This window comes from Erpetoichthys calabaricus, chromosome 6 (genome assembly GCF_900747795.2).
Source record: "Erpetoichthys calabaricus chromosome 6, fErpCal1.3, whole genome shotgun sequence".
NCBI lineage: Eukaryota > Metazoa > Chordata > Cladistia > Polypteriformes > Polypteridae > Erpetoichthys > Erpetoichthys calabaricus.
Window position 1 is genome coordinate 136,057,953 of NC_041399.2, and position 72,089 is coordinate 136,130,041.

The 72,089-nt window shown below is 39.2% G+C and overlaps 1 protein-coding gene across 2 annotated transcripts; it reads left to right on the plus strand.

Moving 5' to 3' along the window:
* Positions 1-28,221: 28,221 nt before the first annotated feature.
* Positions 28,222-53,832, plus strand: LOC114653556 (probable G-protein coupled receptor 141). 2 transcript variants are annotated; one of them, XR_007935325.1, is made up of 2 exons: positions 28,222-28,706; positions 42,079-42,289. XR_007935325.1 is itself a non-coding variant. In XM_028803941.2 (2 exons), exon 2 carries the CDS (start codon positions 52,459-52,461, stop codon positions 53,350-53,352), a length of 894 nt encoding a protein of 297 aa, XP_028659774.2. In that variant the 5' UTR covers positions 28,275-28,706; positions 52,442-52,458; the 3' UTR covers positions 53,353-53,832. The 2 variants fall into 2 exon arrangements, 1 of the variants encoding a protein (XP_028659774.2); XM_028803941.2 differs by lacking the exon at positions 42,079-42,289 and adding an exon at positions 52,442-53,832 and having other exon boundaries at positions 28,275-28,706.
* Positions 53,833-72,089: the final 18,257 nt, after the last annotated feature.

The window sequence follows — 72,089 nt, forward strand, 5'->3', positions numbered from 1 at the left end:
ATGTTTGTAGATGGGTGCAGAATTGGCTCAGACACAGGAAGCAGAGGGTTATGGTGTGAGGAACCCTATCAGAATTGATGGATGTTAAGAGTGGTGCTCCACAGGGGTCAGTTTGAGAGACGCTGCTATTTTTAATTTATATAAATGATTTAAATAGGATTATAAGTAATAAGCTGCTTAGGTTTGCAGATGATATCAAGATAGGTGGATTGGCAGATAATTTGGAATCTGTTAAATCATTAAAGAAGGACCTGGACAGCATACAGGCCTGGGCAGATTTGTGGCAGATGAAATTTGTCAGTAAATGTAAAGTATTATGCATAGAAAGTAAAAATGTTAGGTCTGAATACACAATGGGAGGTCTGACAATTGAAAGTACACCTTACAAGAAGGACTGAGGAGTCATAATGGACTTTACGCTATCAACTTCCAGACAGTGTTCAGAAGCCATTAAGAGGGGAAACAGAATGTTAGGTTAAATAGCATATTGTGTGGAGTATATGTCCATGGAGGTTATGCTTTAAAATGCACTGGTGAAGCCTCATCTGGAATACCATGTGTAGTTGCAGATGTCTCCAGGCTACAGTTGCAGACGTCTCCAGGCTACAAAAAGGACATAGCAGTGCTAGAAAAGTCCAGAGAAGAACAACTTGGCTGATTCCAGGGCTACAGTGGATGAATTATAAGGAAAGATTAAAAGAGCTGAGCCTTTTCAGTTTAAGCAAAAGAAGATTAAGAGGTGACATAACTGAAATGTTTAAAATTATAAAGGGAATTAGTACAGTGGATCAAAACTGTTATTTTAAAATGAGTTTATCAAGAACATGTGAGGACAGTTGGAAACTTGTTAAGGGTAAATTTCACACAAACATTAGGATGTTTTTCTTTACACAGAGAACCATAGACACGTGGAATAACCTACCAAGTAGTATGTTAGATAGTAAGACTTTAGGGACTTTCAAAACTAGACTTGATGTTTTTTCAGTAGATTTAAGTGGATAGGACTGGCAAGCTTTGTTGGGCTGAGTGGCCTGTTCTCGTCTAGATTGTTCTAATGTTCTAATGTCGAAATAGCTGTTGGTTCAAATAAAAAAAGAGGTTTTTAAATGTTTTAATCAAGAAATTGTGAAGCATGAGTCGCTGTCTTACACCCCAAAAATGAGGCTGAGTCTCAGTCCTTTAGCATAACCAGCTTTATTTCACTTAAAACGGGAACAGCAGGGTTATTTATTCTAGCAGGATCTGCCACTCTCCTATATGCAGACACAGCAAACGGGCAGGGTCGGGACCAGGTTAGTGACCAAATTATACTGTGCCCTACATTTATAACGTTTCTTGCATCACCCATTGGCAATGGGCACTTAGCATGACTGCAATCAGCTCATAGTTGTGTCCATGGCGCTGCGAATCTGTGGTTGCCTTGGTGACAGACAACCAGTCTTCCACAGATACAGCAATCACCCTAACCCTAACTCTAATGCGGGGGGTGGGGGGGGGGGGGGGGGGGGGGGTGGGTTCCCAAAAGAGTTCAGAAACCTCACATCCCCCCCTTAGCTTTGTCCACACTAGTGTGGGCAAAGTGACTGTCTAAGTTGGGCTCGTCCAGGTGGGAGAGAACGTCAGCATTAGTGTGTGCAGCTCCGGGACTGTGGCAAACATCAAAAGCCTGAAAACTAATATATCACAGAGTGAGCTGAGCATTCGTATCCTTCTGTTTGTATAGCCACGGAAGTGGGGCATGATCAGTCACCATGGTAAACTGCTGTCCCTAGAGATAGTAGCGCTTGCATCCTTTTGCAGAATATATTTCTTTGAAAAGTCTGTATTGTGCAGAACTGGGACCGAGGATAAAGCAGTTTTTAGGTCTGAGGAAGCTCTGTTACAGGCATCGGTCCAGACAACATTACGATTCTTTCTGCCCTTTGTCAAGTCAGTGAGGGGGACGGCCCAATGAACAAAATTGGGAATGAACCACCTGTAGTATCCCACGCGCCAAAAGAAAGCATGAACTGTGTTTTGGGACAGAGATACGCAAGCACCTCCCCCACCGTGTCCATCTGAGGCTTGAGCAAACCCTTCCCCATGGAATATCCCAGATAATGGGTTTCCGACATACCCAGCTTGCACTTCTTAGGGTTAGCTGTCAATTCCGCCAACCGCAAACTGTCAAGCACCGCCCGAAGGCAGACAAGATGAGAGTCCCAGTTGTTACTGAAAATGACCACATCATAAAAATAGGCACCCACGTACGCAGAATGGGGACGCAGGATCTTCTCCATCATCTGCTAAAATGTCAACGGTGCGCCATGGAGACCAAAAAGGAAGTGCCGTAAATTCAAACAGCCCGCCCGGAGTGGTGAATGCAGTCTTCTCACAACTGGACTCCTCCCAGGGCATCTGCCAATATCCATTCGTGAGGTCCAGGGTGGAAATATATGAGGTCTGCCCTAGCTTCTCCAATAGCTCATCCACACGCAGCATCAGGTATGCATCAAACTTGGAAATCTCATTCAAACGCCTAAAATCAATACAGAACTGAACCGAACCAAATTTTCTGGCTTTGAGACAAGTACAATTGGGCTCTACCACTCGCTTTTGCTCAGACGAATCATGCCTAACTGAAGCATGTGCTGCACTTAGTGTATCACCTTCCTTGTTGCCTCTAGCTGGTGATTCAGGGGCACCTGTACAGTAACACTGGGTGGAGTTATGGTCTTGTGTTCCGCAATGTCTGTCTGGTCAGGCGTGGCCAAAAAGACGTTGGAGTTACTCTTGATCCGAGGTAGCAATTCTGCTTTCTGAATGTCAGTTAAATCATCCCCAATAGCGACCTCTGTCTGGGGTACCACTGAGGACATGACCAGGACTGCATGGGGGTCCTGCCACTCCTTTAAAAGGTTAACATGCAAAATCTGTAACGGTTTCCATCTCCTGGATATCCTGACTTTATAATTCACTGGGGACATAACACTCTTTTATTATTGCTGGCTCTTTCCATTTAGCCTGAAATTTATGTGGATTGGATGGGATCACACCACAAACAATCCCCCTATTTAAACTTGCGGAGTTTACCCGTCTTGTCATAATGACGCTTTTGTGCCTCCTGCTTGCGCTGCTGATGTTCCTCCATAATAGAGGACAATTTGGCAACCTGTTCTTGAAGTGAAACGACTCGGTCAACAAATTTCCTCCCATGGGGTGTCACACGAGTACAAAGTCCATTCTTCCAGAAAAATGTCTAACGCCCTGTGTGGTCGGTGGTCAAATAATAGTTCAAAAGGACTCAACCCAGTGGATACTTGTTGGGACTCCCAGATAGCGAACAAGAGGAAAGGCACTACTGTATCCCAGGAGGTCGGGTCATCATGAGCCACCCACCAAATCATTTGATTTATGGTTTTATTAAATCGTTCAGTCAGGCCATTCATCTGTGGATGATAAACCATGGAGTGTAACTGCTTAATTGCAAAACTTTTGCATAGTTGCTTCATGATGCGAAACATAAAGGGCATGCCTTATCAGTCAAAATCTCATGAGGAATAACAATATGGCTGGATATTTCTGACAGTGTTTTTGCAATAGTCTGGGCATCTGTTCACCACAGCATGGCTACTTCTGGGTATCTTGTGGCATAATCGACTAACATGAGCATATACTGAAAACCACTTTTACTCCTGGGAAGTGGGCCAACAATGTCTAATCCCACCCTCTCAAAGGGGACGTCTAAAATAGGCATTAGTACATGGGGTGCCCTGGCGGGTCTGTGAGCAGAAACTTTTTGACAGTTGGGACAGGCCTTACAGAATTGCTCCACATCCAGGCCCATATTCACCCAATAAAATGCATTCCCTCATCTTTTCCATGCCAAGGTGACCCCCCAAAACATGACTGTGAGCAATTTTTAAAACCTTCTCCCTATGCCCACTTGGCAGCACAAGCTGCGTGATGCACCCATCATTCATGCAATCAGTAAGCACCCGATGAAGTAAACCATCCTTAATTAAAAAAATATGGTGTTTCAAAGTTTGGGTCCTCTCTCTCCAGATAGTAAGAGTCATTTATGACGTGGGCATGTTTGAATACGAAATCCAAGGTGCTATGGGCTTGTTGCAGGCAAGCAAAATGGCAGCCGCTGCTTCCTTTGTGTCCAATATAGCATCGCGCTCACCTCCCACTGCTATTTCATTTTTGTCTGGGTCCGCATTGGGTGTCCGGTCTAGTTTGCGCAGATCTGAGATGGCGCTCCCAAGCCAGATGTCCTGGTTGATCACAGCGAAAACATCTGCATTCAGTCCGCACTATGGTGTTCCCACAATGGCATCTTCCACTCATGGCACTGAACAATCTAGAAGTCTGTGCTCAGGGTCAAGCCTGGGTAGCCCCATTGTTTCCAGGTGGCTATGCTGCAGATGAAACTGGCACCCCTTGACCATCATTGAGTCTTTCGGGAGGGAGGTTTTGCATGACCTGTAGGGCCTCACCAGTTAAAAACAAGGCCACGATAGCTGCCCAGGCTCCCCTGACCCAGAGCATCAATGTTGCCATACGCTCAAAGCAGAACAGGAACTGGGTGTAAAAGAACTACCTAAAATGCGTTTTACTGGATATTCAAAAGCTTAAGGACTAGTGAAGTGAATCCACAAGCATTACATCAAATTGCATCACCCATCTCGACTTCCAAAAGCACAACTCTATGATTTGTCTCGAAGACTGCGTTTTAAAATTACCTCAATATGGTGGTGTAGTAGGATAAAGATATAATGTTAAAATAAAACTACATGTCTTTAAATAAAATGAAAGTACAAAGCAAAAGTGACAGCAGAAAGTACATGATTGAAAACCATAAGAAACAAATATGAGGAGAGGTATTAAAGAAAAATGTATTAAGCTCAAAAAAAATCTAAAGTACACGGATCATAACAAAATGATTGCTGGGTTCATGTATTAAAATGAAAAAATAAACAAAACAATATACTGTGTGGTAAAGTGAAATGGATCACATACAGAAGTGATGTAAAATGATGTACTGCATGTACTATAAGTGTTGCAATGATAACCTGGTGGGATTTTGGTAGTCTTTATAAGAAATTATAAACTAGCATCCCAATGCAAATATATTTGCAATCAGATAGAAATATTGTTTCATGGAAAATCCATGTTAAAGCCATTATTATAATGCTTTAACCAACTGAGAATATAGCCACACAAATTTGCCAATGTTCATTATAACAATTTAATTATAATGCATTAAATCATTTTGAATGATCACATTCTGTAAAATCTTCCTCCAAGGTAAAAGAGCAACATTAGAATGTTTAACAACCTAATGGGCTTGTTCTTATCAAAGCTGTTGTAATGGACAGGCTATGTTGCTAAGTGTAACAAATGTGCCAGCCCTCATCTATTCTAAATCTAAAAAATGTTTTCCTGTTATATTACGTTCAGCAGTAATCCTCCATGCAACATTTGTTTTTGTCAGGTCTCTGAAGTCTGTAATAATAATAATTAATAATAATAATAATGATACATTTTATTTATATAGCGCCTCTTCCATGTTCATAAGCTGTTTGTTGACGACCACGGGGTGTATTTCTACTTAAATGGGCTGTTTGAACTACACCATGTTAAAAAAAAAAAAAAAAAACATTGTTTGTCTCCTGCTGTAAAATAATGGAAAAGCTGAAAAATTTTAAATTGACTTTGATGGAGGTAGAACTTTCTGCCACATTAAGAAACTTTGCATTTCTGGTCTGTCACCACCCAAATAGTTTCATACAATATATGTCTGTTCATAATGATTCAAATGACTGCACACATTAACAGTGTGATGATAAACTAGCATAATCATTGGACAGAAAACAACAAGAATAAATTAATTCTTTCCAGATGGTGAATGAACAGTCCTAGAACAGGAATGGGTACATACTGTACATGTATGCCTTGGGGAAACCTAAGGCCAAATCAGAAACGTACTGCAAGTAAAAATGTTTTGTCTGTATTGTGGGTTAGGCTTGTACACTTCACAAAGTCCGTTGACAAGACAGGTGCTGTGCCTCTAAAGCTTCACTTTACTGCTACTGTTAAGCTGAAGACTGGTTGGTTCTATTTGTGGTGCATCAGCCTTTGGTGATGGTAATGGACAGGAAACTTTCAGGTTGTCAGAGCTGGCATCAGTATAGAGTTTGTGTGTCATTCATGTGTTGAAAGAAGGACTTTTTTATGTGACTAGAATCTTTTGTTTGTTTTTTTGGCTGTTGGGTTGTATAACCTTCCCACCCATTATAGCCATCCTGACAGAGCCACGGGTAATGTTTTGATGGACCAGTCATAATATACTTTTCCTTACAGTCTAGATTTTGTCAAGGCTGTATGGACCTGTGTATTTAGCTTCAGGTGAGTGAATTACTTTGTATGTGGGAATTTTTGACCTGAGAGCAGATGATTAGATTAGATTAGATAAACTTTATCAATCCCATGAAGAATTTCAGATGCATACAGCAGCAGAAACATGAAGATCAAGGATACACACTCACAGGACAAATACTACAGCCAATCAATCAATCAATCAATCAATAATTAAAAATAAATTTAATGAGTATATCAGGTGGAAGCATTGAAGAACCCCAGAGGTGCTTCTTAGCCCACAGTGGTGGAATGAGCCGGTGGCTAAAAGTGCTCCAAGAGAGCTCCTCCTGAAGGGAATGGAGGGAATTTTTCATGATGGCATCCAATTTTGCCATCATCCTCTTTTCCATTACAGCTTCCAGTGTGTCTGGTGTTCATCCTGTGATGGAGCAGGCTTACCTGATAAGTTTCTTCAGGCATTGTGCTTCTTTTGAGCTCAGGTTGCTTCCCCAGGAGACTGGATAGTATGGACTGACAGAATATTTCCAGCAGCTTGCCAGGCACATCAAAAGACCTGAGTTTGCTTAGCAAGAAGTCAGTTCTGGCCTTTCTTGTACAACACCACTGTGTTGTCAGATCAGCCCTGTTTGTTGTGCGTATAAACCCCATGTACTTGTAGCTCTGCACCACTTCCATGTCCTCCCCGTGACTGGTGACTGGTTCAGAGGGTTCTTGGCACACCAGAAGTCCACCACCAGCTTTTTTGTCTTGCTGATGTTGATGTCTCCATTATTAATGCAGCCTATTTATGGACGATTCATCAGAGAATTTCTGTAGGTGGCTAGCGCTGGTATTGTGCTGGAAGTCTGTTGTGTAGAAGGTAAACAGAAAGGGAGGCAGTACAGTTCCCTGAGGTGCTCCAGTATTCCGTACCACCATTTCTGACACAAAGTCCCTCAGCCTCCTTCTGTCTATTGGTCAGGTGGGGAATAATCCAGGAGATTGTGGGGGCATCAAGATTCAAAGCCTTGAGATTTTTTCCCAGTTGATTAGGCAGAATGATGTTAAAAGCGCTATAAAAGTCAAAGAACATTATCCTGACTATGGTGCCAGCTTTGTCCAAGTAGGAGTAGACTCTGTGGAGCAGGTAGATGAGAGCATCATCCATATCTACAGTATATGTGTTTGATAGGTAAACTGCAAAGGGTCCAGATGTTCTTAAACCAGGGGTCATAGCTGTTTTAGGACCAGTCTCTCAAATATCTTCATGATGTGTTAAGTAAGACCAACCGGTCTAAAGTCCTTGAGAACACTGGACTGCCCTTCCATTGGCACTGGGACCACACAGAATGTTTTTCACAGTTAGGAAACCTTCTATAAATTCAGAGAAAGGGAGAACAGGTGCTGAAGGACCCCACAGAGCTGGCTGGCACATGTTTTTAGCACCATGGGACTGATTCCATTCAAGCCTGAAGTCTTATATATGCAGAGTTTTCCTTCACTTGATCAGCAAAGAAACACAGTCTAGGGAGGGAAGTGGGGCTGAAGAATAGACGTGTGATGTCATTGTAGGGGAAGGTTATGCAGAGTGCCAATGAAAATTGGGATTTTGGAAACACCTCAGCTTGCACACAGAGACCAGCAGTGTTGGGAGAGGGCTATGCTGCCAAGAATGAGTCAAATCTGTTGATGTACTGCTTCATTTAATTAGCTTTATCTCTTGTTCCCTTCCTCTGCTTGTAGTCAGCGATATTCCTCATCTCATTCCACACATACTTCATGTTGTTTTGTTGTAAGCTGTGCTGAAGTTTGTCTTTGCAGTGGGCTTTCCCCTCATGGAGCTGCTAATTCAGTTCTAAATGCACCTGCTTGATTTCATCTTTATTTCCAGACCTGAACCCTCTCATCTTCATATTCAGTAGGGCTTTCAAGTCTGTTGGGAAAATAGCACAATGTCTTTCTAGGGACTGGGTTATCCACACAAAACTTGATATATATAGTCTGTGATACTGACCCTCAATGTCCTGACTGTGTGACCCATATGTGAAGCATGTGTGAAGCATATCCCAGACAGTTTTTTCAAAGGCATTCTTCAGAGCCCCATCAGTCTTTGCTGTCCATTTCTGTACGGTCCAGGTGGTGGCTGGCATCCTCTGGAAAATAAATTAATATGCAAGTATAAGCTGTACCAAACTATTGTCCGATCAGCCTAAAGGTGGCAAACCAACAGTCTATGGTGCTGTTTTCTCTTGCTGTACAGTCCACAAACTGGCAAAATTTGGTGAGGGTGGAAGAGAGTGGAACATGTTTAAAGCCCCCAGAAATCATGATAAACACACTAGGATGGTCAGTAGTGAGTTTGCTTATTACAGAATATACTGTGTCTGCGATTACTGCGATTATTTCAAAGTTATTTTCTGTTTTTACCTGCATTTTTATTACTCTTTAATTTAATATTGTTTTTTTTTTTTGTTTTTTTTGTGTCAGTATGCTGCTGCTGGAGTATGTGAATTTCCCCTTGGGATTAATAAAGTATCTATCTATCTATCTATCTATCTATCTATCTATCTATCTATCTATCTATCTATCTATCTATCTATCTATCTATCTATCTATCTATCTATCTATCTATCTATCTATCTATCTATCTATCTATCTATCTATCTATCTATCTATCTATCTATCTATCTATCTATCTATCTATCTACTGCATCTGCCGAGGGGGAAATGTAAACTACCTGCACAATGGTATGTGAAAACTCTTTCGGCATATAATAAGGTTGGAAGCCCACAACAAGCAGCTCAACATTCCAGTTTGCATACTGGAATCAAGTTTGCATTTTTCATTCACAATAATGTCAAATCTGCTTCCCTTCTTCTTGCCACACTTGCTTCTGTTTCTGTCCACCCACACCATTTTAAATCCATTCAATGCAACTATGGAGTCCAATGTTTCAACTCTAAGCCACTTCTCAGCGAAGCAAAAGAGACTGTTGAGTTTCTATTCACTTAGGCTCCTGATCAGCATTTAGATAAATAGATGGATACTTTATTAATCCCAAGGGAAAATTCACATACTCCATCCGTAGCATACTGATAAAAAGCAATATTAAATTAAAGAGTGATAAAAATGCAGGTATAATAGACAATAACTTTGTATAATGTTAACGTTTACCCCCCGAGTGGAACTGAAAAGTCGAATAGTGTGGGGGAGGAATGATCTCCTCAGTCTGTCAGTGGAGCAAGACAGTGACAGTAGTCTGTCGCTGAAGCTGCTCCTCTGTCTGGAGATGATACTGTTTAGTGGATGCAGTGGATTCTCCATGATTGACAGGAGCCTGCTCAGCGCCCGTCGCTCTGCCATGGATGTCAAACTGTCCAGCTTCATGCCTACAATAGAGCCTGCCTTCCTCACCAGTTTGTCCAAGCATGAGGCGTCCCTCTTCTTTATGCTGCCTCCCCACCACACCACCATGTAGAAGAGGGCGCTCGCCACAACCGTCCGATAGAACATCTGCAGCATCTTATTGCAGATGTTGAAGGACAGCAGCCTTCTAAGGAAGTATAGTTGGCTCTGTCCTCTCTTGCACAGAGCATCAGTTTTGGCAGTCCAGTCCAATTTATCATCCAGCTGTACTCCCAGGTATTTATAGGTCTGTACCCTCTGCACACAGTCACCTCTGATGGTCACGGGGTCCGTGAGGGGCCTGGTTTAGAGCTCAATGTTATTCGTCAGCGATCTTACATTGCTCATGATAATTGCCGGCAGGTACCATATGTACCTTTTTCTCTTGTTGTGGAGTCAGGCTCCTCCTTTCTTTCTCCATTGTCTACACAGTAGCTCTGCTGGCAGCAACTAGCTCTGCCAGTCTGGCAGACAAATGGCGCTGGACCAGCAGTTGCTGTTGTGTGTAACTGAGACAAGGTCCATCCTTAACATTTTCAGTTATTCATGTTATCCATAAAAAAGTAGCAAGTAATAGTAAACAACCACAAAGGCAAGAGTGACAAAACCAGAGCTGGTGTTGCAGGCAGAAGAAATAATATGGCAGAGCTACATGTACAGTATACCTGTGAACTAGTGCATCCACTTCTCTGGCTTCTGTTTGGCGTAGGACAAAGCGGACATAGCCCATTTTGCTAACCTTTTTAGTGGCATATAAGGCCTGTTATGACAGCAAATTTAACATTGATGCAGAAATGCAGCGGCACTTTCTTTCAACCTACATTCCAGAAGAAATACCGTATGTACTCACATTTAAGTTCTCCCGCGGATAAGTCGGGGCTTGATTTTACCGTATAATTTCTGGTATTCCTGGTATGATATGCTAACACCCACCTGAGAGATTAACCACGGAACACACTTCCTTTTTTTCTATGTATTGTGCCTATGGTAATACCCAAATTTTTCTGAAGCGACGTTTGCACTTTTTTTGTATCTCACACCCTCATACACCCTTATTGTAAGAACACCCCTTATCTACGATGGAGCGTTCAATCAGAAGAAAATATGAAGCTGGTTTCAAATTAGAAGTCATTGAAATGGCAAAAGAAATTTGTAACTGTGCTGCTGCAGCAAAATTTGATGTGTCTGAGAAACTGGTGTGAAATTGGAGGAGGCAAGGAGATTTATTAAGAAAAATGCCTAAGACAAATTGTGCTCTGCGAATTGGTTTTGCCTCATGGCCGGCATTGGAAAATCATAACACCAAAGGTTTTAAGTGTCGTATTTTTGAACAGTCGTATAAGTCGGGGTTTGATTTTATGATTGATTTTTCGCATTTCAAGACCTGACTTATACGTGAGTATATATGGTAGCTAAACTACAGCTCACTAACACTTTGGAATACACTCTGTGTGCCTTATGTGATAAGATGATCAATACCAGACCAAGTAACATCATGGAGATACCCTTAGAGGTTTTAACAAAGAGCTATAATTCAAAAATTGGCAACATTGATTGGCAAAATAATGCATCTATGACTGGGCACTGGTTCTGTAACTGGAAGTGACCATAATCCAAATCAATTTTTTGAGGTCATGCCTTCCTTCAAAAAATAGCTCACATCGCTCACATTCCCAAAGATGAGTATTATGTAAAAGAGTGACTGTGAATTAGCTCTGTTTTTTTTTGTGTAAGTGGGCCCTGCAACAGACTGGCACTTGTTTCTCTGGTTGCATTCTGCCTGGTGCTGGGTGCTGCTGGGATAGGTACCAGTCTTGAACTGGATTAGGTGGGTTTAAGAATGTTTTATCATGTTACACCCAAAATGATCTTTAACTGAAATGTCCATCTAAGCCCCAGAATTGCATTTCTGGACTACCAGCTTTATCCTTGAGAAACACGATTAAATGATCTCGTCCAGTTTTTGGTATCTGCTGAATAAACAAGCCTTTCGAGAATGTTGCTTTTTTACTAGAAAGCTCACTTCATCTTTTACCTTTTATCCAACTAGGTCATCCTTAATGACAGCAACCCACACCAGAAGCCTCCTCCACCTTGATGGTGCCTGACACAAACTGGTACCCTGTGTCTGCTAGTGATCCAACACCAGGCCCACCCGTTTGCTCCATCAAAAGTCACTTTCATTTCTTCTGTCCATAAAACATTTGAAAAATCAGTTTTCAGGCATTTCTTGATGCTTCCACTTCTGAATCTTACTCAGTGGTGGTCGTGGTTCAACCTGCTTTACATTAGACATGACAACCTTGTACTTCTGGACAATCCAGGTGGGCTGGACACTGGAGGTGAACGGGTTCCTGGTAGCTTCATATTTATTTCTTATCAGGTCATCTGCAATTAATTTGCACCTTTTACCACCTTTATACATTTTTGCAACCCTGCTGACTATTCACAACAAAATGTTTGATTGTACTGTGGTCGCACCTCAGAAGTTTAACATTTTCCAGAATGTTTCATCTGTCTGAAAAATATCTTACAAATTTTGACTTTTTAGTGTTAGTCAGATCCTTTTTTTGGCCCATTTAAATGAAGCTACCTAATAAGTATGTACACTCTTTAATTATAATATACAGTAAATCACTTTATGCCACACCCTCCCTTATTAAACAATTACAAATTACGTGAAAGTGAGTATATCCAATAAGCATTCAGGTCTATATGATTTAGAACTGGAAAATGTGCATAGAAATAACGATAAATTCAGAATACTGACTTTCTTAATAATCGTGCTCACAGTGTATGTTGTACTTTTCTTGTGTAACTGAACTATCAATGTTTATTAGTACGTAAGCTTGAACTTTCTTTGTCCTCTTTGAAAATTCAGGCAAACAGTAGACATACTATTCATTTCATACCCAGCTAACAACTCTGCAGTCAAAGTCACAGTGGCATCCTTGTGTTATCCAGTAACTTTATATAAAGACATCATCTATTAAAATAACTATGCTCTTTCTGAGTGGCTGAAAACACTTTTATTCACAGGTTCCATACTGTATAACAATTATTTCTTTGTAATTCTGATCCCAAAGACAATTTCGCCACGGTCACTGCACATCAGGCAATGTTGCTGTTACTCCTGTCACTTATTACTACAACTTCTGTTCTATTATTACTAATTTTTTGATGATCTAAATGCATATTTACTGAGGTTTTATTCAATAAATGGTCAGTTTAAAAAAAAAAAAATTGAAACATTTTTACAAAAAATAAATCAAATTAAAACATTGCTTCCAGCACTCGCACATTAATGTTCTTTGTAAACCTATGCATTTTAGGACAGCACTGCAAGAGAAAGTGAGTTGATGCTAATTTAGATATGGCATGAACTCTGGACAAATTGCACAGTATACTCACACACGGGGCTATTTAGTTAGACTTACCTGAATGTCTTTGGGAGGTCAGAAGAAGCCGCGTCACCTACAGACAAAAACACTTCTCAGATACTACAGCTATAAGGAAGCAGTGTTATCTACTTTAAAACCCAGTGTTCATATGGTATGATGGTTCAGAAATATTTAATTATGTAATGCCATTTTTTATGTTGTAAGAATTTTTTATGAACACTTTGAAATCACTTCTGTATTTTTGTTTTGGTGCCTCCTGACTCTCCAGTATGATAAATACCCCACATACAATCAACTTGTTAACTCATCTTAATGTCTGGTTATGCAAGGCGTTAAGGTTTTTGGCCCTCTACACCTGAAAAACCCTTATTTTTAGGCAATTTTTGAACTATACTTTGTGCAGGAAATTATATCCTTATGGTAAGGAGTAAACCAATAGGTGTCTTCAGCAAAAATGATCAGAAGGACATGAAGTTGTGCATATCATGTCAACCAAACCCAGTGGTTCACCCACTAATTGGATATGAGGGGTCAAGGTCACTCATTTTTACAAAGCTTTGAAAAAAATGGGGATTGGTAAATAGGCATATGTGGTGTTGTTTTATGCTATTTAGAGGTTGCTGATCACTGATGTGATATTCTTAAATATTTGATTCTTTAGCTATGATTCTAGCCCTCTAGGAACCACTCCCATAAGGTTAGAAATGGCACATTTTAAACATAAGCATGTGGAGGTATCATTTAAGACAATTTTCAAAATCACTGATTATGAACATGGTGTTATTTTTGATTACTATTTATTATTTATTTCCTTTACTAGGAATCTAGCCCCCTATGAACCTCAGTGGGTGAAAAATGACACATTTGTATTACAATGAGAAGCATTAGACTTTAAACAGAAGCACACATTTTAATATTCTAAATATCTATATTGTTTAATATGCACTTCTACTTCATGCAGTAATAATTACATTTCTTATGAACAGCCTGAGTTAGGGTGCCTTACAGTAATTAAGACTTTTTAAAATTGAAACCAGGATCCAGAACAATACTGTAATCTGGTTCCAGGTGTTGTTCCATTACCTGAGGAACAATAAGGGAGGTATGATTTGTACATGTTGGCTACATCAAACATAAGTAAAAGATATTAGAGAATTCAAATGTATAGCTGAATGGCCTTGTTTCTTCACATAAAGCTACATAATTATGGAGGATGAAGATGCTGAAACAAAGGCATCTACTACATGAGAAGGTTGAGCTGAAAAGCAAACCCATATAAAGCAGGGTACTGAAACTAACTAAATAACTACACCTTGGATAGTTTCGCCGATGGCACAGTAGTGATAAAACAGGCGTACATTTTAAGAACTGACCTACATTTGCATATGAACCACCCAATCAGGATACTAACTGACATATTAACGTATTTTATAACCTACTGAATTTCATGGAAACAAGTAAACCTAGCATCATTTAGTATCTTTGAAGGGGTAAGAACAAACACATTTTGCAAAAACATTGCTGCAGCTAGACTGAGGGAAACAGCTTTGACAAGAGAACAGCCTGCCATCAAGCTGCAAGCCAAGGTTGAGGCAGAGGGTGTGAGAGAAGACCCCATGCTGCCTTCTGCCTTTGGATATCTGTCTTATCCTTGGCTTTTCTATATCCTTTTGGTAATCTTCACATATTTTACTGCTTTTGTGTGTTAACTGTAAAGCTTTGCTAGAGTTTGTAAGAATTTCAAAGCTTAATCCCATTGATTATATTTAACCAGAGCACCGATGCTGTTGTCTGTCATTACAACATCTTAGGCCCTGTGAAAAGTGTGCTCGTTATAAATTTGCTGGCTTTCAGATTATGAAGAGGCAGTGCAAGGTGAGGTCAAACTCAGATAAGCTGCTACCTCTCATCTGTGGCTTAGGATTGACAGAATGAAAGGAAACCACTGCTGTGACTCATTCAGCACAAAATTAAAAAGAACAAATTTCAAACCACTGTATATCAGTATAGGAGAAGTGGAGAAAACTGTTCCAGCTATAACTGTTTTTCTTCATTCCTGAATTCAATCAGTGCTTATTTTTTCCCTGCATATGTTTTTATCTGCACAGGATACCAATTTTTGCAAGCTGCTTTAAATTTTGCCTATGTAGTATCATATTTTACAGGTAAACTGTTAATTTAAATATTTTTTGCAGTTATTACAAATTTAGAAGTTTAATAGTTGAAATCATTTCTGCATTGATTACGAACTTAGAAGTTTAATTGTTGAATGTTCTGTAGATGTTGTGTTTAATGATAGCAGTTACATTTACCTTAACATTGGTGTTTTTGGTTTCATGGTCAGTTGTGTAAGAGGTCTGGTAAAATACAGGAAGTTAAAACAGAGTAGCTCTTTTAAGGTGAATGTGTGACTGTGATAATAAAGTATTGAAATGGATGTCTGCTTGTGCCTGTTTTCTGTGCTTCTAGCCCCTACCGCATAAACCCAACATGTTACGCTTATATACTGCACTGTGTTAGGAAATAAAGCTTTCAAAGTGTTGTTAAAGGCTACCAGTAAGTTGTTGTATTTTGCCATCTGCCAGAACTGATAATGATATTTGGCATAAAATGTGAATATCACACTAAATAATCCATGTATGCCAATTAAATTAAATGGCATGAAAATTAGTAAGAAATCACAACACAGCGATATTAATTAGTAAATATGATATCGGTATGCTGGCATTGAGGTCTTTCCAGGTGGGAATTGAACTGCAAAGCATCTTGACTGTATTCAGGGAGCCACCCACAAAAAAATAAAGAAAAGAAAAAAATCAGATTGGAACCAATAAAAAATGATTCTGCTTGGTTTCTAATGTTTTAGAAGCAGTATACAAGGAAATACAACAGTAATCATGCTGTTTGTACTTTGGTGGTTTATCACTGCAAAAAAGACATATGCAAAAATAAACCAAAACCAAAACCTTCAAATGGGGCTGTTTTGATTTTATTTAGCAAAATTATCTGCTAATGCAGTAAGCAAAAATTTACTTGACAAGATTTCTTAAAAAAATAAGACAAATAAACTGAAACACAAATGACCTGATAAGTCAATACATCTTACAATAAGAATAACATCATTTAATAGTTTAAGATAAAATTATTTCACTTGCTTAGGTTTCATTTTTTACAGCATACAGTAGTTTCATCCATGCTTAAAGATTTTCTTGCACCTATGGTACACTGGAGATATTTGATCACATTTGTTTACTCTGAGGTCGACGGACTTGTTCATATGTGTGTTTGTTGAGAAGTTATTTAGGACTGGGTTGTTTTTGAACATTGAAACACTTTAACATACATAGGTTATAATTCCACATGTATCTGCCTTTCATTTTGTATTTGTGAAAAAATAGAAACACTACAGCCATTTGCAGTCATGTGCAGTTACTTTGTTGACTCATTGTAATAAGTTTATATGTTTAATATGTCAATGTGCTCTGTACAAAAATATTTTATAAATCTACTTTTCTTTCTTCTCACATGTATAGCTAACACAAAGCCAGATTTAGCACATAGGAGTTCACCATATAAGAACTTCTAGGCTAGCTTTTTAAGACAAGACAAGGTAAGGACAACTGCGAAATGGGCAACATGCACTATTTCTGTGTGTCAAACTCAGCATGAAATTGTATCCTCTCTTTTCCTAGTTTGGAATGGCATGATTCACCAAAGTGGGGGCCTGTATTAAAGAAAGTGTATAAAGCCTTGGAACATTGCCAGCACATCTTTGAAGCCGAGCCCTGCGGTGGGCTGGCCCTGCCCGGGATTTGTTCCTGCCTTGCACCCTGTGTTGGCTGGGATTGGCTCCAGCAGACCCCTGTGACCCTGTGTTAGGATATAGTGGGTTGGATAATAGATGGATGGACCTTTGAAGCTGACGGACGGATGGGAGATAACGTCATCCAATCTGGAAAATCCTTCCAACACAGCGACGAAAATGGCAGACTCCATACATCGAGCTCCCGCTACCCGAAGGCCTTGTCATGGCTTCCTTCGTCTGTTATGCCGCTTAATCCATCATTAAAGAAAACTAAGTTATTTCTCCTATGTGATTTCTTACCTCCGTATCACTAAGGGAGGGGTATCGCCTTTTTATATTATATCTATATAGTTTCGGGTTATGTAACATGCCACAATTACAAAAGAACTTATTCCAACAAGGGAGCTAGAGCCCCCTGCTGGATACACTTATGTGGAATGTGTTTTGGCGTTCTTTTTGCCCAGTTTGTGAATTACGCTGGAAGACAATGCTTCAAAGACAATACTTGGGGGAAAGATCTCAGCAGACAGTATTGCGCTGTCCTCCATTGAGACTAGAGTGTGCGTGTGGAGACATTCATCTGCAGGAAGTAGGAAAGGGTGGTAAAAAAAGAATACCTGGGACAGGCTTCCTGTGTTGTGCGTTTTCCTGTGGAAAAGCACACTAATGTGTATGATAGTGCATTTTTATGTGTCTTAATGCGGGTTAGAATATCAGTGATTTTACTGGTGTTCTGTGGATCAAGGTTATTATCATAAATCAAAACTAAAACAAAGACAAAACTATAAATAAAAAATGCTTTCATATTCTGCAAGAAAATAATTAACAAAGCCAAGGTGGAAATAAAACTATTCAATACTATTAATATAGCCAAAAAGTCTAACTGAAATAAATTTTTCATATTTTCAGATCTTGAGACAATTGGACATATACACTGGGCTAAGTTTGACTGGCAGCTCCAGAATTAACCAGAAAAGATTAATACTTATTGGTTTATTGTTTTTCAAAGAAATATTCTGGATGTTAGACTTCTGGATCTTTTTTAACCCCTTTACCATAATGCCAGATTGTCCAACTTGGACACGCTCATCCTTGAGTTTATGCACCACCACTGAGTGGTGGCTAGTGATAGAGTTTGGGTGTTGACACTCCATTTTCGGTGACAGGGCAAGCTGAATATGGGTGGTCAGAATGTAAAGACTCTGAAGAATAAATCAGTTTATTGTGTGGTAATAGTGACAATTCTTCAGGAACTGATGGTGACCTCATGATAGATTCTAGTTCTAGTGTTAATGAAGCATACTAAGATGCTGATATTGCTCAACTGATGTTGCTCCTTCTGAATGTGTATGGTATCTCAAGAGAGCTGGGCAACCTTCAGACCTGTCATTCACTGGGTGCAAGACAGATGTATCTGATACAGATCACTTTTTGCCTGCACAAGTTGAAACTAAATCAGAGGATGCAGATGTTGTCTGATGTCAGTTATATGAAGCTGCTGGCTTTCTTAGCATTTCTTGCATATCAAGGCCTAAAGTTCAATAGCCCAAAGTTGAAATTTGCTGGTCAAAAATACGGAGTGAAAAACATTTCAGCTTATTTCTGAGGTGTCAGCCTCAATTCTGTTGTCAACATCTTACTTGTTACTTTGCACATAAGAAAGAATTTTTGAAAATAAGACTAGTCTTTGACACACTGTTAGAGAGATTCACTAGGAGTACAGACCTGAGCAGAATATTTTTGTTGACTAATCACACTTTATAAAGGCTGTTTGGTGCTGAACAAACCTGGTATAATTACTGAGTTGGCACTGGCCCTACTGAACAGATGGTGAAGTTTATCGGTAGCTTGACAAGTGTGCCTAGAAAAAATAAACCTGCTAATGTATATATATATTGTCACACACGTGTGTTTAGGAGACAGCCAAAGGGCTTAAATACAGGTAATTCCATGCCAGGCCAGGGGGTGGCGGAGTGTACTCATTTTCCCTCTCGATCTGTTGCAGACCATTCTAGGGAAATCCCGCCCGGCTCTGGGGCAGCCAATGACGTCCCTTCCGGTTCTGGGGCTGATGACGTCACTTCCTTAGCAGGCCTTTAAAAGCCGCCATACTGCCTGAAGAAGTCAGTTGTGTTTTGGACTCGGTTGAATGAACATGTCTACCATATTAGATCAATTTTGCAGCCGTAATCGATTAAATGGGTGGCTGCCCCAAACCTTCTTGATGTCTCATGGTCGTTCTTGTGACAATATATATATATATAGTCACAAACGAGCGCTTGGGGAGCTGCTAATGGGCTCAACGACGCAGGATAACACAAAGAAAGTGTGTTCAACAGAAAAACAGAAGAATAAAATGCACCATTTGAAGACTGGCAGACGATTCCACACACAAAATAACAAAGCCTTTACTTCCGACCTTACCTGATGACTGCACTTCCAACCTCAACGTTCAACGTCATTTCCGCTTGATCTTCTTCCCAGAATTTCCTCTGTATTCAATTTCCTTCACTATAGGAATTCCACACAATTAGCTTCACTATAAAAAATCCTCTCTCTCACTGCAATGTTGTCCTTTCTATGATTCTTTTTGAATGTATCAGCCAGGAAAGGCTACTTTGGACCTTACACTACATGGGGCTAACACCCCAAACCTTTATGAGCGTGTTGTCTCAACTTCTTTCTTCACACAATACATATATATTATATATTATTTTTGTCCTTGTTTTTATTTTTTTATTCATTTTACATTCACAGAATAACATACTTGCTATTGAGAAAGTAAGTTAGTGCTAGAATACTTTAAAATATTTCTCATCTTTCATTTTATTCTCTCTCTCTCTCAAAATAGACAGTTGAAGGAATCATATCATCTATTTTTGTTCTTATATAGCACATAATCTCAGATGCTGTTTCTGTCATTCTGTATCTGAACATACACCCATAACCCTTGACACATCATACTCATTTTTCTGTTGTTCACAATTAAAAATAAAGGTGCCAAAGTGGTTGTTCAGAGAAGGGCCATAAGGAAACCAGTGTTGAATCCCAAAAAAACCATCCACATGAAGGATCCAGAAAGAGCCTTTATTTAGTTAGATCATGTGCAAATAACCATCTATTATGGAAGATAACAATTTATATATTAGCATAAATAGCATATTAGCATAAATAGCCATAAAAGTAATTAACAGCTTCTGAAGTATTAGATTTAGCTTAATTTAGACACGACAAGCTAATAAGATATGTCAAACAAAAAGTTAAATAAAGACATTATTTATATTGCATTTTCTAGTTAAAGCTTGAAGGAAAATTACAATATTGGGAAAGGATAGAACAGGAAGAGAATGACGTGTAGAAACTACCCAAGGACAAAAAAGAAAGGAGAATAAGAAGGACACCTGTTGAGTGAAACCAATAACAAAAATGTAGGAAAAATGGTCATGATAGGCGCGTGAGAAGCCAGCTGGAATAGTGAATCAGCAGAAACAGCAAAAGGCATTGCTACTAACGAGGTCAAGATGATGTAATGCATAAAAAATAAAATTAGTATATTCATGTACTAGTATAAATAAATATAGAAAAATATATAAGCATTTAATGCAAGTCAGGCATGCCACACAAAGAATTAAAAGTTCATGCCATATTTCTTTTTAATTAAAGCTTAACTTTAAGCTACCAAGTATAAAATAGCTTGCAAGCCAAGGAAAGGGAAGTGATAAGAAAGAGCCCAAATATGGTAGAAGGAACTTCTGCCCAGCCAAGGTTAATAGAAATGAGCAAAACAGAAAATACTGGAGGCCAGCTGCAGGGGGAAGTCAGGAGATAATAATGGTTCCCATGAGAACTTGGGATACCGGCTGGCCAGGTGCAGAGGGGAGTCAGAGAAAACAGCAAATGAGCTAATTTGAGCAAGGTTGGAGTGATAAGAAATTACTATATAAGTTTTGAGTTCTGAACTGTTCAGGGCTCAGCTCAATTTGGCCGTATTGGGTTGAGTCCGTGTTATTATTATTTTATTGCAATAAAACTATAGACTCTGTTTGCCTATCCTCTGAGTTCTAATAGCCTTCATTTCAGGTAAAAAACCTTTTGGTGACAATTTTTCGCCACAACACTATACATGATAACAGATTGAAATACCAGTGGGTTTCCTTTTATTTTAAAAGGACTATTTCTGCATACCATAACACAGTCTTAGTCCCTCCTTTCTCGTTCTGTTCTTACCCTGCTAGGTAGCTACCATACATTAAATATTTCTGTTTTGTTCACATATTAGGAACTATTTCAGACCATAAAGAACCAGATTTATATGCAAAGAGCCCTTCCCAGAATGAAATGGTTCTTTGTAAAGAAATGAATCTTTGAGGAACCTCACAACCCAGTATAGTGCCATTAAAATACTGTTATGTTTAAGAGTGTAGGTGGACCCTGAACAATGATTCAAGCCTAAGTCCCTGCCCAGGGTGTCATGATCATATCACACAGAAGAATCTATTTTCTGATTTTCCATTTGAAAATTCCGACTAAGAATTTGAAAATTCTGACGGTGCAAATGGAACACAGCTATATTAAGTGCTGCACAAGTAAATGCCATGGTGGGGATGAAGGAAAAGTAAACTGTGTAATGAAGAAAGAAGCATTCCTCTCCTTTAACATTTTTGCAATTTTAGGCTACTTTAGCAGTTTATTGTTGCTTTATTCCAGTTAAACTGTTTGTTTGTTTTTGCTTGTTTTTAATGGGATGTACAATAAGCTTTTACTTACAATAGACACATGCTCTTTCCAAGCCCAAACTAAACTTCATAATATCTCTTTAATTAGTAATTATAATTACTAAAAATAAAACTGGCACTAATATATATTGTGGTACCTGGCTGGGGTTCATGCCCGGCCGGGATGCCCAGGAGGACCGGAGGAGGGCTTGTGTCTCCTCCAGGACACGAGGGGGCATCCTCCCTGGTTGCTTTGGGGACCACGGGTACAGAGCTTGGAAGCTCAACCGTGTAGGGGCCCGTGGTCACCGCCAGGGGGCGCCCCGATGCCTTGGGAGCCCTGGACCTCAGTACTTCCACCACACCCGGAAGGGCTGGGGGGAAGAGTATTGGGGACACCCGGAGGACTTCCGGATACACCGACAGAGCTTCCGCCACACAGGGGTGTGGCTATGGAAGCCCTTAGGATACACCTGGAGTCCTTCCGGGGTGTATAAAAGGGGCCACCTCCCTACAGTCAGGGGCAAGAGTCGGGAGGAAGAAGACGAAGCTTGGTGGAGAGGAGTGGAGGCAGACTAGAGACTAAGAAGGCATTGTGAGTGTGGCCAAGGACTTAAAGGGGTGTTTGGGGCTGAGGCACTGGGATTGTGCACTTGGACATTGTAAATAATGTACAATAAACGTGTGTGTGGTGATACCATCATGTCTACCTGTCTGTGTCCAGGCTGTTCCCCACAATATATAAAAATAATATAGAAATATTATTATGAAATAACTAAACCAAACCTAAAAGTACATTATGAAAAATAATATAGAATTAGAAAACAACTGGGATAAAGGCAAAAACTGATAACCTTGCTGTGATTTCCTGCATTAAGAAGCCCTGAAAAAAAAGAAAAGTTCACAGGTGTGAATAAGCACTAAGTGTTTTTGTTCTCCGTTGATCTTCCTGTACTGACAAAGAAAGAAAGAGCAATACATTCCTGAATTCCTGATGAACTTTAAAAGGCTTTATATGCTTTGCACATACAATAGATTAATTTAGTGGAGGTATTTCTTAGAATTGTCACAAGTTGACTACCAGGTGTTGTTCAAAAGGACTATTATATGGAAGAGAAAGCCCTTGGCTATAACCACTACTACTACTGTCTCAGGATCATTTACTGACCTATTTTACAATAAACCCAAACTGAAATCCAAATGCTTTCACAGACAAGTTAATGTTGGTTCACTATTTCTCAAATAGTTCCTTTAATGCATGACAATGTTCTCTGCCCTTTAGAAGTACAAGCCCTTGGCTATCAACAGTGACACTTTTTGCTGTTTCAAATACAATTGCAACTAAATCGATAATGTGTTTATCTATGTACAGTGTGCACATGTCAATAAACCTGAATTTGAATCAGGCTGTTAAATATGGAGCAAATCCAAACACAATCATCTTAAATGCCTTTTTTGCTATTAGCTATACTTTGACATTTACTGAGTAATGCATGGGGCACTGCCCTACTTTATGGTATAACTAATCTTTAGTCATGATCACTGCCTTTTTGAAAAAGAGCTTGAAATTGAAACATACCCTTTTATTTTAAAGAAAACAACAATCCTAATGCACATAATTGACCAAAGAAGTAGTTTTGCATTTTACTCCTTTCTGGGCGGCACGGTGGTGCAGTGGTAGTGCTGCTGCCTCGCAGTTAGGAGATCCAGGTTCTCTTCCCTGCATGCAGTTTGCATGTTCTCCCCGTGTCAGCGTGGATTTCCTCCAGGTACTCCGGTTTCCTCCCACAGTCCAAAGACATGCAGGTTAGGTGCATTGGCGATTGTGCTTGGTGTGTGTGTGTGTGTGTGTGTGTGTGTGTGTGCGCCCTGTGGTGGGCTGGCACCCTGCGTGGGGTTTGTTTCTTGCCTTGCACCCTGTGTTGCCTGGGATTGGCTCCAGCAGACCCCCGTGACCCTGTAGTTAGGATATAGCAGGTTGGATAATGGATGGATGGATTTTACTCCTTTCTATGTTCTAATACTACAGCTATTAAGTTCTTCTAGACTAAACTTTGCCAAAATAAATACGTACACCATAAGTAGCTTCATGTGGTGATATGGGTCCACAGCTCTTCCTGCAAAGGCCATTTTGTTTTAAATAAATAATCACCGCACTCGCGGTTTAGCGAGGGGGCATGGTGGCTGTAAGGTCTCATGGCGATCTGCGGTGTGGGCGTTTCTCATCTAAGTGCACAGGTGAGAGACTGCCCACATCCTTGATTGTTCCTGGGGCTAATGTGCTGCAGCTGCCATGTCCTCTCTGCATATATAGAGAAGCCCGAGACGGTTAGGGAAAAATGGGGATGAAGAAAAAGAGAATGAGGTGAAAGAAAGAAAGAAAGAAAGAAAGAAAGAAAGAAAGAAAGAAAGAAAGAAAGAAAGAAAGAAAGAAAGAAAGAAAGAAAGAAAGAAAGAAAGACGGAGGTTACGGGAGGAAACAAGCGAGACAGCGTGCACCGGTACGAGAGAGTGAGCGAGCGAGAGCAGGCTCGCGGCAGCTGAGCAGACAGCCCGGGTGTTAGGCCGACACCCAGGGCGTAGTAGTTGTCGCTCCCGCAGAGCTTGTTTCGGGAAGGATGGGAGTGACCGGGAGACGGGTGACTTTCCGCATGGGCCCGCGGATGGCAGCGGGAGTCAGGATTTTGGATGTGGTATCCTCCACGTGAGAGCCTTGGCCGTGGGAGGAATTCCCAAGTCGCTGTCAGGTGGAGCCAACCAGAACCAAGGATCGGAAAGGCGACTGACAGTAGTCGCTGGAGGAATAGGCAGAAGGTCAGCTGCATTGAGAGTGTCTCACCTGTTGCAGGGCCCTCATGGGAGAAGCAGGTGAGACGCTAACGCTAATGGAAAAGAAGCACCGGGCTTGTCATTTGTTTTTAAAGACGGCTTCCTGAAGAACGTTTTAACCTCGTTTTAAAGGATTGTTGTTTTTGTGTATTTTAACCTCAAGACGTTTCTTTTTATGGATTATTTATTTATATGGAACAACTGAAAAACACTGCACTTTACTTTGAACACTGTTTTGATTGTCTTTTAATAAAAGCACTTTGCACATCTTTTACATCATTCCCTTGCTCATTGTTATTGCCTCACTGTCTAGCTCATCAGTGAGATTACCGACGGTGTTGGGTTCAAGGGCTCCCTAACAGCCGATGGGAGCATGGAGCAGAACCCGCATCGTCACACTTCATTGGCTATTTTACTTACAACTTCTCAAAGAAGATATCTCTAGTCTTTGTGTATTAGTGGAGGCTATTAACACTCTTTTCAAAAAATAAAATTCCTTCAAATTGCAAACAGATGTAGGAGATTAAATATGTTGAACAGAGTATTAATCCCAGATCTAAAATTAAATGTGTACAAAAGAACAAAGGAAAAGCAATACTAAACAATGAACAATGAATATTAAATCACTGGTGCCCTGTCCAGGTGGTGTTCTTGCCTTGTGCCCTGTGATTGCAGAGATAGGCTCCAACTGCCCTGCAACATTTCCCTGAATAAGGAATATAGATGGATGGATGAATATTTAATCAAAACTTGCTGTGGGTGTCTTTATTTTTAAACATTGCAGGAGGGACAAATAGAGACCCTGGGCAGAAACTGTGCACTACTTTTTCTGTTGTTGTTTTAGGCAATTTGCATCTCTTCTTCTTCATTATTCAGGAATTTTGGTTTTTCTAATTCTGTTCATATAAAATGCAATTTGGGACCTGCCATTGTTCCATTGAATGTAAAGATCTTTTTGGAAAGTTGATGCCACCTCTTACATTCTAGACACTCTTCCTTGATTTTCATATTGTATGCAGCCCAGCACAAACAGTGAACCTCAACTTTTGCCAGCCTTGATTGTGTTTTCTTCACAGTATTTTTGTCTTGGCTTGCTGTCAAATTGAGTCACCTTTTTGTTAAGGCCGTACCCTGATCAGACTCTCTAAGAAATAAGTCTTTAGGCTGTAACCCCCTGCACATGGCATCAGCAAATGCCAGAGCTGGCAACACATTATGAGTTTTGTAGCTTTTGCATCCATGACAAGGCCTCTTCAGCGATTTCCAGTAACATCCATTAACTGAAGAAATACTTCCCATTTCAAAACCAGGGTAAAGTAAAACAGACTGAAATGTGCAATATGTGCATTGTCATTGGCAGGAACTTATGCCATTGATATTTAATAATACAGCAGCACTGAGTGATTTTGAAACTGTAATTTGATGTATTGTGCTTGTTCTAAAATAGCTGTATTGTTCATAGTGTTAACTAGTAAACATAATAATGCCCAAATACCCATGCTACTCTGACAAACATCAAAGGTGTTTTGAATGGAACATCAATATATAGAATATGCTAATCAGTCTCATACATAGTGTATGCAGTCATGATGCAGCAGAACTTTATTAACTTGTATAGCAGTTCTATGCTGACACATCGAGATCATGCCACCTGCATTCAAGAGTATCTGGCTACGCAGAGTGCAAGATCATATGCAGCATTATAGCACCTCTCCTCTGCATTCTGGGGGTCAGGGTAAAGCATAAGGCATCAAGTCTGACCAGTAGCTGCTATTACAATGAATAGTACGGGCCATATGAAAAAGTGAGGGTTCAGCCAGTTATCTTACCAATAATCCAGCTACCATGTACAGCACCAGGAACACTACACACTGCTGCAAATTGCACTTCCAGGTTGTCAAAAACATGTTATGTTTTAAGTATGTGCAGCCATACCTTGTGAAAACTAAATGTATCACCTCATCAGTCGATTAATGTCTTCCAGCACAGAAGGCATGATGGAGTGAAGCTTATATTCCTGACCTGTCTACCAGTTCCCAAAGAAGTGAGAACAGGTAACCAACATAAAGGGAAGAATAACACAAATATGCATATATGCAGCATTGGCCCTCTTAACATGGAACTAAAATAGTCTGTACATCATATTCATTACTTTTGAGGTGTAATATATAACAACGCACATTATAATAATGGCTGGATGATATAAACTATTACGTGTGCAAGTCGTCATTTAGTTGTTTTTCTCAATTCCTCAATTTCATACGCATGGATCAGAGTTGTTGTAAATACACGTATGTACTCCCATCACATTTTCTTTTCTAAATCCCAATGTTTACATGAGAAGTTGCATTGGATACTTCAGTATAAAAGGTGCATCCAGTAAATGCATAGTCCTTTAGGAGCAAAGATAGTTCAAAGGTTTAAAAACTATTTTTCTCTAATCTGCATTGGAAATTGCCAAGGAGTTGCTCTTCCATATGATATCAGACATGAATGGACATTAGGGGAGAATCAGGGTAATTGCCTCCCAAAGTTAGGTTCTGTGTGAAAATTATCAGAACATATTTGTCATACAGGGAAAATGTTTAAGAATGCTGAGTCAGTGACATTTAATGTTATTCCAAATTTATTTTCAGAAATGTTTAAATATCTTTTACACATATAAGTAATGAAGTTTAAGCAACCAAGTGACTGATTTTTGTGATCACTTGTGAGGAAGAAAGGCGGTCAAAAAGTGATTACGTTAATTCCTGATTCATGTTCGTGTGAGGTGCTTTTTCACAAAGTTGTACTTGTATTGGTGTTTTATTACTGAATACAAAGCATGTATGGGCATTATGTTCTTCTCCAACTGCCAAATTGCAATGCAAATTATTGTTTAAATTATGTGCTACATCCTCAGCTGTTATAAGGAAGTTATTATATTTTGTATGATGTCCTATAATTATAAATAAACCACCATTTGCTTTAATAGCACACCTTCATTGGACATGTCTGTAGGTTGTTTAACGCAGGCAGCACAGGTAAAGTGATTAGGATCCAATGACTTCTCAAGCCCTGTGGCTTGTGGACTTGGGATCTGACCATGGTAGTTGTGGCCAGCAGCCTTCTCTTTTATATGACATCAGCCATTTATAGATATTTTAGGAAAATTATGAGAATTGCTTCCAACATTTAGTATACTCAAGTCAAATGCATACAAACTCATTTAAATATATTACGAATTCAGTTTATATTTAGGAGGAATTGATACAGTAGACTTTTTTCAAATATGAACTTGTAAAATCCAGGCACTTGCTCTTCCACACAGTGGTCGAATTACTTGTGGATTATGAGAAAATTCTAAGATATAGCTCCCTAAAGCTTAGCTCAAACTAAGGATGCATACCTCCAGTGCCATGTCTTTTTTATTTTAATCGAATAAATTTACTTACTTCATTTGTTTGTCAGATCACGGAATGAGATCACCCACCATACGTTTATTTCATGTACATTAACGTGCCCTCGTTTATGCTTCTAAAACTGCTCAGCCTGCTCTTAATCACGAATACTGCTGCCATTCATTGAATTGTCAGTAAAACAATTGTGTGTAGCAGGGGAACGGGTCATAACAACTTCTCTCATTCTGTCATAAATAACAAACTGCCGATCGGATTAACTTCTGCCATCATTCAAAACACAATTACTATGTTCTATTATAGGATGTGATTTAAACCCCACATTCACCGTTTTATATCACAATAGCACGGCGTATCAGTACACAACTCCGATTTTCCAGCCATCCATTAGCTCATCTCTCACGCTTAATTCCGTTTCAGAGCAACCGTGACGCGAGGCAGTTCAGATAGAAATCAGCACTACACTGGCGCCTTTGTCCAACCCGCAGCTGGCTAAAGCCGAATGCTTCGCAGCCAATCGGCAATCACCTGTTGAGCAGCTCTGCGGAAACGCACACTAGTTGATTACTGTACGCTTAACAGGAAAGTAAGAGCCGGACTCCTCTCGATGAAATGTTTTGGTCAAGTTGCGTGTTGAAACTTCTGTGAGGAAGCTCGTGGTGTTCCGCTTTTCTACACTCTCGTCTGTATGTTTGTGTGCATGCGAGTGAAGAAGACACTCGTAACGTAATGTCCACGCTAGCCTGGTCTGACTTGGGGAAGTCTCGAACACGATCGCCCTCCTGACAGTTTCCAGCAACGGTTTTGGTGAGTGCATCCTTAAAGCGTTAAGGTATGAACGTGTAAGGCATGGGGAAAGTTATGGGCAAAGTTACGTCAAGGGAGCTCTCCCTTAGGGTTAGGTCAATAGTAAATGACATTACAATGAATGTGTCAGAGTTGTTTAATACAGTGTTATTCACATTATTGGCCAGGCAGTTTAGTAATTATGTTGGAAGTTTTCTGTATACCTTGTGTCGAACAATATAAAATCTGAAGTTATTCCAAAGGGTTCTGCAACCGCGTTTTTAGGACACAGTACCGTCTAAATGGTGGCATTTATGTGCAACTTAACGGATCCCGAATGCTGCGTTCGAATCGCATTAGGTGGTTCACGCTGTGCATTCTCCTCGTTTCTGTATGTGTGTATCTTTCCAGGTATTCCAGTTTTTCAACCGCATCCCCATATGGTAACTGGTGATTCCAGCTTTGCCACAGCGTGAACGTGAGTGGACGGACAGATGCACTGCATTTGCAGGTTACTAGGAGAGACTTGGGAACCCTGCCACCTCGAACTTGATTTAGTAGCATTTAGAATGAAATGAGATGAGTCGTGTATCTGTGTGCTATGATATGCCGTTCCGCCCCAGGTAGAAGCAATTAACATAACATTAGGTCCCCCGAGTTCGTTTAATTCGCAAAGCTGCGGGCACAACTAGCTTGCCTGCAATTGCCATTTAAGAAATACGGCTTATTTAAATTGATCAACAACAAAAATACAATTAACCAGATGTGTTGGTGAATGATAGTCTACTTAGCCAGGGGTTTACGTGAGTAGTCGCATTGAAGGTAAAATGTAGAAAGCCCGGCTGGCAGTCTTCCACTGTCTGGCTGTTTTGTAATCAAACAATGCAATACTGACCAAAATAAAGGAAATCAATTGCAACCAGATTTCACATTAGAAATGTCGACATGCAAAGTTGCGTCATGTTTTTAATACAAAAGTCGTAAAGTTTACCATGTAAGTATATAAATATATATAGCGATGTCATGCCATGTGTTCAGTGCTGGTGACCCTGAACTGCATAATTAGGCTGAAAAATTGCTGGAGGGGTGAATAGTTTCCTATAATATAATTTCTTTCCACATATGGAGACAAGAAGATAGTCCTCTTATAACACATCAAAACAAGGCTCTTGTATAAAGTGTGCCCTTAATTAAGGTAAATGAAATTTTTCTAAAGCCAATACCCGGCCATAGCACAGTCAGTGAGTTCAAGCAGTGGCAAGTAAAGGAACCCTCCTCCCAGACTGGAAATCAGCATCTTTTTCACTGTCAAGTATTACTCCAACATTTACAATGACTTATACAGTATCACCAAATGGCATGCTTAGTATAAAATTTTAATCTGGCCCTCTCAGATCCAACCCACACAGAATATCCAGATTCATTTTAGGTCAAAAATCAAGTTAAATTATATTATTGTATTTGAAACAAGATTATAAAATATTTTTTTAAAAATGCAAATACAACAGGATTACAAACCTGAACAAATTGCATGGCTTTCCCTATGTAAATCTGTGGTTTTTAGATTTTGATGCCAATACAGTACTTTATACAGCTGCTCAAAATCAACAGACTTCCATCAATTTGCAATGCTAGGTGCCAAGTTTTATTCCTTCTGCATGGTTCATATTTAAGGTATCATGTCAGACAGACAAACATCACTGTGAAAGTGATCAGAGTGTGTTCAAGGATTTATTCTTAAAACATTTGAGTATATTGAAGACCCAAAGTCAAAATGAAGACACTATTTCATTTTTATTATATCCTTATATCTACAGTATATATGGCATATGGTTGACACTTTAGATTTCACAAGTTCGAATCTTGACCGTATATTCCCAAGCAGCACACAGCACAAAGCTATACAACATCCAGAAAGGATGCAGTGAACACACCAAAAACTTCAATTCGGACAACCTGCATACAGAATACAGAATTTAAGACTGACACAGATGTGTGTGCGATTATAACCCTAATATTGCATTCAGTTTCATACTACATTTCAACATGCAAGAACATGTGCCATTTCTCTATCTCTATCACTCAGCAAACTTTAGATATTTTTGGTATTTATTTATCTTTGCCAGTTTTAACACATGGCCAAGCCATGTTACTTTGTCTAGAGTAGCCCTCAGTGCAAAAGTTGAAGTTCTGATTAAAGTCAATGTGTTTACTCAAAATATTTTGTTTATAAGGAAGTATTTTCTGCTTAAATATGTTATTTTATTCAATAAGGAGTTAAAAATAATAAAAATATGTACAGCAGAAGAATTTAAGCATACAACTTACTTATACACAAACAGAGACGTGAAAGAGTACCAGTTATCTATCCATTTAATCGTCCTATTACACTTCTAGCAGTAAGTGCTATGCAGCAATCCAATATTGCAGCCTTACTTCCATGAATGGCGGTTACAGCTAGTATGAAGTATGTCAATACAATACATCCATCCATTTTCCAACCCGCTGAATCCGAACACAGGGGTCTGCTGGAGCCAATCCCAGCCAACACAGGGCACAAGGCAGGAACCAATCCCGGGCAGGGTGCCAACCCACCGCAGGACACACACAAACACACTAGGGCCAATTTAGAATCACCAGTCCACCTAACCTGCATATCTTTGGACTGTGGGAGGAAACCGGAGTGCCCGGAGGAAACCCACGCAGACACGGGGAGAACACGCAAACTCCACGCAGGGTAGGACCCGGATAGTGAACCCGGGTCTCCTAACTGCGAGGCAGCAGCGCTACCCACTGCGCCACCGTGCAATACAATACAATACAATACAATACAATACAATACAATACAACTTATTTTTTGTATAGCAGTCTTCACTGATTGCAGGCAAGTACAGAATAAAATAATTACTAAATACAGAACTGGTACACATAAAAATGCAAAACTCACAAAGAATAAGATAGAAGCTGATTAAACATAAATGGAAACCAACAATATATGTCCATTAATTAATTGATGAGCTATGGCCAGTTGACAATGATGGAGATTAAAACCATAAAAAAGAAAGTTAAAATAAAACTTACAGCCCTAGATACCTTGGCCAACAGCCCACCTATCTGCTCCTGGTTTTTCTATAGTGGAATCTGTGCTGGCCGTCCAGTCTGATGAAAGAATCTTTCCATCTAAAAATTCCAACTCTCCTTTATCCAAGATGTTTTTTCCAAATGCAGCAGAGCAGCCTGACAGTAGAGCAGTAGCCACATCCAGATACCAAGAAGAGAAACTGAGTAAAGAAGGGTTAGTACTGGTTTAAAAATATTATGATACTTATATTTCTGTACAAATGACTAACAAAGAAGAATGCAGTATGCACAGTTAATCAGCAGCTTTAGTTGGGGTATGCTAGGCTAAAGTAGTGAGTCTTCAGCCTGGATTTTAAAGCTGAAACTGAAGGGGCATCTCTTATATTAGAAGGCAGATCATTCCACAGCTTCAGGGCCCTGTAAATAAAAGCTTAACCTCCACCAGGTTAGGAGCACATGCTGATACAGCGCATTGCCGCACCCACCACACGACAAACCAACTCAGGATCCAGATTAGGACCCGAGTGCAGCCATGCAACGGGTGACACCTCAGCACCACACTAGTTCAGATGGAGTGGAACTAGTGTGAGGTTCTGTTATTACTATATATCAATCCTTGGAATCTTAAGTAGGCCAGCATTTTCAGATATCGTTGTGCTTTCTGGTTTGTACGCAACGATAAGCTCAGATACTTTAAGTAAGCAGGGCCTTTACCATTTAAGGCTTTATATGTTAAAAGGAAGATTTTGAAATCATCCCTAAGCTTAATTGGGAGCTATTGTAGGAATGTAAGAACTGGTGTAATGTGTTCGTACTTTCTGTTTTTTTGTAATAATTCTTGCAGCAATATTTTGAATTAACTGAAAGCTGCACAAAGAATGATTTGAGCAGCCAGTGAAAAACACATTGCAGTAGTAAATCCTGCTAGAAATAAATGCATGAATTAATTTCTCAGTATCATGCTATTTAGAAAATTCAAAAAACATTTTTGGGATAATTTTGTAATGTGTGTCAAAAATAATACCTAAATTGTATGCTAATTCAGTAAAACTAAGGGTGATTCCAGCTGAGTTAAAGAGTGGCAGAATGTTGTTGCAGTCAGCATTATTTCCCCCAATAATTAACATTTCTGTTTTTTTCTGTAGTCTGAGGCAAGTAGTTCTCATCCTTCCACTCCTTTAACACTAGAATTACCAGAGCCTACGAAAAAACTCGTAAATCCGTCCCACCTTAAATCGCGTCTTAAAGCCGTTTGCACATCTCCGCCAGAGTCTTTTGTCATCTAAATGTGCTGATAAACAAAAGCTACTAGCAGCCAGCTATTCCATCCCCCCACCGACTTAGAATGAACTCCTAGCTCATGCCTTGCCTTGATTTGATTATTTGGGATTGAAGTGGAGTTTTACAGTGGAAATAATTCGAGCGTTATTTGGAATACACGCATTTCATGTGTGTTCCGTTTCTACAGTATAGTAGTCTGTGCAAACACATTTTTAAAACAGAAACGTTTTTCATATTCTAATAGTAAATGACAAAATGTAGGCATAAACTATATAACGTATGAAGCCTGAAGTCCATATATCAAAGAAACACTTTCACAAAAGGTACAAATAAGAGAACACGTGCGCTTTTCTTCAAAAATATAACTGCACAAAAAAAAAAAGCCGCATTAGCATGCCACATTGACCCTCTTACTACTACTGCCGCGGTGGCGTAATGATATCAGCTCCTGACTGGGGATCAGAGGATGGCGAGTTCGATCCTGCACGGCTCCACTTCGAGAAATGAACTGCTCTTATTCTTACAATTTTAGAATAACAACATAAATTTCATTTCAGTCTGTAACAGCCGGTGTAACTTATGATACTGGTAAAGGTTAGCTTTTTTTTTTTTTTTTATTAATTCACTTTTCATTTTCGCAGTCGATGCATAATAACGCCCCCCCCCCCCAAATGGGTTCTGACACATAAACGCTGGCGAAGCTGCCTTCCTTCGTATCTCACCGTCACTTGATTTTCTTTTTATTCAGTGTTATTGAGTGTTCCTGCCAGTCCCCACATGTTGCTGTATGCTGTTTCTTTTGTACTCCAGGACATGCAGAGGAGAGAATGATTTCACATTATTTATGCTGTTTTCACATAAAGACTGCAGTATACTCGTGACTGCATTCTCGTACCAATGCACTTTTTCCATCACCTTTTCCTGTAAGAAGCAATGTACTCACTTCTCTCTATGCTGTGGTTTCTATTACACACCTGAAAGAGACAATATATGTGAAAACTTCATCGCACTAATGCAATATTATTTGAAAACGAACAGCGTCAGATCAGGTGTGAAAATTTTATGTGAGATACGAAGAAGGCAGCTTCGCCAGCGTTTATGTGTCAGAACCCTTTTGGGGGGGGGGGGCGTTAGTATGCATCGACTGCGAGAATGAAAAGTGAATTAAAAAAAAAAAAAAAAGCTAACCTTTACCAGTATCTCACATAAAATGTTCACACCTGATCTGACGCTGTCAAGATGTCAAAACGGTTTAAAAAGTAAGAAACAAAATCTTTACACAAGTTAAAATCATATATGAGATTAAAATAATATCTATATATTAATATATTATAATTCATATATTTAATGTGTTATATAATATATATTCATATATTATAATTAATATACTGTATAATAATGATATATATATATATATACAGTCATATGAAAAAGTTTGGGAACCCCTCTCAGCCTACATAATAATTTACTCTACTTTCAACAAAAAAGATAACAGTGGTATGTCTTTCATTTCCTAGGAACATCTGAGTACTGGGGTGTTTTCCAAACAAAGGTTTTTAGAGAAGCAGTATTTAGTTGTTTGAAATTAAATCAAATGTGAAAAACTGGCTGTGCAAAAATTTGGTTCCCCTTGTAATTTTGCTGATTTGAATGCATGTAACTGCTCAAGACTGATTACTTGCAACACCAAATTGGTTGAATTAGCTCGTTAAGCCTTGAACTTCATAGATAGGTGTTTCCAATCATGAGAAAATGTATTTAAGGTGGTCAATTGCAAGTTGTGCTTCCCTTTGACTCTCCTCTGAAGAGTGACAGCATGGGGTCCTCAAAACAACTCTCAAAAGATCTGAAAACAAAGATTGTTCAGTATCTTGGTTTAGGGGAAGGCTACAAAAAGCTATCTCAGAGGTTTAAACTGTCAGTTTCAACTGTAAGGAATGTCATCAGGAAATGGAAGTCCACAGGCACAGTTGCTGTTAAACCCAGCAGGTCTGGCAGGCCATGAAAAATACAGGAGTGGCATATGCGCAGGATTATGAGAATGGTTACAGACAACCCACAGATCACCTCCAAAGACCTGCAAGAACATCTTGCTGGAGATGGTGTATCTGTACTAGGGAATCCATTCCTGGACGAGTTTATTCATTCCCGAGAATTCAGGAATCCCGCATTTCATTCCCGGGAATCCCGGGCATCTCACATGTGAACAGTTTTAGAACGACTGACACTTATTTTTAATAAAACTACTGCAATATGTTGACACAAATAAGAGACTAACCTTATCTACAAGCAGTTCATGCTGTCATATAAGTACATGTACTGTATCTTTAGTTGCGGTAATAAGAGCATAGAAAACACAACGTTCTCACAGGTGGCGCAGTGGTAGTGCTGCTGCTTTGCAGTAAGGAGACTCTGGAAGATTGTGGGTTCGCATCCTGGTTCATCCCTGTGTGGAAAGTGCTTTGAGTACTGAGAAAAGCGCTATATAAATGTAATGACTTATTATTATTAACGTGTCCAGCGTGCGGTCGTCCATGCGAGAGAGCGCACCTTCATGCAGAAGTATGCCAGCTGCTGAGAAAGCACGCTCTGCCTCCACTGAAGTAGGCGGCACAATCATCAGATACTGATACACTTGTTCTAAACAACGCCCACGCTTGCCATTGCGCTGAAACACCACCATTTCAGCTTTTACTGATGCATCCAGTTTCTTGTCATCATTCTGTGATGGTAAGTTTCTTGGCACAGATAATGCAAATGCAGCAGACTGACGCATTGCAATTTCAAGTTGCTGTTCAAAGCTGTTGTCTGATGAAGTGCAAGCTGCAGCAATGGTGCCACCTTAATTATTTTCAGCTATAACTCTGTTATTTCTTGATCGATTTTTACACTTTTACACGCTATATATGCGAGCTTGGCCGTTCCCACTTTCCCGGGAATTACAGCAGTTTTATTCCCGGGAATGAAAAATGTCCGGGAATCCGGAGTCCAGGAATGGATTCCCTAATCTGCACATCGTTCTCCAATTCAGCACAATTTGCACAAAGAACATCTGTATGGCAGGGTGATGAGAAAAAAGCCCTTTCTGCACTCATGCCACAAACAGAGTTGCTTGTTGTATGCAAATGCTCATTTAGAAAAGCCAGATTAATTTTGGAACAAAGTGCTTTGGACTGATGAGACAAAAATTGAGTTATTTGGTCATAACAAAAAGCGCTTTGCATGGCGTAAGAAGAACACTGCATTCCAAGAAAAACACCTGCTACCTACTGTCATATTTGGTGGAGGTTCCATCATGCTGTTGGGCTGTGTGGCTAGTTCAGGGACTGGGGCCCTTGTTAAAGTCAAAGGTCGGATGAATTCAACCCAATATCAACAAATTCTTCAGGATAATGTTCATGCATCAGTCACAAAGTTTAAGTTACACAGGGGTTAGATATTCCAACAAGACAATGACCCAAAACACAGTTCGAAATCTACAAAGGCATTCATGCAGAGGGAGAAGTACAATTTTCTGGAATGGCCGTCACAGTCCCTTGACTTGAATATCATCGAAAATCTATGGGATGATTTGAAGCAGGCTGTCCATGCTCGGCATCTATCAAATTTAACTGAACTGGAGGGATTTTGTATGGAAGAATGGTCAAAAATACCTCCATCCAGAATCCAGACACTCAGCAAAGGCTATAGGAGGTGTCTGGAGGCTGTTATATTTGCAAAAGGAGGCTCAACTAAGTATTGATGTAATTGGGGTGCTGTTTTGTCTTGGTAGAGTAATATATATTGCTCTACTTTCCCCTATTGTATTATTAATATGTAGCCTTAGAATGCCTAATCTCACAGACTTACCACTGTTTATAAGGTATTATTGTATATAACTTGTCCCCACCTTCCCTTCTATATCTATAACCTCAGGCAATTAGATGTAGTAAAAAGACAAGCAGAAGTTAAGTTATACATAAAATAATGTATTACTGATAATATTCATAAAAAATAACAAAATGCAAAGTACATTTGAATATTGGCAACAATACAACCTGATTAAATGGTGATATGTAGTTCAGGCGGCACACAGACTTGTAGTTATTTAAAATGTCTCTAGTTAAGGCATCATTGGTGCTCAGCTTTCAGCCACATGTCTGTTCAAAATGGCTGCTGAGCTGTGCTCTTCATTGTGTTGTCTTCATCATCACAGGTTAACAAGAGAGAGAGACTTCATCATATGTTGGTTGGTAAGAGAAAGATACTTCTACATCATCACAGGTTAGCAAGAGAGAGATTGTGAGGTTAAACACGTACATTTACAGATGTTCTGTCCAACCCCTACAGCCAATAGGACATCATGGTACTTAAAGGCCTCTGAGACAAGCCAATTCCAAACTGCCATACCTCAGACCAGTGGGGGAATACAACATCTTAAAACCTGCCACCCCCAAGACCATATGTGTTTATGACTTTCTTGCGGGGGGTTGAAAGACTTTAGCAGAGAAACACTTGCCAAACTGGTTTAATGCACATCCTCTCCCAACTCTGTTATAAAATTCAAAAACACTCAGTCGTAAAAAAGTGGTGGGGTAAACACTAAATTACATTGCTTTGCCTAAATTACAAATAAAGACATACAAAATATTTATCAAGTAATATGTAAAATCTCGCATCACAACAGGTGCCCAAATTTATGTACCTGTCTAATTTTGTTATGATGCATATTGCATATTTTCTGTTAATCCAATAAACTTAATGTCACTGCTGAAATACTACTGTTTCCATAAGGCATGTCATATATTAAAAGGAAGTTGCTACTTTGCAAGCTGAGCCAATGATAAACAAAAATCCAAAGAATTAAGAGGGTTTCCAAAACTTTTTCATATGACTATGCTTTTTGGAAGGTTTAAAATTGATTATGTTTAGAATCATGTAGTCTTAAGAACTGAGATGTAGTAATGAGAAATTTTGCATGTAGTGATAAGCTACGTGATTCCTGTCAAGGCTGTTCAGTTCACATAAACCTGCCTGTGGCACTTTAAGATTTGAGTGTTCACCCAGAAATAGTGCAGCAGTATTAGAAAAGCTCACACGCCCACTGCCTTTATTTTTATTTCTGTACTTGTTTCTGCAGTGACATACAGAGTGTGAAGAAAACCATAGTACAGCAAAAGAGAGATACAAAATCTCTGCTGCTGATGAACATTGTGTTAGAGAGTGACCTGATTGACCACAGATTGTGCTGGCATAATTTAAGAGAACAAATTTAGAGGGCTGTGAAAGTAAGTGAATAAGGAAGAGTTCAAAGAAGACTGCTAGAGACTTGTTACAGTATATGGAAATGGCAAGGAGGCCTTGTCATCAAGTAGTTCATGATTCACATTTAAAATGTCTTAATGTGAAAGGATTTCACTTCTCGAATCTTATGCAGTATATTAATTGCATATCAGATTTAAGGCACTTGAATGTAATCTGTGGCAAAATAATGGTGCACGGAATGGCCAAACTATTTCAACTACCATTGCTGCTTTAGCGTTATTAGAAGACATCGTAAATGGAAGAATTAGAAGAGAGTGTGTTTTTAGAGATCTTACTGATTTCTTGTCCCAGGATGATGACAGGCTTCTAAGTTGATTTAGATTTCCAAGGGCTATCCACTTGGAGCTGTGTGCTGAACTGGGGCTGGCTTTACAAAGGCAGACTTTGAGGAATTGTTCTCTACCTGTTCTCTACACCAGGCCATCTGTATGGGATGGTATTATCTGCTTGTCATCCAGATATATGAGATTTCCTTATATTATGGTTGAACAGGCAAACATCAAAGTGTAATTTGCAGCACGTCCAGTTTTCCAAATGTAATCAGAGTGGTCCACTGCACACATGTTGCCATAAGGACACCTTCAAGAAATGAATTTGCTTATGTGAATAGAAAGCATTTCCACTCTATTAATGTGCAAAATTGTCTGTGATGCAAAAATGCATCTCATTAATGTTGTGGCAAGATGGTCTAGCTCAACTGATGATTCATTCATTCTGAGAAAGAGTAGTGTTGGGAACAAACTTGAAAATGGTGCTGTTTGTGATGGCGGGCTTCTCGGTAAGATAAGACATTTAATTTTACCCTTTGGTCAAAATTGTAAGTTATATGTATGATGTAAACATATAACATGATTACTAGGGCTGTGTATTGGCAAGAATTTTGCAATACGATATGTATCATAATTCAGGGGTTACGATTCAATATATCGTGATATATTGCAATACTACAAGCAAGGTAATATATTAAAACTTTTTAAAAATACAACAAGGAATTAACATTTGTTTACAGTATATCAGTAAAAAAAAGTGCTTGCAGGATTCATTAGTTAAACAAATTGAGTAAATTAAAAAAATCAAACAGTATTACATATAAATTCAGACAGTATATATATTAAATTCTACTTTCAAGGTTCACATTCTATTCTATGTAGGCCATTTTTAAATTTTTCAATCTCAAGTGGTTAATAAAAGAAAATGCGTCCCTGTAACTTCCAACATCATAACATTATATTTTCTGCAATCTTAAAAAAGGAACTACATCTGTCTATATCAGTGAAAATTTAAAATGCTTGCAGGATTCCTAAAGAAAATATTAAACAAATGTAAGAAAATACAAATATATTGATAGTGAACATTTTCAGATCTTAAACTTGGATTGCATATGTTATTACAGTTTGTATGTATGTCAGTGCTTATTTTTTTAATGTCAAGGTTTTTTGTGGAGGAAAATGAGCTGGTCAACATGCCCAGCTTTTAGAACACTTCTCTGCGGCAACAATTTCTTGCGGTGGAGCTGAGAGACTCCAGTACCTTCATTTTTACCTCCATGTACAACTTGGGCACAGCGGTGTCAGTGATGTGTTGTCAGGAGGGCATGATATAACGAGGCTCCATTGTATTCACCATATTTCGGAAGGCTTCATTCTCTATAACACTCAGAGGGCACGTATCTTTGCAAATGAAATAGAGTATTGACTGAGTTCTTTTGTTTGCATGAGTTGAGGTCTGTCTGCGAACTGCGGTGTTTGAACTTGTTCCATAGTGAGTTGAGAGGGACCCACTTTTTTAACGCTTGCCGTTTGCTGCTACTTTATCTGTACATCAGAATGGTGTCTTGCTAAGGATGCTCTCAGATTCGTTGTGTTCCCCGAATATTTGATTTTGGCATAGCACAATTTGCAGACGGCATGGCTCTTGTCAATCTCCTTAGTGCCTTCTTTATTGTGAAAGCCAAAATGAGCCCACAATTCCACTTTGTACGCCGCAGGAGACGGTCTAACTCCTCTGGATTCAGCCATCGGTTGTCGTGTTACTAGTCAGCTCAGTTTGCCACTGCACGATCCACATTGTCTGCCAGTTCCGCTCGCCTGAGTATTGAAAGCCTACATACGTCAACCCTTATGCTATTTCCTGTCTCAATTTACAGTAATCCCTCCTCGATAGCGGGGGTTGCATTCCAGAACCCCCTGCGAAAGGTGAAACTCCGTGATGTAGAAACCATATGTTTATATGGTTATTTTTATATTGTCATGCTTGGGTCACAGATTTGCACAGAAACACAGGAAGTTGTAGAGAGACAGGAACTTTATTCAAACACTGCAAACAAACATTTGTCTCTTTTTCAAAAGTTTAAACTGTGCTCCATGATAAGACAGAGATGACAGTTCCGTCTCACAATTAAAAGAATGCAAACATATCTTCCTCTTCAAAGGAGTGTGCGTCAGGAGCAGAGAAAGAGAGAGAGAGAAAAGCAAACAAATCAATAGGGCTGTTTGACTTTTAAGTATGCGAAGCACCGCAGCACAAAGCAGTTGCAATGAAGGCAGCAGCTCACACCCCCTCCGTCAGGAGCAGAGAATGTCAGAGAGAGAGAGAGAGACAGAGAAAAACAAACAAGCAAAAATCAATACGTGCCCTTCGAGCTTTTAAGTATGCGAAGCACCGTGCAGCATGTCGCTTCACGAAGCAGCTGCACAGAAGAGAGCAACGTGAAGGTAATCTTTCAACATTTTTAGACGAGCGTCCGTATCGTCTAGGTGTGCGACCAGCCCCCCTGCTCACACCCCCTCCGTCAGGAGCAGAGAATGTCAGAGCAAGAGAGAGAGAGAGAAAAGTAAGTTGGGTAGCTTCTCAGCCATCTGCCAATAGCGTCACTTGTATGAAATCAACTGGGCAAACCAACTGAGGAAGAATGTACCAGAAATTAAAAGACCCATTGTCCGCAGAAATCCACGAACCAGCAAAAAATCCGCGATATATATTTAAATATGCTTACATATAAAATCCGCGATAGAGTGAAGCCGTGAAAGTCGAAGCGCAATATAGCGAGGGATTACTGTATGTTGTTACGTTAGATGCAATTTTACGATCAGGGGTTTAAATGCAAAATTAATTGTGTGCCTTGAATCTTTGAATGTAAACTAGTAATTAAAAATCAATACTATGTTTTTGAGAATCGATGCACTATCAAAAAACATAATATTGCAATACTGGAGTGTATCGATATTTTTTTACACCCCAAATGATTACTTAGGTGACAGTGGGTACCTGCTGAAGACGTGGATTCTCACCCTACTTGCCAATCCACTAACTGAACAAGAACAATGCTATAATGACCTCCACTCTCGCGCTTGGGCAGTGGTAGAATGTATTATAGGGCAGCTTAAGGGCCATTGGCCCTGCCTGGATAAGACTGTTGGAGTGCTGCTCTGTAGTCCACAGAAAGTGTATCACAATGTTTAAGCATGTAGAGTGCTGCACAATGTGGCACACAAATCACGTATTGCCTATTCATAAAGAGATGCAATATGATGAACCTGACCCTGACCCACCAAATGTATCAGCCAAATTGAACAGCGTTACAAGTTTGTTTGAATTTAATTAGCAGAATGTAAAAACAGGTAATTAGATGCAGCATTTATTTTTTAACCAATTTATTTAATTTTTGCTCAATATAGCATAGTACACCATTTATATTCCTTAATTCCTTTCTCCGCATCTTTTACAGCATCCACTATTGCACTTTGTAACTCCAGAACAGCATTCATCAGCACACAGCCAGATGGTCTCCCAGCGGTTTCTGAGGCAGGGGTGTGTGTGCAGCCAGCACCTGAAGATGTACTTGGCACAGCAGCACCATCACTGCCTGAAGTCGTGTCCCCACCAATGAGGTCACCTATTGTAATATTGTTTGAAATAGATTAAACAGTAATATCACATCTGCTGCCTGCTTGTTTGTCTTATTAAACATGCAAATTATTTACACGGGTATGGATAATGGTAAACAAAAAAAAAAAAAAAATGAAAACGTCCCCTCACCCGCTGGTGAAATTCTATTTATTAGTGTCTGGCTAATAACTGCAGCAGCTCGCTGCTCAAAACAGTGTAAGCCCCAGAATTCCACTACCTCCTCCAGTGATGTTGACACTCAGATGGTGATTTGCGACTTGCCTTTTCACATCAACTTTGATATCTGACCACTTCTTTTTTATTTTGGGCACTGTAGGACTTTCTGAAATTGAACCTTTGAGTGCTTCAGCCACGTTATACCACTCCATCAATTTCCTTCTGTTGTTTATACCACTGCATAAGCCACCAAATAGTATGTTTTTCCTTGCCCATTTCTCATTCACTGAAATTGTTTTTTACATATCCGCTTGCTATTGTCTTTAACAAAACACTGAATGGAAGGGGCTATTTATATTCATTTGCATATTCAAATAGGTGAAATTCTGGCAGGAGTCAGGGTGGGGCTATAGGCTCGTGCATGTCCGTTAAAATTCACGTTGATTGGGATTTATAAAGGAAAATGTGTAGAACTTTGCTTATGCAAAGTTTTATGCGTCTGATTTTTTTTCTGTGTGCACACATTTCTAGTTTTGTCGATACACCATGTTTTAATGAGAATTCTATGCAAGGCATAATACATGAGGCTCCAGGAGTCTTTGGTTGGACCCATGTGTTGTTTGTTGGTTTTCCTGTGTTTATGTGGGGTTTTCTTCTTACATTCAAAAAGCTTACAGGTTTGGATAACTGGCAATTGTAGATTGGTCTTGTGTGAATGAGGGTATTGACTGGACCCCCATCCAGGATTGATTATTGCCTTGTGCCTTGAGCTTTTAGAGCAGACTTCAGACCCAAAACTATGAATTGGATTAAGCCAATTATGATAACAAACTCATTGAACTGAAGGGCAATAAAATGCAGAATATTCTTAAAGAGAATAACATCTTTGTTAAAGAAAATGCCAAATTTTATTATCCAAAATATGTAGTCATTATCTAGTTCCATTGCTTTTAATGTTGCCTCTTTTCAGACACGCATCATTTGACTTGGAAAAAATGCATTTAAAGAATACAATTATAAATTTGGGAGTATGCTTATAGATATGTCTTATTTACCATTTGGAATTTAATTTTAGGTAGAAATTATTGCACAAGTGCCCAAAAAAGTTCTGAATAATTGTGCAAGATTTACTAGCTGGCAATTCATGTACTTTCCTTAATGTTCTTATGTGCTGCCAATACTGTTTAGTAGACTTTAGAAAGCCGCATGTCCTAAACTGTTTTTGCTATCAAGTACGAGGGGGGACCCAAAAATAACCGGAAATATTTTTAAAACGTGTTTAATTTAATTTTCTGTACAAACTACAATTAGTCTCCTTCAAAGTACTCTCCATTGGCAGAAATACACTTATCTAACTGTTTGTTCCATTGTTTTAAACATTTTTTTAATTCGTCTGAAGTAATGCCCATTAATGCTCTGGTCGTTTCTTGTTTTACTTCTTCGATGTCAGCAAAACGCCTTCCTTTCAAGTCTTTTTTCATCCGAGGGAACAAAAAGAAATCACACGGAGCTAAATCCGGTGAATAGGGTGGGTGGTTCAGGGTTGTCATACCGTTTCAATAACAATAATTCATTAATAATAATAATACTTCATTACATTGATATACCGGTGTTTTCAGTATTCAAAGCGCTATCCACACAGGGAGGAACCGGGAAGCGAACCCACAATCTTCCAGTCTCCTTACTGCAAAGCAGCAGCACTACCACTGCGCCAATAGTTTCTGCAAGACTTTTTTCAAGAAGAAAACAAAATTTCACTGCCGCGCGTTGCTCACGATAATCGGCCATCGTAAAAAAATGACGCTTGCACAAAACTACTTTTACAAAAAAATTCACTGAACACAAGCACAACCTTCCAGACTGATGGCACTTGGCAGACTGACTTGTGAGGAGTGTAACTAGATCGCCCTAGCGGCCCAACCACGTACTACAAGTACCAACCTAACAACAACAAAATTCCGGTTATTTTTGGGTCCCCCCTCGTATATATGTGCACTTGACTGGGACTTGGAGGGGGAGTAGCCACTGCTAACATACCAGTGGTGTGAAACTCAAATCCTGGAGGACCACAGCGGCTGCAGGTTTTTGTTCTAGCCATTTTTTAAATTAGTAAACAGTTGCTGTTGCTAACAGAATGGGTTTGTTTTGCTTTATTTAAAATTGTATTGCATCTTAAGATTTCCATTTCTTTTGCCAAGTTTCAGTATCATTCACTCTACTGTGTAAAAAGAGTCCAGAGATGAAGAGTGTTCTTAAATGTTAATTTATATTTCTAACGAAGTGAGGTTTTGCCCATTTACAAAACCTAATCTTCGAACAGGAAGAACTAGATGGTCACATTTTTTGTGTGTTACCACTGCTATAAAATGCCCTTTCCTTGAATGCTTAAAATAAAACACACAAAACCTGCATGCATGTTACAGTAAAGCAATCAAGCAGGCATATAAAACTGGTTATAGCTGTATTTTATTTTCTTGTCACAGGAACAAACTTTTTTTTTTTGTATATTTTGCGTAGAGCCCAGAGGTTAGTTAAATATGGTTACAGAGCTCCTTGTAAAGTGAATTGTACAATTTCCATTTAGTTAAAAAGCTGAATTTTTACAGGATGGTACATCTAGGGGACTAGGTATCCACTAAGAAAAGACATTTTGATACATCAACATTTAGGGATAAACCCCTCACAACTGAAAAAATAAATACCCCAAAATTATAGAAATGCTTTGACTAATTTGATTGAAATTCGGTGATGTTATAGAAAAAGAAAATTAAGCTACATGTGTTTTTAGATACATTTTTTATTTGTCAGTGTTTATTAATATTATGCAAACTTGCATGCTCTGCGCTGAAAGTATCAGCAAAACAGCAGCACTAACCAATAGGGTGGACAAATGACTGAAGAAGAAGTGGTGTCTTGGACAGGAGAAATGAGACGTGATCACATTTGGCGTCTACAGTCAAGTATGAAATGGAAGAAGAAAGGTCGTTAAAGCTCTAAGGAAGATGCGTCAGCAGTTAGCAAGCATACTATAAACCTTGAGTGCCAGTGCCTGACACTATGGCTGTGACTAGGTGTTGCTTTGCTAGAAGCAAAAAGGAAGTGAGAGAGAAGTAGAGGCAGAAATGGTATCCTCCAATCCAGACCAATCAGGAGCCACACAGCAGCGTTGGCAGGTGTGCAGGGGCTTCAGAGCCTTGAGCACCTGATCAGATGCACCAGGTCCCTGATCAATACTACACGATTATATGAACATTCACAAAAGCTCAAAGGAACCCCATGTGCTCTTCGATATTATAAACATGTAAGGTCATGTATGACAATCACAGATGTGGGTAAGACCCTGGTACATGTAAATCTTAGAAACGCCCCTGGACCAATGGCACCAGCTTAAACTTAATGTGCAATCCTACGAGCTAATCCATTGTAACTTACATTTTTTTCTACAGAAACTCCAAAACCATTTACATTTACATTCAAGTCTGTTTACTTTGAATAGGAAGTGCTCCTCTCCCCTGCTCTTCAAAATTCTTTAAAATGGTACTTCTCAATTTTTTGTTTGTTAGTACTGGCACTCTTAAATATGTACTGGCTCTCATCATGGTTATCTATTCTACTCCATTTACCTCTTGCTCTCAGATGTGCCGTTGGTAACTTTTTTCGATCACGATGCTAAAATCACACAGCACCCCACAGCTAGTCTTACTGCAGGGTGCATGAATTTCTAAAGAAGTCACCGAAACTGTTGCAGGTCTGAAGGCTACTGCCCTGTACTCCTCACTCTTCATGTTAATGCATTAGTGTAACACATAGGGTACCTGTGTTTTCCATATTCATTCACATCTGCTGACTTTAAAGGGCAATCAAATACAACTGATGAAAGGCATGAAAAGAAGTTCTGTTCTTAAGTAAACATTGTAAACAAATGAAAATAATAAACATCTAATGATGATAATACATTCTCAAATGTCACATTATTCCTGCTGATTACCTGTTTCATTTCAAAATAATACAGTTTCCTCTAAAATTGTGTTTTGTGATGACCATCAACAAAAGCCAAGTCACTAGGAAAAGCAGGAGTTGATGCAACAATGTTTTACTCGGGCAACTTTATGTGTTCAAGAGTAAGGAACTCCAATTACCTAATAGTATTATTAATTAATATTGTTCTGACACCTTTATCAAAGACATCTTACAACATCTGAGATACAATTGGTTACATTTCTTTTGTTTTTACATTTAGAGCATAGGCAGGTGAAGTGACATGCTTATGGTCACACAATGTCAGTAGAAGGATTTGAACCCTCAAATTCAAGGTTTGTAGTCCCAGGTCTGAGGTCCAAAGCCTTAACCACTACATCAAACCTGTTACCAATAATATTAGTTCTTGTTAAAAAAAACTACAAATAATGCATACTGAAATGTGCTTAGCTAGTACTTCTGATACACATCATTATTTGACAGCACCATATTGCCCATTCCCCAGGCAAAGCAAGGGAAACACATTCTTTTTTAATTTTAAGAAAAAGAGAGAATTTTCCCACAGTTGTGTATGCCACACTTGAAAACAACTGTTACCGGGAGAATTTTAAGCACTTTTCTAAAATTGGCATTGAAAGAATAAAAGCTTATTGTTATAAACAAAAATCATTTACAACATTATTTTACTGAACGGGTGTTATGATAAAGCCAAGTCTCTATCCCTGAGGCTGTTTTATTTTATTTTTTTCCATTTCTTTTATTTTTCTTTCTCGATTGATTTGCCTGTTTGCTTTTGTGCTTAGTATTTTTAAGAATAAGCAAACATTCCTCTCTTTTACAATATTATGCTACGTCAACCATTTGTTGTTGCTCACATGCAAAAAAAAAAATGAGTGTGCTTTACAGATTTAGGTGTGCTGAATCGATTTCTGAAATTGGAATTACTATACCACAAACTGTTTACGTGAAATATCAACTTCAGTGAAAAATGCTGATTTGAAAAAAAAAACCAGAACAATATATTTAGTATATTTTCAGATGAAAAATGTCAGTCTTCATCATTTAATGTTAGTTGAGGAGGAAACAACCCAAAATCGGGTATTTGCTACAAATTTTTGCTCTCAATCTATTTTTCTTTTTCTCTTCTTATCCTTCAAATAGCCAGGAATTTATATTCAGAAGATTAGAAATTAGAAAGATGACCTTTTATTGTCCAGAAGAGAGAGATTTTTTGTTTAAATGGGTATTACAAAAATATGGAAGGTGGAGTTGAATCATTTATTGTTTTAACCAGGTAACAGGTAAGCAAATGGTAAAAAAAATCCATACCCTTTCTTTAGTGGAAAAAATTCATGTGCCACTGTTTTAATGGGAATACAGAGGTGGAAAACCTCCTCTTCCATCCTCCTCCCTAGCACTTGATGCACCTTGTCTTTAAAAATCCATTTCTTACACTCTAATTTGGAGATTTTCCCAATAGATAAGAATGGGGGGAGAATCCACCAGGATATCCCTCAGTTTGAGAGATGTTACAGTAAAAAGTGGAGTGAGTCTATGTTAGCATTAACTGGGAAACACCTTCAGAGGATAATAGGGAAAACATTACCAAGGGACTTCTTTTTGTAAGTAATAATTATATTTAAAGCAATTATATGTATAATTTATCAAATGTAAATAATTGATTTCTAAAAAACATGTTTTTTCTTTAAAATAGTACTTTTTCATTTTAAACCTTCATCTCTAAAAAACTGGAAACGATAGAGCATTCAGCACCCTCAAATCTCAAAAGAAAACCTAAAAAGTTTGATCGGAGCAAAACTTTTTTTCTTTTGCTGACTACTTAACAGTGTCATCTCCAGACAGAGGAGCAGCTTCAGCTGTCAATGTTCTGCTCCACTGACAGACTGAAGAGATCATTCCTCCACCACACTATGCGACTCTTCAATTCCACCCGGGGGGGGGGGGGGGGAGGTAAACGTTAAAATTATACAAAGTTATTGTCTGTCTGTATACCTGCATTGTTATCACTCTTAAATTTAATATTGTTCTTTATCAGTATGCTGCTGCTGGAGTATGTGAATTTCCCCTTGTGATTAATAAAAGTTTCTATCTATCTATCTATCTATCTATCTATCTATCTATCTATCTATCTATCTATCTATCTATCTATCTATCTATCTATCTATCTATCTATCTACTGTAATTTCATGCAGAGGTGCAGTTTGTTCAACACAAATGAAAAATAAAAATTATGTAAAACTCTTCCTATTCAGTATCTGTAAGCAGTAAACAAATTATTTCCAAACCCATTAAATGTACAGTTCTATCTGCTTGTGACACAAAACTCCATAATTCCATAATACTATAAATTTTTAACCAACCATAATTATTGAAATTAAAATGGAATCTTTTAAATATATTGTAAAAAATATATTGTAAAAAGATTCACACAACACAGGAAAAGGTTTAGGGGCAGCCACCCATATACTTGAAATAGACTGCCAAAGATGAGGGTTTGGTTCAATAAATGAAAAGGTCTTGACAGACATCAATCCAAAACAGAACAGAACAGAACAGTAGAGACAGGCAAACATGGCGGTTTTAAAGTCAGGCATGGGAAGTGATGTCATTTAGGGGCAGATTCTGAAATGCCTCCTTAACATAAGAATTTACTTCATCTACCATATTATCATTTCTGTAAGTGCCTCTGGCCTTCTAGTCTTTAATAATAATACTACAATTCCAAGAAAACGTGTGTGTGTCACATTATTTTTGGGTGAGTATAGTTAAGTGAGGTTTGTATTATGGACTGTTGTAGCTTTATCTGAACATAGCCCCACTTGTATTCATTGAACCCCAAATATATTAATCATCATTACCAATTTCATTACACTTTTCCAGGTGATGGTCACAATGGTAATATGCTAAGCTGAGCTGACAAGGTTTAGCTATGCCAAGTAACTTCCTGAAATCCATCATGTGAACAGCCTGAGACTTCTAGGCCAGCTGACAGATTGTGTCCATCCGGTATTTGTCCCTCAAGAGCCACCAAACGGTGTATTCTATCTGCTTGCCCAAACCACCTCAACTGGCACCTCCAAAGCCTTTCAGCGCATGCAGACAGGGAAACTCCAAAGACCCCTTCAAGTATGCACATTAATCCACCTGAACCTGAGATTCCCCTATTATCAAAATAAATTATTCAGTTCCACTTCTTTAAGTGTTATGTGGGCTTCAGTCCAGCAGTGCTAAGGCTGTTAAGTTCAGCAAAGAAAGTCTTTTTGAGGGACAATATGAGTCCTGTAACTCTTTATTTAAGGGATTACTGGTTATCACTATATTAAATATCAGTGGGCTTTGGTATTCAAGACAAAATTTAAGGAGTCTTTGAAAATTCGTTATCAATCATTTTTAAAACAAAAGACTAATGTCACTTGTTTGGCTATCATTTTTTTGTCTCTGCAATGAAAACTAGCTGTATGATTAGAGTTCTTCTTTTCTAGTTTGTTAGTTCTGGCGTCACATTATATTAGAGTTTGCATTATGGAAAAACCAAGCAAAAACATGGGTCCATTAGTCTCACAGTAATTATTAATTAATTACATGAATGTATTTCAGGAAGTACACAATACATTTTAGATTTTGAAGAATTTGCTGAAGATGTTTGGGTTTTGGATACATTTTTCAGTACATTAGAGAATGTGGAGTGCCTGAAACATGAGAGCATCCACGCTAGCTCAATTTTAAAGAAATTTCCACAACGTGAATTCAAAAAGATCCAGTGTTGGTTCCACCTCTGTGCATAGTCCTGTTAGGATGGCACACAGCCTCCAAACAACTCAGAATTGGATTAAGCAGGCCAAACAAGGATTGGGAATATGAATAATACTAATGGTTTTGAATTATAGAAAGACCAAACATGGCTCGAGCAACTGACACTGCATGAAAGAAAAAAAAATCTTTCACTTGTGATAACATCCTTTTCAACTATGCCTTAAACACACCTCCACATAATTCAAAAGCATGTATATATGCATACATACAGTATGTACTGTATAAAATAGTCCATAAGCTCTCAGTAACAGTTGAATATGTTTAGACACCATCACATTGGACATACAATTCTTATTACAGGAAATGCAAATTCAGGGCTGTTAGTAAATCCACCAGGCACTATGATAAGAATATACTGTATTTGTATATGTCAGATTTAAGACTTTGACTTTCTGTTACACTGAAATGGATTAAGTGGATTTAGGTAATGGACACATAGGTATAAAATCGGTCATAAATAATAGGCAAAGATTGAAGCTTCACTTTTGACACATGAGTTTTAGATATAAATATCTGGAAAAGAGGTGAATTTGTATTTTTTACTTCACCAAAAGCAAAAATCTTTTCAGGGTTCTAAATATATGACAGTAACTTATCTATATATTTGTGAGAATCTGCTGCTGTTTAAAATGATTTTGGGTGATTTTGTTTTGTTCTGTATTTTATTGAAGTTTTTTTTTTCATGTTATCTTCTTTGGGCATTTGATGTCAAAGGGTGCTAACCTCATACAGGCTCCTAGAGACATGCTGCTGTTACGTAAGTGTCAAATAATAACAAGGTAGTTTCCATTTTATTTAAGAGCATTTGTTTAGCTTAAAAATAAAGGAAAATGTCTCCCTCACAAAAAATGAAGATCTATTTAGAATTTCTGTTATGACTGTGCTTCATGTTTTACTTTATTTGGAAAGTCTGCCTGACTGATCACAAAACATTTTGCAACACCAAGGGTAACGTAAAAGACTATAAAAATCTGGTGAGTAGGAAAAAATGCTGCTTTTATGCTTCAAATTTAATTGCACTTATTGGATGATTAAAAATGGATATAAAAAGCAAGACCACTGATAAAATAACTGATAGATGATTAATATGGAAATATTCCCTATCTTTGAATTATTCTCATTCATGTAGCTATTGCTGTCTGCTAATTCATTTCTAGATACAGGCCCTGGTTCAACCATACATTACTGCATTGTTCTTTATGAAGAAAAGGAAATTTCAACAAAATATGCCTGCTCTCCATTTATGTTTGTAAGGCAGATGGAAATATGTTTTAAAATGCTTAGCGCTGCCTAATTCATAAAACTCATAAAACTGTATAGCACTGTTCACTAAGTACATCCTCAGATTACAATAAGTAAAATACAAATTATTAATTTTTCAAAAAACATAATGGAGAGACATTACAATACAGAATAGATTAATAATTTCAAAATGATTAACATAAATGTATCCTTACAATGTAAGTCTATTAATGTTTTCATTTAACAAGGTATGCAACCTGGGGATGCATAAAATAAAATACAATAATTCATAAGAATTATAGTATAATGTTCAATAAGTAATGAAAACACATTATTATAGTATCTGTATAATTTGTTTGTATGTTTTTTAGCACAATCCTTTGAGAAGTAGGCATATGATTATACGTATTCTGTTTTTAAAACTATAAAATAACATTTACAATGCAATTGCAAGATATACTTCGATGAAATGTTGTAAAGCTATGTAAAACACCCATCCATCCATTTTCCAACCTGCTGAATCCGAACACAGGGGTCTGCTGGAGCCAATCCCAACCAACACAGGGCAGGAACCAATCCCGGGCAGGGTGCCAACCCACCACAGGACACACACAAACACACACTAGGGTTAATTTAGAATCGTCAATCCGCATGTCTTTGGAAACCGGAGTCACCTGGAGGAAACCCACGCAGAGAACATGCAAACTCCACGCAGGGAGGACCCGGGAAGCGAACCCGGGTCTCCTAACTGCAAGGCAGCAGCACTACCACTGCGCCACCGTGCCGCCCTATGTGAAGCACCATCAGAATAAAAGTAGTAAAACAAGTATTGCATTTCAGTTTACTGAATTCTTTCATTGTTATTGGTGAATCATCCATAACCCTGAAGAAGTTCCTTTTGCTTATTATGGGTTTTATAATGCTTAAAGATCAAGTGTGTCAATACTCATTTCTCTTTTTGACTTTTGTAGGTGAGAAAGGAGCAAAGATGACATCATCCAACTGTGGAAACAATTCCCACACTGAAAATCAGGAAAAGAGCATCGTTCTGGCTGCAACATACAGCATTGTCCTTTTAGGTGGAAGCGTGGGTGTGGTACTCATGATCTTCATTTTGAAGTCAAACATAAAGTCGGTGACCACCACAGCTGTCCTAAACCTAATTGCTGTGCACATTTTGTTATTGTTGACTGTGCCTTTCCGCATTCATTACTATGTAACCGGCACATGGATTTTTACCAGGCCCTTTTGTAAGCTGGTGAGCGCTATGATTCATGCTCACATGTATATTGCTTTCATTTTCTATGTGATCATCTTGGTCACCCGGTATGTAGTATACTTCAACAAAATGAATAAAATGGAGTTCTACAGAAAGTTGCATGCACTGGGTGCCAGTGCTGGAATTTGGGCAGTCATCACTGTTATCGTTTTTCCAATCTACCTTTCCCAGTATGGAAATACGTGCAACACTGAAGCTAATAATACACAATGTTTTCATTTTGAAAATGCACTTTCACAAAAGGCAGTTAGTGTGCTGAACTACATTATCATTATCATTATCATTCTTGTGGTGTGTTTGTTACTGATCTGCCAGCTATACATTATTTGGAAAGTAGTGAGCAAGTATCGTCAATTTAGTTACCAGCATCAGGAGTTCTGGGCTCAGATTAAAAGCTTTTCCTTTGTTATTATTATGGTTGTCTGCTTCATTCCATGCCATATATTCCGCATTTATTTCATGGCAAGTTCTGAGGAAAATTACTCTGTGAAGTATTTCCAGAATGAGATGGTCCTGGCCTTGACTGCTTTCAGCTGCTTTGATCTAATAATCTTTCTAGGGAGAGGATCCCACTTACACTGCAGCACGCTGTGCAAAAGGTAAAGTTTAATAACAGTGACCATGAACTAAAAAGCACAGACAACCACAAAAAAACAAAGCAAAAACAAACTCATTCTGGTTATGCAGATTATTCAGTATTTACTGTACCATATTTACTTTTTATTTGAATACATTCAGGTAGACATTGTAATTTGTTCACTAGAAATTCAGTTCTGATTTTATTATTTTCTTATTTGCTTCCTGGGGAAAACCCAATGATGTCATTTTTAAGGCCCTTGTTTCATGTACTGCAAAGATACAATAAAAATAGCAAAGGTAATAAACAGACATGACTAGGAGTGAAAAGTGACAGACTGGCATACTTCACACCACTAATTCTTTCTTTGTGTGGTACTACTGGGATGATTACAGCACACAGTTATTCTGTAATGGTTATGTGTAATTAAAAAGGGGAGAATGAACAATTACAGTTTATATTGGGATTGTATTTGGTTTATTCAAAATAAACAGCGTCTTTTAATATTAAACATCCCCATATGCTTTTTTGAGCTACCTACTCCTTTGATGAATATGGACGTTTGCAATAAGTTTATAAAACCATGTCAACTTTTAACCACTGAAGCATGATGTAATGATATATGATCTTTAAGGAAATGTCCAAGGAGTTGAATGGCATTTGGAGAGATCCAATAACAAGTGCATTGTTGCACAAATCACTAAAATGGCTGTGCATTCTTCCATGTTTTGTGTATAGGAAAGTTGCTCTAAATATTAGGCACTTTACTTTGACCTTTACAGTTCTGCACAGCAGCTTTAACATTATAGATGTAATACTTAGCCTGTGGTGCGGAATTCAGGAAGAAAAACACCAGTGTTAATGTTATGAGTTTCCTGGAAACTTGTAAAAAATGGTTTTAAACATGCAAAATAGGAATATTAAAAATAGGACTTATGTGCAGTTCTACCATGACAGCACTATTAATTTACCTTAAAATGTCTTCCTTGCTGAAATCTGATGTAAATAAAGGAGTTTTAAAAGAGGTGTTTTTAGTAAATGTGGAAAAAATTACTCAGCCATTAGTAACCACATTAAAGATCTGACCATTTTCACGCTGGTTGCTGCAATGTTAAAGAGATAATAGTAATATTCCTAAAGTTTTATGTGAACTGTGATTTATGATTATATTTTTTAAGTTTTGTTTACAACCATATTGCTTTTCTTCACATTTGTAGCAACGTATTAATAGGTGCAGAAACAGTATGATTTATAATGGATCCACAGTAGCTTCACTTACAGTAATGAATATTTAATTTATTTTAAAACAGTTTTATTTACAGCCAGCCAAAATACTTGGCATTGCCTTTGTTTAAATAAAGGGAAGAGAAACTTTCTTTTGAAAACACAACCCACTTTGTTTCAAAAAGACATACTCTTAGACAAAAGCTATAATCCTGTGTGGCCCGGTGCAGGGAAGACAGTTCATGAAGCAGAGAAAAAGTTGGGACAACAGCAGTCCTACAAAAAAATCGCAACTTTCTGTCTTCAATAAACAGTCTGTTTGGGCAAATTAAACACAATAGAAATCTGTCCCTTTGCCGAGGTGCATCGGGATTATTAATTGGAGCTCTTGTCTAGTGGTCTGCTCAGTTCACTGATGACACATCATTCCAGGTTGCTGGACTTCTTATATTATGTGGGCCGGAAGGGTTGGGGCTAAGTGTGGGTCATCACATCCCTCGATTGAGCACATGAGGAGATTCTTGTACGCACATGCATGACATCTGTGACACAATGAAACTGTTCATCAGATTAATTGAGAAGAAAACACCATACATACCTGCAGTTTTATGTGAGATTCTGCTTTGGCTGCTACAAAACTTTGAGTGTGCTGAGGACAATATCCTCACCCTACCACACTCATGCTGCTTGGTGGCAATATTAGTCCCTGTGGCAGCTCTGTTTTTTGAGTTGCCCCCTTCAAATTATAAATCTTCTTCCTCTACATTTTAAGTTGGGCAAACAGGCCAGGCACATGAAAAATTTCATGAATGTCATTTCAGATGTTTTTGCTTGATTAGCAAATAAACAAACAAAAATCCAAATGGATTATGATTTCATTTATATTGGTAAGTTGGCCCAGAGCATATCACAGATCTCTAAAATGAGACAAATAAATTAGTTTAAATTTAAATATTTAAATATTCTGAGTGAGAGACAGTTGATGCAGTGGTGTGTACTGTTGTCTCACACCTCCAGAATAAATGGTTCAAATCTGTGGCCTGGTTGCTGTTGGTGAGGAGTGTTTCCAACAAGAAGTCTGATTTGTCTTTCTCATCCTTATTTAAAATGCTACCTCTTAGTTACTGACAATGGATGACTTGCAATGGGCAGGCTACTCTGCCTAGAATTTACAGAGAAATGTTATACAAATACAGTAAATTCTTTGTAAAATATTAATAAAATATCTGTTTGGATACCTTTTCCTGAATTCTGATATCTTGTAATTGTGAATTAGCACTCTTTATTATATATTCCAGTTTAAGAGCAATTTGCTCCATTTCACCTCATAAATCTTAATTAAATGGAGCAGGGGCGGAAATCTTCATTGAAGGTAGAAGACTGCAATATTAGCTTCTCCAACAGATTCTATAGTTGTTGCAAATTAGCTGCCAGTAGATCTCTTCTTTTGAGGGCTTGTTCATGTCATCTCATAGTGTCTCAAATGAATTCAAATCTTCAGTTTGGAGAGGATTCCACATTTTTTTTCTGACCTTGTGCCATGGAGAATTGGACTGCATAGAGAACTGCAGCGACGAAGGGAATATTCTGGTCAACAACATTTTTGAAACAATCTGTGAAACTGAAATTACAAATGAGGTACATTACATGCATTGTGAAGGAGCATCAGTTATGCCACTACGGCCATGTGGCACGATTCCCCAAGGGTGATCCGACTTGCAGGATCCTCATAGTTGAGGGCCCGAGCAGCTGGACCAAGCCAAAGGGGCATCTATGTAACACTTGACTGCTGCAGATAGATAGTCATTTTCGGAGGAAGGGACTGGACCGCGTGTCTATCTGGGACGTTGCCAACCAGGGTTGTTTCATCGTATGGTGAGTGTGGCAACATGCTGTACCAGTACATGCTCCCAAACCTGACCTGACCTGTGAAATATCAGTTCATGTCAAAGCACCCAGATGAGGTAAACACACACGGCCAGCCTGTAATATTTAAGCTTAGCTGGATCCTTGACGTTTTTGCCACCTCCTAATGTAAGGCGGCTGGAACAAAGATTAATTTGACGAAGCTAAGCTTTTTCAGTTCTCCTATTTTGAAGCCCTTTAACAATACCATCTTGTTTTCTTTTCCTAGTTGGTGCAACACTTTGTTAGTTCACTGCAAACCACATTCAATTCTTGACAAAATGCAATGACTCATGGGTTCCGATAGGCCTCTTTTGAACAATGTTACATGTGCAAGTTTATCAGTCTCTTATGGGTCCAATTTGAAGAACACATGGAAAGGATTCAAGAATAACATAGCAGCTTACTTTTCTCCACTTCTAATCTTGACCGAGAAGATGCTGACTGATCTGGGAGCTTGCGAACTTCTGCTTCTCCTGATCCACAAGTTATATAAATGCCACCACACAAGAAAGAAGCCATTATTGAAAGAGCAGCTAAAGAGCAGGACATACAAGTGTCTCCATAATTAATTGGTGTAGCTCATGACACCCCAACCAACTCTTTTTGACATTTCAGTTTGTTTATTTTACAGGGTCACAATGCCAAAAATTTGAACTACAGTAGCTGTTAGTTAATCAATTATAGCTCATGTCAGTCTGCTCATGTTCCTTTATGTTTCTTGTGTGGTGATCTGTTCTGTATACAGTAGTGTAACCTAGTCATTCATGAAAACCCAGCAGTGTGTTATATTTCAGCCACAGCATTCATCTCCTGGCTTATGTGTATTTTTAGTTCTATTTTTCTTTTGGTTATTTATGATGTTTTCATGTGACTTTCATATTAATATACTGTGCCTTTAAATGTTCTTCCATTCCTTATGTTTTGTCGGTCCTCCCTCTACCTTTATATTGAGGTCTGAGAGAGGCTCCCAGCAGTTGATTGTTGCTGGAGTTTTGTGAGTATTACTTTTCTTTAAAATGTCTCGTCCAGGATGCTTCTTTTTTTGGATTTTGTTTATTAAATGGAGCGGCACGGTGGCGCAGTGGTAGAGCTGCTGCCTCGCAGTTAGGAGACCCGGGTTTGCTTCCCAGGTCCTCCCTGCGTGGAGTTTGCATGTTGTCTGCGTGGGTTTCCTCCGGACGCTCCGGTTTCCTCCCACAGTCCAAAGACATGCAGGTTAGGTGGATTGGAGATTCTAAATTGGCCCTAGTGTGTGCTTGGTGTGTTTGTGTGTGTGTCCTGCGGTGGGTTGGCACCCTGCCCAGGATTGTTTCCTGCCTTGTGCCCTGTGTTGGCTGGGATTGGCTCCAGCAGACCCCGTGACCCTGTGTTCGGATTCAGCGGATTAGAAAATGGATGGATGGATGGATGTTTATTAAATGTCAGATTGGGCCCTGTTAGCCTTGGTTTGGATTTTTAGGAAAAAAAACTTTTGCCTATTTTTGCCCTTTTTCCTGTTTGCTTATGTGTCATTTTTGATTATTTCAATGAATTCTTTATCACTAAAGAAACAGTGTTTTACATTGTCTCATCTAGCCAGAAGTTTTACAGATCCTCTCCCTTTGCATATTTTGAACATTTAAAGTATATTTTTGAACTTTTAAAGCCGGTGCCCTATTTTTGGGCCAAATTAGACCACTGCCTGCTTGTGGTAATTGGGGTATGGATGCCAGAGGTAAGGCCATTTCTAGGCAAACCAGTGAGGGTGCTGGCCTATTTTCTGGACCTTTTTGGTGGTCTAACACCAGTTTCACTATGTTTATGTTGCCATTACAAAACAGTGTTTCTGTTTCTATTACACTATTGTTGGCAAAGTGACTTTCCAATGCTATATTTGTTACACTCATTCAAATCCACCTAAATCATTAATTTTCCCATTCTCCTCACAAATATTGGTGTGAGGTTACTTAATTATTTTAAATAGCACTCTCTCAACATATGATGCTGTTTCTAAATCATCATACAATTAATAAGTAGCCTAAGAAGGTGAACATTTTTTTGCGTTGTGAGAACCAGCCTCGACGGGGACAGACACCAAGACAGCTTATGTTCAAAATACACACGTTTTTATTTTCCAAGACACGTACAGTGCACTAATCACTCACAGTCCTTCCCTCTTTTAGTGTTTTCTGACTGCCTCCACTCCTCTCTCGTAAGTTTCGTCTGGCTCCCTCCCAACTTTGGCTCCCCGACTGGAGTGAGGCTGCCCCTTTTATGCAGTACAGATGTGCTCCAGGTGCTTCTTAATGATCTTCCTGCAGCACTCCCTGTTGTGGCAGAAGTGCTGCCATCCACATCTCTGGGAACATCTGAACGGACCCTGGTGGTGGTCACGTGCCCCAACCGGGTGGAGCTTCCTAGCTCCGAACGTGTGGCCCACCTGCGAACCAGGGCGGTTGCCCTTTCGTGTCCTGGGGGAGGTATTGGTCCTCTCCCTGTCCTTCCACCTTCCAGGCATCCCAGCTGCGCAGACACCCCAGCTGTCTGTCACAGCGTATATTTGTGCCTTACATGAATGATCTCCAAAGTCATGTTCAAGAGCACAGCTGGTAATAAAGGGTAAAAATCAACTTTAAAACATTTAAAAATGAGTCATGCCCAGATATAATTACGTAAGAAAACATGTTTGCATAATAAAACTGTTTGTGTTATTATCATGAAATTTCAGCAGGTGAAAAATGAGATATGTGGACTCCAGAACCACATTGTACCAATGACATTTATTGAAGAAGTAAATAAACTTAATTAAATATGCCAAGAACCCATATGATTTTAGAATCAAATTGCTTAGAAACTGCAATCAATCCATCATTTGATTTGATAAATGATGTGTTGTTTTATAGTTTTGTTAGGCTACTTTGTATTGTCATAATAAGTATCCCCTTTGTATTTAAATATACAGAGCCAAGGCCTATTGATGTTGGAAAATTAGAAAATTTAAAATACTCTTAAATAAGGTGGATCAATTATTTCTATTGTTGTTTATTGAAAATCTGTAAATAAAGAAATAATTTGTAAAAATTTTCCTAAAAAATTCTTCAGGATAAATATGATGCCTATTTTATTTTAATTATGTAGGGGAGTTACTGTTGCTTTATTGCTGAGATAATAGAATACACACACGCAGACCATAAATGAGATAGTAAGTAGTAGGCACAACAGTCACAGGGTGCGTGGGGAATTGACTGAAAACATATTCCTGTAAAAGTGCTTGTAATACAGCATAACATACCAAGAAGTAGAAAGAAATGTGCAAAAGAGCAGTTTAAGTTCAAAATGATTCAGGGTATTGAACACCAAAGAGCTTCAAAGGGTTAGGAAAATGGGTTCATAATCCAACTTCCCAGAGGTTCATACTACAAGCATGGAAGCTACCAAGAACATCATCCTATAACTAAAGAGGTAACAAGAATTCAGACAAGCTAATTGCACTCATTCATGCATGAAGCAACAATCTATTCAACTTCAACTAGCTGTCCAAGAGCCATAAAGAGGACCACAAAATCTAATAGGACTCTGTGATAAACCTCCTTGCAATGGGCACTGGTAATTCACAGGAAATCAGAACAGAATGAAGGGGAACACAAAAGACGTTGAATGACAGCACAGAATCAGTTTTGATCTTACAAATATGTTTAACGTTGTGACAGAAAAAATTATTGTGAAATGTACTGTGCAGCTGCAAGTTCTCTTTTCCAGAAAAGTTTTCAACACAGGTCATGTACATATATAGAATGTTACATTAGTTACAGACAAGGCATGCCATATCTACAGAATTTAATTTTACTGTGTGACAGATAGGAGGCGCTGTCGTCCCCTTGAACTCTCAGACAACACGTCAGACACCAGATAAAAGTCCAAGAAATGAATTTAATATTTCTATAATGTGCACAAAGCACCTCCACCACCACAATACTCAATAAATCAATACAGTAATAATAGCAATAATCACAATCCTCCACTCCCAGCAGCTCAGTCACCCTTCCTCCCAACTTGGCTCCCTGCTGGGATCTCCCACAGTCCTTTTAAACTCCTTGACCCGGAAGTACTTCTGTCCCTCAGTCCACGTGACTTCCTAGCACTTCCGGGTCAGATCAAAACTCTTCTTTTCTTCAGCCCGGAAGTACATCATTTCTTCCGTTCCCGTGACTGGGAAGTACTTCCGGGCTATACGGAAAGTACAGGTTGTTGGGCCTCCTTGCTGCGTCCCCTGGCGGCAGGGCTGTGAAGAAGAACTCCAATGTCCATGATGCCCTGCTGGAATTCGGGGCCCCTCCATGTTGCAGGGAGAGCTCCATCTAGCGATGTGGGGGTGTTGGCCAGGATAAACTGCCGGCCATATATCACAACTGTAATCAAACTCTCTATATACACAATGTGAAAGATGGCCGGCATCCTTACCCAGACAGGATGTCCTTGAAATGGATTGACAGGGGGAGACAGCTTACACAGGGCTTTGTCTACCCGAGGATGCTAGATGGCAGTGAACCCAAGCTCAGATCCCCACATGGGTGCCCAAAAAGCATGCCAGGTATTGTAGTCCCAGGAGACAGCCTTGTTGGGTCCTGTTAGGCTACCAGGGGAATCTGTGGGATTTCAAAGTCCCTACTCAACCTCACCTGGAAGTGCTTTGGAGCTGCAGCTTCATATCACCAGAAGCACTCCCGGGGATTGGAATAAAAGGAGTTGCCTGCCACACTTGAGTTGAGCCAGATTCGGAGGGAGGGTGGACAAAGCTTGCACAGTATCCAGTGGCAGAGAGAGGAAGAAAACAAAGAGTAGTGTGTGCTTCGGAACTGTATTTGTTGTGTGGAAAACACTGGCCAGTAAGAGTTTCCCACAAATAAAACCTTCTTGTTTACTACATTTGTATCCTAGCCTGTGTTGTGTCAGGTGTTTGGGGAGCTGGAGTGCCCCCTGCAGGCCACAAAACATAATAATACAGTTAGGTCCATAAATATTTGGACAGAGACAACTTTTTTCTAATTATGGTTCTGTACATTACCACAATGAATTTTAAATGAAACAACTCAGATGCAGTTGAAGTGCAGACTTTCAGCTTTAATTCAGTGGGGTGAACAAAACGATTACATAAAAATGTGAGGCAACTAAAGCATTTTTTTAACACAATCCCTTCATTTCAGGGGCTCCAAAGTAATTAGACAAATGAAATAACTGGAAATAAAATGTTCATTTCTAATACTTGGTTGAAAACCCTTTGCTGGCAATGACAGCCTGAAGTCTTGAACTCATGGACATCACCAGATGCTGGGTTTCCTCCTTTTTAATGCTCTGCCAGGCCTTTACTGCAGCGGCTTACAGTTGCTGTTTGTTTGTGGGCCTTTCTGTCTGAAGTTTAGTCTTCAACAAGTGAAATGCATGCTCAATTGGGTTAAGATCAGGTGACTGACTTGGCCATTCAAGAATTTTCCACTTCTTTGCTTTAATAAACTCCTGGGTTGCTTTGGCTGTATATTTTGGGTCATTGTCCATCTGTATCATGAAACGCCACCCAATCAATTTGACTGCATTTAGCTGGATTTGAGCAGACAGTATGTCTCTGAACACCTCAGAATTCATTCGGCTACTTCTGTCCTGTGTCACATCATCAATAAAAACTAGTGTCCCAGTGCCACTGGCAGCCATGCACGCCCAAGCCATCACACTGCCTCCACCGTGTTTTATAGATGATGTGGTATGCTTTGGATAATGAGCTGTTCCACGCCTTCTCCATACTTTTTTCTTGCCATCATTCTGGTAGAGGTTGATCTTGGTTTCATCTGTCCAAAGAATGTTTTTCAAGAACCGTGCTGGCTTTTTTAGATGTTCTTTAGCAAAGTCCAATCTAGCCTTTCTATTCTTGATGCTTATGAGTGGCTTGCATCTTGCAGTGCACCCTCTGTATTTACTTTCATGCAGTCTTCTCTTTATGGTAGACTTGGATATCGATACGCCTACCCCCCTGGAGAGTGTTGTTCACTTGGAAATGATTCTGCAATCATACACCACTGTTGTCTTCCGTGGACATTCAGGACTTTTTGCGTTGCTGAGTTCACCAGTGCTTGCTTTCTTTCTCAGGATGTACCAAACTGTAGATTTTGCCACTCGTAATATTGTAACAATTTCTCAGATGGGTTTTTTCTGTTTTCACAGCTTAAGGATGGCTTCTTTCACCTGCATGGAGAGCTCCTTTGACCGCATGTTGTCTGTTCACAGCAAAATCTTCCACATGCAAGCACCACACCTCAGATCAACTCCAGGCCTTTTATCTGCTTAATTGATAATGACATAACGACGGACTTGCCCACACCTGCCCATGAAATAGACTTTGAGTCAATTGTCCAATTACTTTTGAGCCCCTGAAATGAAGGGATTGTGTTAAAAAATGCTTTAGTTGCCTCACATTTTTATGCAATTGTTTTGTTCACCCCACTGAATTAAAGCTGAAAGTCTGCACTTCAACTGCATCTGAGTTGTTTCATTTAAAATTCATTGTGGTAATGTACAGAACCAAAATTAGAAAAAAGTTATCTCTGTATAAAAATTTATGGACCTAACTATACTTTTATTGACATGGGTATAAAAAATTAAAATTAATACTGGGTTAGCTGTAAACTAAGCAGCAATAGATCATTATCAGATATAGCGTAGCTTGACAGCTTTATTCGAAACAAAATTACTGGTTTATGTCAGTAGCATATTTGAATAATGCAAAAAACAAAACACCCCAATAGTTACGTTGTTTATTGTGATTGAATGTGGGAGCACATTGTAATGGTAAAAACATCAGGCAAATGTTCTTTTTTTCATAGTAAGTAAAGTCAAAGCAAAGAAGTACCTTGTTTACAGTAAAATATTTTAAAATGTTCTTGTCATGGTGTACTGTATATACAGTGGCTATAAGAAGTATTCAGCCCCTTGGAATTTTTCACGTTATTGTTATATAGCACTGAATTGCAGTGGATAATAATAATAATAATTCATTACATTTATATAGCACTTTTCTCAGTACTCAAAGCACCTGGTCATCCCTGTTTATTTCAGTCCAACAAAACTCAATGAAAAGCGCCACTATGTGTGCCAGTACAAATAACAAAATCAAAATAAGAAAGCCATCAGGCTAGGTAAGCAATTGGTTCTCTCTGAAGTTGCAGGGAGCTCCATCCTAAAGTGCAGTCTGCTCCAAACTGAATGCCTTCTACTGGCTTTATAGTCAAGGAACTATAGAGGGCAGAGTCAATTGCCCTCATTGGGCATCTTCTTGCTACTTGGATGGAACAAAAGAGGAGAACGTTAGCACAAGTGCCCCCTCTTGACTTGGTATGGTATTACCTGCTTTAGATAAGCCCAGAAGGTGATCCTCAGACACACATGCGCGACAATGTCAAACTGAAAACTTAACTAATAAAAAAAAATTATTATTATACAAAATAATCATGTAAGTAATCATTCCTTAATTTTGACACACCATAATTATCACTGATGTAGCCAATTGATTTTAGAAATCACATAATTATTTTAGTGGAAATTACCTGCCAATAGTAAAGGGATTTCATTTGATTGTAGTATAAATGGTCTTTTTCTTGTAGTTTCAACTTGTAGTGAGTCAATATAGTCTACACAATGAAGACAAACGAACGGTCTAGGCAACTCCATGAAAAGTTGATTGAAAAGCACAAATCAGTGGATGGAGACAAGAAAATGCTGAATATTCATTAATCAATTACTTGGGCCGTAAAAACAGTGCTAAAAGCTTGGACTAACACTTTTAGCACTGTTTTTACAGCCCAAGTAATGCTCGGGTTTAACGCTGATGCAAGTCACGCCTATACAATTTCCCAAGTAACCTTCAGGATTAACGCTTTTAGCACTATTTTTACAGCACGAGTAGTGCTCAGGTCTGACGTTAGGGAGGTTAAAACTGGTTTCTGACTGCTAATCTTACTTTCAAAGATTAGGCACTCCACCTTGATAGCTTTGTCCAAACCCGAATAACGAGAAGTTCTTCAAGCAGTCTTTTCCCAGAAGTGAAATGAACTGTAATTTCTTGCTTCCTTCCTCTAGGCCACCTGACTGAATGTCGCATCAAATTCTGAAGGGAACTTATGAGATGGGCATTTCCATAGTTACTTTCTGGTGACCTTAAATGACAGTGCCTCTTTACACAAGCTTCACTGCAAGATTGCAGTATTTCTCTATTCGCCTATAGGTTCCCTCATGAACCTGGCTCTATATTTTTAAGTTTTCTTAGTTTGTTATTTATATATACTTTGGCTCTAGGAACCAGTGAATACCCATCAGACTGTCAAAGTCATATTCACAAAGCCAATTCAGGATGGAATACCTTTATTCACACACGCATGGAGCCACCCAGTACCAGTAATAGTAATCCTACTAATAACTAAACAAAGCCTTAAATAACCTCGCGCCAAACTACATCAGTGACCTTCTCCATCACTATGTGCCTGCCCACCCACTAAGGTCCTCTGATTCTGGCAATCTTGTTGTGCCCCTCACTAATCTACACTCCATGGGTGACAGGGCCTTCAGCTGTATAGCGCCCAGACTCTGGAATGACCTACCAAAATTAATCAGGTCAGCTGACTCCATGAATTCTTTTAAAAAACAACTCAAAACTCATCTGTTCAGGAAGGCTTTTAGCTCTACTTGACTTTATTACCCTTCTCTCAGTTTACTTCTCTGTCAAGATGCTAATGTAACCTGTGTGTGTGTGCTAGACCATCAATTATGTTGTCTGTTTCTTTTTTTTTTTCAGAATTCACTGTCTTAATCTTCTTTATTTATTTATCTGGTTTGTACAATGCTATATACTGTATACACTGCCGTTCTTTATTATATTCTGTAAGTGCCTTGAGCATGGGAAAGGCGCTATATAAATAAAAAGTATTATTTTTATTATTATTATTACCACAAAAGAGGTGTCTGAATAACAGTTGTTGACTACACTTCTTAAATACACTGTTAATTACAAAAGTGCGTGATCATTTCTCTTGTCCTTGCAAGTTACTGATTAACAGACCCATGGAGTCAGAATTCTGCTGCACTACAGTAGATTATACTGGTTCTCTTATCAATAATTAACCTTGCAGAGAATTAGCACCGGAACTGGGTCACAGATCACAAGGCTTTAATTAAAATGCCTTCTAAGGGTGCTAAAGTTAAGAAGTTAATAGTTAACAGCAATAGTTAACAACTGTATAAGTAATTCAACATGATCAATATATACATATATATACCACATACATATACATATATAACCACAAGGGGGTACCACTGAGCCCCAAAACACAGACACAGTAACACCCAACTTCCAGGTTCAAATAAGTTATTTTATTTGTCAAAAACACCTTATTTACCAGAACACCAGCAAAATACATCAACACACAATTCTCAATCCTCTTTCAAGAGGAGCCACTGCCTCCTGACTCTGACTACTTTATGTGAGGCAGCAGGCTTTCTTTTAAAGTTGACCTGGGAACTGCTTTCGATCTCTTGTCCAAGTCGTCCAGAGTACTTCCAGGTCCTATGGGCAGTGCTCCCATGGAAGTGCTGTCTGGAGATCCCCAAAGACCCCGTCAGTGCTGCCTTTCCAGACTCTAGTTTCCAAGCCACCCTGTGGATGTTCTAATTAGGTTCAGCCATGAGGAACACTGCCACGTATCATTTTGGGGAATGACTTGCTCCTGGTAAGCCCATTTGCCCAGTCCTTCCATTTTGGTCTCCTGGCTGGGTGTGAATCCTTCCTTTATTCTGACCAGGATGCTTGTCCATCATTCCTGGCACCTACAATAGTCAAATAGTGAAAATGATATTTAACAGAAAAAATCAACACTAATAAAACCAAAAAACTCAAAATAGAGAAAATAACACAGTGAAAGGGAAGGGTGATCAACTGGATTGCAGCAGCTACAGGGGGATAACACTGCTCTTGGTGCCGGGTAAGGTCCTTGCTAGGGTTGTCCTCAATGGGATCCGTGATCACTTGCTCACCTACCAGCGACCAGAGCAGTCTGGTTTTACGCCTAAGAAGTCTACCATCGACGGCATCCTAGCACTTCTTTGCAGCCTTTGTCGATTTTTGTAAAGAGTTCGACTCAGTTGATCAAGCTGCCTTGTTGGACATCCTGAAGGTTCGCGGGATCCCCTCAAGGTTGCTGTATATCATGGCTGGCCTGTACACTGGTACTGTGAGTGCAGTGCAGAGTGGAGGCAGGACTTCTACGTTTTTCCCACTTGATTCTGGGGTTCGTCTGGGGTGTGTTCTTGCTCCTTCTCTGTTCAATGCTTGTATGGACTGGGTGTTGGGAAAGGTCATGGAGTCCAGCGGCTGTGGGGCATCTGTTGGTGAAGAAAGATTCATAGATCCTGACTTTGCAGACGATGCTGTGATCTTTGCGGAGTCAATGGAGGCTTTGATCGGGATGCGCGAGAGACTGAGCGAGGAGTCTGAGTGTCTGGGATTGCGAGTGTCCTGGATAAAACCCAAGATCCAGAGAGAGTGTCGACCTTGTCGAGAGGTTTACTTACCTTGGCAGTGACATTCATGTCTCTGGCGTCTCTTCCTATGAAGTCAGTAGACGGATTTAGAGAGCATGGGGGGGTCACGAGGTCACTGGAAAGGGGAGTGTGGCACTTCCGATATCTATGGAAAAGGACGAAGGTCCAAGTCTTTAGAGTCCTGGTGCTTCCTGTCTTGTTATATGGTTGCGAGACATGGATGCTATCCAGTGACCTGAGATGAAGACTGGACTTCTTTGGTACTGTGTCTCTCTGGAAAATCCTTGGGTACCATTGGTTTGACTTTGTGTCGAATGAGCAGTTGCTCATGGAGTCCCGAATGAGGCACATTACCTACATTGTAAGGGAGCGTCAGTTACGGCACTACGGTCATGTGGCACATTTCCCCGAGGGTGATCCAGCTCATAAGATCCTCATTGTTGAGGACCCGAGTGGCTGGACCAGGCCAAGGGGTCGCCCACATAACACCTGGCTGCGGCAGATAGAGGGTCATTTTTGGAGGGTGGGGCTGGACCGCATGTCTGTCTTGGGGGGGTTGTCAACCAGGATCCCGAGATGTTTCATCGTGTAGTGGGTGTGGAAAAGCACTGTACCAGTGCAGGCTCCCCAACTTGACTTGACTTGAAGGGATAGGGTTGTCTCAAAGGTACAAAAAATATTACTTGGAACCAAATCACTGGTGGTACTCTGTGTTGTCAGTTCCTCCTCATGATGTGTAATTTTACATGACATGTTAATTGAGTCAGGGGTTCCCATGAAGGAATTAGAATGTGGATATTTGTATTAGATACCATCTAAGAGCAGGAGGTGCTCCCTTAAAGTTATGCCTGAGGTAATACACTGACATTTGATCGAAGACTGGGAGGAGGGGCTTGGATATGCACCCCCCTAGTCATGGTGCCTGCTTGACCTTTGCTTATAGCTTTCCCTGGGAAGGGACTCACAAGAGGAGTAAATTAAAGTACAAAATAAAAAAATACATTCTACAATTTCACTAGGCCTATCTGTGAGTAAACTTTAACCTCTCTTCCTGGCAGGGTGCTTGTAAAAATCTTGTAAAACGTTGCCATCTGTTACCAGAAGCATTCCTGTTCACCTTCTCACTTTTATAATTATTCTCTGTCCTCATTTCATTCCACCAGTCACAACTTTTTTCCCAACCATCTAATTCAAGTTTTACCAGACATATCGCTGAAGAGGTCTTTTAAACAGTGGCAAAGAACTACTTCTATGCTGACACTGGGAATAACAGGTTGAGGAGCACATTTAACATTGACACTAAATTTCATTGTGCTGGCAATTTCACAACTGGAAAACGTGAAACTCACTAAAAACACTTTTTGGGTTTTTAAAGTTTTTTGAGGGTACAAACAAAAGAATATTGCTCCATAAAGACTCATTCACATATCCGTGTTTAGCTGCGTAATGCAGGTAATCACTTATATACCATTAAAATACTTTCTTTTTATGACTATCATTCCCATCACAGCAGAGGTGCAATATGTTTTTTAAAAATGTAATATACTGCATGTTTTCTACATGAAGAATCGTAAAAATGTCCCATCATGCACATTGCTGTATTTTCTCCACTGGAAAATCCACTACAGGCCGTTATCTAACAGCTGCTCATTCCTGTTCTTTGATTTCTGCGTATGAGGGTTGGCACACTGCATGGGCGGTGGAGCTTTGAGTTTCATTTCTGTCTCGGAAGCATCTTTAGAATTATGATCACTAAGATCATTACCATAATTGGCAAAGTGGATGTTTTTTACTAGTACAAACACATTACAAGTCTGATGGCTCAATGAATTTTCTACATAAAAAATGAGTCCAGTGATTCTTTTTTCTCTAGGGATCTATATTTAAATACAGACAGAAGCAGATTGCATAAAAACACTTCCACACAGAAACTAAATGTTTTATTTTTTGTGTCAATGGCACTGACTTTGCAGGAAGCAAAAAAAATTAGTTTGGCAAATTTTTGTGCAAAGTGATATGCTGGGGTTCACTACAAATTCAGTATTAGTCAAGTCAATTCACTTATCACTTGTGGAGATTACTCTCGTGAAAATAAATCTTCAAAATACACAATAAAATTTTGGGGACCGTCCCCATATATTGTCTTAAAGACAACGTTGAAAATAAACGGATCAAAGTCTTTTCAGTACAATGAACACTTTACTGACAACAAAATGGCGCTTTTATATGAAAGGAATTATTGGAACAGGAAATGGTTGGCATGGTGTGACATTGGAGACAGGAACCGGAACCAACGTCATCAAGGTGACACACTACTAAGGTACATAACGGGGTGTTCAGCACCGTCGATGCACTGGCTCAGCACGGCACCCAATCCTGTGACCAATGCGTCAGTCTGGAGGATGAAAGGGATAGAAAAATCAGGAGATTTCAATACAGGTGCTGATGTAAGGGCCAATTTTAAGTCACAGAATGCTTTATCAACTGAATCATCCCATACCACTTTTAAAGGTGCTCGTTTCCTTGTTAAATTGGATAAGGGCGTAGCAATTTCGGAGAAATGCGGTACAAAACGGCGATAGTAACCCACCAAATCCAAAAATGCCTGAACCTGCCTCTTATTCATCGGATGGGGCCAATTAATGATGGCATCAATTTTATTACATTGTGGTTTAATGATACCCCCACCCACCAGGTAGCCTAAATATTTGGCTTCTCTTAATCTAAAAAAACACTTTCTTGGATTAATACGAAGACCCGCTGATGCTAGCGTGGAGAGTACCGTTTTAACCTGCCATACATGTCCCTTCCACGTACCGGAATAAATGACTACATCATCCAGGTAGGCGGCACTATATGAATTGTTGGGCTGTAGCAGTGTGTCTACCAGACATTGAAAAATAGCTGGTGACCCGTGCAAGCCAAAAGGAAGGACCCTGTATTGCCAATGTCCACTGGGTGTACTAAAAGCGTTTTTTTCTTTATCGGAGGCCGTTAAGGGAATTTGCCAATACCCTTTTGTCATGTCAAGAGTAGTTAGGAATTGTGCGTTCCCCAGCCAATCGAGTAAATCATCCACCCGCGGCATGGGATACGCATCAAATTTAGAGACCTGATTAAGCTGACAGAAGTCATTGCAAAACCTCCATGACCCATCAACTTTAGAAACTAAGACAATTGGACTAGACCAAGGGCTATAGCTTTCTTCAATAACCCCTAACTCCAGCATTCGTCTAATTTCCAACTCTACTTCCGCTTTCTTTGCCTCCAGGAGCCTATAAGGTCTCTCTCTGACAATAACCCCAGGATTAGTAATGATGTCATGAACAATCAACGCAGTTTGTCCAGGTATTTCGTTCACAACTTCGGGTACAGACAAGATAGCCATCTTGAGATATTGTCGTTGTTCTGGAGTCAAATCGGGATCAAAATTAAGGTGGGCATATAACATAAAAAGAGAACGAGGCTTGCCAGAGGAGGGATCAAGTTCCCTGTCCTTCCACGGTTTCAGCAAATTAATATGATACACACCTTCAATCTGTTGATGATTGGGTTGTTTAACCAAATAATCAACGAGTCCTTTCCTTTCCTTAATTTCGTAAGGGCCTTGCCAATATGCTAATAATTTTGAATGTACATGATCACCCGGGACAAATTCCCAGATGGTGGTGTTTCTGTTATAGTGCTGCTTATACTGTGCTGCTTGTGCTTTTTCCAAATTCTCTTTTAGAATAGGTCTAATTTTCTCCAATCTATCATATAATTGCGTGATATATTCAAGAATATTTGAAGTAGGAAGGACCTCTTCCCAACCTTCTTTTAACATAACCAAAATTCCTCTGGTTTGTCTTCCATATAATAATTCAAAAGGATAAAAACCAGTAAAGGCCTGTGGGACTTCCCAATATGCAAACAAAACGAGAGGAAGCAACTGATCCCAGTTTCTCCCATCCTCGTTAACTACTTTACGTAACATCTGTTTCAAAGTTTGATTAAAACGTTCTACCAAACCGTCAGTTTGGGGATGATAGACAGACGTTTTCAGATGTCTTATTCAGAGTAATTTAGCTACTTCCCTGAACATCTCTGAAGTGAAGGGAGTCCCTTGGTCCGTCATAACCTCTTTGGGGATCCCAACACGAGCGAATATCCCTACTAATTCCTGTGCGATGTTTTTAGTAGTAGCCGAGCGCAATGGAACAGCTCCGGGGAAGCGAGTGGCATAATCTACTAGGACTAAAATATATTTAAAGCCCTTTAACAAGGGTTCTAGGGGTCCTACAAGATCAATTCCAACTCGTTCAAAAGGAATATCAATAAGGGGAAGGGGAACGAGAGGAGCTTGGGTCCTTCTTGGAATCTGACAAAGTTGACACTCTGGACATGAAGTACAAAATCCTCGGACCTCCTCATTAATTCCCGGGAAATAAAATCGGAATTTTATTCTCTCCAATGCTTTGTCGGAGCCTAAATGGGCTCCTAGAAGGTAAGTATGTGCCAATTCACACACTTGTCGCCGAAAAGTGCGCGGAATTAACAGCAACAGTTCTGCCACTCTATATAATAATTCGTTTTTAATTACAAAGAATGGCATCGGTGGCATGGGATTTAGGGTTGTATAACCCTCGGTAGATACTATTGCATTCTTTGCGAGTTTTAAGGAATCATCGTTTAATAAAGTATCTATTAATATAAGTATCATTAATAAAGTATCTATCTATCTATCTATCTATCTATCTATCTATCTATCTATCTATCTATCTATCTATCTATCTATCTATCTATCTATCTATCTATCTATCTATCTATCTATCTATCTATCTATCTATCTATCTATCTATCTATCTATCTATCTATCTATCTATTGTTCTCTTTTAAATGAAGAATGTGTTAATAAAAATTGAGTAGATAAATTTTGTATGGGGTCTCTTTCGACCTCAATGGGAGGGGCTTCTGCCTCCACATCCTCTACGTTAATTGTACTAGCTCCCGCAGAGGACAATGGGACTTCGATTTCTTCGCATTGGGTACCCATATGGGTCCTTGCTACTGGGGAACACGGCATAGAGGCAGT

Excerpts from the sequence above, each read along its gene's own strand:
- LOC114653556 (XM_028803941.2), top strand. The coding sequence starts at position 52,459 with ATGACATCATCCAACTGTGGAAACAATTCCCACACTGAAAATCAGGAA.